At 40.9% G+C, this 72089-nt stretch overlaps 1 protein-coding gene across 2 annotated transcripts; it reads left to right on the top strand.

The window, feature by feature from the left end:
- Positions 1-5996: 5996 nt before the first annotated feature.
- On the top strand, positions 5997-43667 carry EOGT (EGF domain specific O-linked N-acetylglucosamine transferase). Of its 2 annotated transcripts, XM_023200246.3 has the most exons (18): positions 5997-6143; positions 6900-7184; positions 7708-7763; positions 9867-10090; positions 11200-11300; positions 11907-12015; positions 14811-14905; positions 15558-15662; positions 19154-19260; positions 22525-22628; positions 31623-31715; positions 32075-32146; positions 32274-32360; positions 33143-33211; positions 38228-38289; positions 41220-41339; positions 42577-42679; positions 43250-43667. In XM_023200246.3, the coding sequence occupies exons 4-18, from the start codon at positions 9881-9883 to the stop codon at positions 43394-43396; spliced, it is 1584 nt and encodes a 527-aa protein (XP_023056014.1). In that variant the 5' UTR covers positions 5997-6143; positions 6900-7184; positions 7708-7763; positions 9867-9880; the 3' UTR covers positions 43397-43667. The 2 variants fall into 2 exon arrangements, with proteins under 2 accessions (XP_023056014.1, XP_023056021.1); XM_023200253.3 differs by lacking the exon at positions 15558-15662.
- The last annotated feature ends 28422 nt before the right edge of the window (positions 43668-72089 follow it).

A 72089-nucleotide genomic window follows, 5' to 3' on the forward strand; every position in this document is an offset into this window, starting at 1 on the left:
GCTAATTTTTGTATTTTTAGTAGAGATGTGTTTCACCATGTTGGCCAGGCTGGTTTCGAACTCCTGACCTCAAGTGACCTGCCCACCTTGGCCTCCCAAAGTGCTGGGATTACAGGCATGAGCCACCGCACCCGGCCCGAAGTGTAGTTTTTCTGATGAAGATATGTTTTCAGAAAACAGTTCTAAGAATTTACTTATAACTAAGTGGTAACTACTGTAAGGTTAATTTGTGTCTGTTTTTAATCTTAAACAGTATCAAGACATTCTTCTAAAAGTCTTCTTATGTTTCTGTATTCAAGTAATAACAACAGTTAAAATAAGTTATCCTCTATTTCTGAGTTCATATTGCTTGGATTAAGCTCTGTAACCTTTAAAGTACTTTTAATCTGTTGCCTTTATACATATGCATTTTACCTTTTAGCAAATGAAGACCTTTTTGTAAGATAGACTGGAAATTAAATGTGTTTCTTTTTAGTACTTAAATACCTTTGCTCAAAACAAAACAAAAAACTCAAAATGCTTCAGTAATTCACAAATATGGTAAAGACAATTTACTCATCAACTGTTTGGAATTCCCGCACTGCCCTACTCTCAAGTAGGCTAAATTTAATATTTAGAATCGCAAATAATATTAAACAAGAAGGTAATGGTAGGTTTTTCCATTTGTTTAATATTAAACATTCTTATTGCTTCTACAGGTATGGGCACAGCATAGTAGATAGAGGTATTCCTTCCATTTTTATAAAATGCCATGCCGATTTGTCTCTTTTAAAATTACAGTCTTAATTTTTTAAAATATATGTTGTTCAAAAATCTGTGGTCAGGTTGGTAATAGGAAATATAGTCTTTTCTTCTTTTTTCTTCTTTTGGGAAACATAGTCTTATTTTGTTCCAAGCACTGTGTAAGGAATTCACTAATGTAGGATTATAATCCCATAATCATTGTTCTGAAATCCACAAAGCTCTAAAAACCACATATATTTTAATCCATTTGCTGTTAAGTCTACTTTGGTGGTAAAGCATGCACTGCAATGACATAGGGCTATGTATAGTCTTTAACTCATTTGGTGTGAATACTCATACATTTTGCTGCAGAAATATTGTGTGAGATTATGGGGTACTCACCCAGGACTCAATGGGGGTATTAAGTTAAACGATGGGCATATCTTTTCTATTTTTTAAAGTTCAGGCACACACAGGGACCCAAGGATTTTGGAAAAGGAAGTGTGTACCCAGACTTTATCATCAAGTCAACCTTTTAAAGTGGATGCCATTATCACCCCCATTTTTTAAAAATAAAGATTAATTGCTCAAGGTCATATGGCAATTAAGTGGCAAAGCTGGGATTCTAATTTGTGCAATTTGGCTCCAGAGTCCATGTTTTGAATTATTAACTATATGGTGCTACTTTTCCTACTGCTTTTCTGTAAAATCATAAGCATATAGATCAGTTATAGCAAAAATTTATTCATTAAAAATGTCAACACCTTTTAATTATGGTCTAACAGTTGGATATATCAGAGAACCAGTATACTATATTCTGCTGATATTGTTATCAATTTACTCATTGTAATTTGTTGGATTTGTCTCAAATTTTTTAAGCAATGCATTCTTCCATCTCTCTCTTTTTCTTCTTGCAATTTCGATAAAGTTTCTTATTTGTAGAAAAATCTAGGTCATTTGTCCTATAGTTTCCCTCCATCTGGATGTTGATTTCTTACCTTTTGTTAGTGTGTTCTGCCTCCTGTGTTTAAATCTAAAGGCAATTATTTTTCAACAAAAATACTTCATTAGGTGGAAGTATATGTCCCATGGTTTTTCAGTTGTGATAACGAAATCATTAGCCGGGCGCGGTGACTCACGCCTGTAATCCCAGCACTTTGGGAGGCCGAGGCGGGCGGATGACAAGGTCAGGAGATCGAGACCATGGTAAAAACCCCGTCTCTACTAAAAATACAAAAAATTATGCGGGCGCGGTGGCGGGCGCCTGTAGTCCCAGCTACTCAGGAGGCTGAGGCAGGAGAATGGCGTGAACCCGGGAGGCGGAGCTTGCTGTGAGCGGAGATCGCGCCACTGCACTCCAGCCTGGGAGACAGAGCGAGACTCCGTCTCAGAAAAAAAAAAAAAAAAAAATCATTGATGATCACTTCTTAAATCTATTAGTTTACAGAACTTGTGGAGTGGTATTGTCATTTCTTTTTCATTTAGTAGTTGGAATGTTTCCATAAAAAAATTTACTTCAGTTATTTTGTTGCTTGCATCATAATTCATATAGGAAAGACAGTATAAATATTCCTGATTCTTTCCCTTTGTTTACCAGTTTTCAGAATAAGAGTTGGTTTCCTTCTATCATTAAAAATGAACGGTGATACCTTTTTGGCTTGCATGTTTGGGTGGTTGTGTCTGATGTAATTATTTAAATTTATCTGTCCTTCATCCAATTAATTACCTTTATTTATGCTTTAAATTATCCTATCTTTGACCAGTAGGAAGGTTTTCAAGGTGGCTCCTGAGTCCTTTTGATATGACCCTAATCGCCTTTTGATTGCTTTGCTGCTTCCTGATGTAAGATATTGCAGGCTCATCTTGTACATTTCCGGCTCCAGACCCAAGATCATCTATTCTACAGAGTCAGTGTTTCTTTTAATGGGAAATGGGTTGTAGAGATCACAGTGTGAGCACAAGGGGGTCTTCTTTCTAGTGGGTAGCTTGTCTCTAGGCCTTTCCAATGGAGCATGTAGGAGAGATGTGTTTTTAAAGATTAACCATACTGTTAATCATACTGAGGCCTCTAAATGAAATTCAGAACTACAGGATGTTTATATAGCCTGATTAAGCTTTCATATCTCTATCTCATGTCAAAAATTTCAGCTTCAAAGGTACCATCATAATTACTTCAACTTGGTGTATCCCACAATACCAATATTGCCACCAACAATTTGGTTACAGAATGCAGTCTACAAGAGTTTTTTTGTACTTACTTTAGTCCTGAGATAACATCCCACTAAGTATATACAAATTAAGTTTTAAAGTCACTTGGGGTAGCTCCTCTGGGTGATATGCCACAATTGGAAAACATTTAGGTTCATTTAGTTTCATTTTACTTTCAAGGATTGCTTTTTAAAAAAAGAATTTTGCTTTATAATGTAACATATTTACATGGCTCCAAAGTCATGTCTTCAGTCCAGGCGTGGTGTCTCGTGCCTGTAATCCAAGCAGTTTGGGAGGCCGAGGTGGGCAGATCACTTGAGGTCAGGAGTTCGAGACCAGCCTGGCCAATACGGTGAAACTCCATCTCTACTAAAAATACAAGTATTCCTCAGGCATGGTGGCACATGCCTGTAATCACAGTTATTCAGGAGTCTGAGGCAGGAGAATTGCTTGAACCCTGGAGACGGAGGTTGCAGTGAGCCAAGATTGCACCATTGTATTCCAGCGTGGGCAAAAGAATGAGACTCTGTCTGTCTCTCTCTCTCTCTCTCTCACACACACACACAAATAAACAAAAACCAAAAAACAAAGTCACGTCTTCTTTGTTCCTTATATCCCTCCTCTTCCCTCCTTGCCCATATAGTCATTTTAAACATTAATCTACTTGTAAAATAATAATTAGTAAATATATATGTGTATACACATGTATACATACATTTTCCTCTTATAAAAATGGTATTTACATATTACATATTCTTTTCCCAGTCAATATCCTGTAGCGTATAGAGATATTTCTCAATTCCTTTTTATGCATGCATAGTTTTACACTGTATGGATAAACCATAGTTTATTCAACCAACCTTCTATCAGTAGACATTTAAATTTTATGTCAACTCAAAGAAAATTTAAATTCTAACATGGATATTTTGGAGAGAAATTCTATTTGAGAATGGCTGTTGCAGAAAGAGAGACTCAATTTCATGTTCAAGTTTGTCATATCTGGTTTCCTGTAAGTCTGAATGACCATTCAATATGTAGCTGTTTAAAATAGCACCATGTAGCTAGGCGTGGTGACTCACACTTGTAATCCCAGCACTTTAGGAGACTGAGACTGGAAGATCACTTGAGGCCAAGAGTTGGAAATAAGTGCTGGGAACATAGCAAGAACCTGTTTCTACAAATAATAATAATAATAAAATAGTACCATGTACACGTCATACTAATTTGAACCTTTTTGTATGTGATAAAAACAGGATGGTAGCAAGTAAGCTGAGGCAGCTTTTTTTTTTTTTTTCAGACAGGGTCTTACTGTGGCCCAGGCTAGAGTGCAGTGTCTCAATCATAGCTCACTGCAGCCTCAACCTCACTGGGCTCAAACGATCCTCCTGGGTAGCTGGAACTACTGGCATGAGCCACAGTGCCTGGCTTGAGGAAGCATTTTAAAAAATTACTGTCCTTATTAGTGTGGGATGGGTGAAGTATGCAAAGTATAAAATAATAGAGCAGTAATTCTGTTATAGGAAAGGGGTCCCGATCCAGACCCCAAGAGAGGATTCTTGGATCTCGAGCAAGAAAGAATTCAGGGCAAAGTGAAAGCAAGTTTATTAAGAAAGTAAAGGAATAAAAGAATGGCTACTCCATAGACAAAGCAGCCCTGAGGGCTGCTGGTTGCCCATTTTTATGGTTATTTCTTGATGATATGCTAAATGGGTGGATTGTTGATGCCTCCCCTTTTAAGACCATATAGGGTAACATACTGACATTGCCATGGCATTTGTAAACTGTCATGACGCTGATGGGAGTGTAGTAGTGAGGACTACCAGAAGTCTCTTTCATGGCCATCTTGGTTTCCGTGGGATTTAGCTGGCTTCTTTACTGCAATCTGTTTTATCAACAAGGTTTTTATGACCTGTATCTTGTGCTGACCTCCTATCTCATCCTATGACTTAGAATTCCTTAATGGTTGGGAATGCAGCCCAGTAGGTTTCAGCCTCATTTTACTCAGCTCCTATTTAAGATGGAGTTGCTCTGGTTCACATACCTCTGACAGTTCCCTTAGAGGCAAAATCTTTTTAATAAAAAGAATAAATACTGTAAAGTGCTTTAGAACAATGTTTGGCACATGTTAACCACCACATGTTTTTGCTGTTGTTATCTGAAAAAAATTCCAGGTAAGATTCCTAATTTAGCAAGTCACTAATGGAACTTGTAACAATTCTTAACATTACTTTTAAAAATTACGTAAAAAGCATGTAAGCCTTTGGAAACAAACTTGTTTCCTTATGATATTACTTAACTTCTGGTGACTTGATGCATTTGAGCATGTTTATTTTGAAGGCATCACCTTCATATTCAACGTTAGTCACTAATGATCAACTCTACTGTGCTGTAGATGGAATACTAGGCCTGGGGGAGCTTAGAGGAAACGACAATGGGGGAATGGGAGTTCAAATAATTATAAATAACCAGTAATAAAGTAAATTAATAAAACCATAAAAATTAAACTCCACAGAGTAGTACTTGAACTTGATGCGTTTACAGATAGGTAAAACTACACTGTTTTTAAAATGTGTGTTGGCTCCAAAATATCCTCACCATCACAAAGTGTATTCGGTGAACAATGTTCAGTCCTCAAATTTGGAAGTTAGGGGGGCAACTTCTGCCTCAAATAAGACAAAAGTAAAAATCCGCCACAGTGCAAGCAGAACGGTCAGGTTTTCTACCCACCAGGCCCTAATATCCTCTGAGCGCTTTAACGCTCTCGCTCAAGGAGGCGCCGGCTGCTGCGATGGACATGGACGTCCGGCTCCGGCACGTGCCGCGGGTCTTTCCGGCCCTGGTGAGGGAGCTGGCGGACTCGCGCGAACCTTCGCGGCAGAGCGCCACGAAAGGCAGATGGTTCCCTCACTCTGAGCACCTCCCTGCCGCGCTCTCCGGGTCGAGGCCGCTAGCCGGATTGAAGCCGCTCCGCGCGTCGGGCCCCGCGCCCTGGCCCTCCCGGGTATCGTCCGGTCCTGTCTCTGCGGGGCCCGAGCCCGCCCACGGCGCCGGCTGGCCAAGGTGTCCCAGCTGCTCCTTGGCGCCCCCTGGCCCAGCTCCGGCGCCCAAGGTTTCCGGTGAGCGGCAGTAGCCGGTTATGACGACTCCCTCCTCTGCAACAGCCGCAGTCTCCTCCGCCTCCTCCTCGGTAGTCACGGCTGCCGCGGCTCCAGGTGGGACTCGCCCGCAGTCTGCCGAGCCTTTTCCCGCTCTCCTTCCCACCGCGGCCGCGCTCTGCGCCGCTCTTGCCCCGGGTGGTTCCAGCTCCCGGCGCGGCTTCCCGGAGGGCTGTAGCCTGCGCACTCACTCAGCCAGCGCCTTCCCATTCCCTGCGGGCCGGGAGGCGGGCGTCGGAAGCCGATCCTGGCCCTCCCCGGCCCCGGGCGCACGGCCCCTTCCCTGCGTCCGGAGCGCAGGCGGGCCCCGGGCCCTAGCCGCGTTGACCAGGTTTCCAGCCGGGGCGGAGCCGCTCCCCGGGACCCCTCCCAGGCGCTCTGCGGACCCGGGGCGCCGCGGTGCAGGGTGGCCGGCGACCCGGGAGATCTCCGCCCCCAAAGCAGCCCCTGGCAGCACCCACGGTCCAGAATCCCAGCGCGTCGTCTCAGCCGCGGCGGGGCGCTCGCCGCTGACCCCTCGGCCCTGGGCCGGGACTGACGTTCAAGCGGACAGCTGGGCTCTCGGGCAGCCGAGCACTTCCTGAGCCCTGCCTGGCACCCGCCGAGAGACTTTTTGGCTCAAGTGGGGGCCAGCCATTGAGGAGTCATTCGGAGTCTCAGGTGTTGAACTTTCCATTTGCCCACTGCCTTCTTTAAACTTTTCCAAGCTTTGTCGCTCTGCAACATTGCCCCATTTCTCCCGCTGTGTCAGCCCCAGGTTTTGCCTCCTATCCATCATCTTTCAGATGTTTCCCTTTTTTCCTCCCTCATTAGGCCTGTGGAAATCGAATCAAGGATTTCTGGAGTGGAGTGAGTCCAGCTGCTTTGAGCTGAAGGAAAAGTAGCCTGGCCACCAAAGCGTCCCTGTGCTGGAGGAGTGCAGCTACCCATCCCCGCGGGCCTTGCAGGAGGACCGACACCAGGAAGGCTTTGTGCCAGGCCCCGCAGCCACACCCACCCGCCTTATGCAAGTGGGTACATGCCGTCGCCAGAAGCCAGCTTTCTGATCTGCGTCTTTAGATTTTTTCCATCGCCTGAGCGTTACTTCTCAACTGATCGGTGAGTTTAGTGATGGCCAGAGCTCACTGGAGGACAATGGACTTGGATAACAAGGGTCAGGGCTTGGTCATAACGATGACTTTATTACCGGGAAGGACAATTCAAAAAATAGGAAGGCCTGGGAACCCTCAGGCTCGCCACTCTAGGTGGGTAGCGCTGTGATTCAGCCAACAGGGATTACTGCTGTGAGAATGGGAAAGTTGTTTGCTCCTGAGAATGTTTGATCCACTAAGTATCCTGTTGGCCAGTTCCAGTGGATGCCTGTAGAAAGTGGGCCACCTCCTCCTGTTCCCCATTGGAATCTGGTCAGAGTTGCTGTGTTGGGGGTGGTGCCTGTGAACTCGGTTAGCAGTGTGGTATTCATTAAGGAAAAGAAAGCGCACCATACCGGCCAGGCCTTCTGGCTTAGGGTTATCCCGTTACATTATTTTCTTTCTTAATATTTCCTTTAATTCACAACATCACCTGAATGATCAAGTTTACTTTAGCATCCTTTTAAGGTAATATGTTTCATTTCTGACAGGTTTTAGAGACCTGAAACATCACAGAAGCTTCTGAGTGGTTCTGAGGATTCAAGAGGTAAATATTTTTATTTTAAGTAGAGTCGTTGTTACTATGAATATGTGTTTTTAAATTTTTATAACACTACTGTCAACTCATTCTTGGGTAAAAGCCCCAAGTGAAAATATTATTATAATTCAGATCAGATTTACAGCAGATAACACCATACTCTTGAGGGCTACCAAAGTGAAGATCCACAGTACTTAACTACTCCAGGGGGAAAAATGGGGGAAAAAGGGTTTCTTCTGGGTGTCCCCACTGTTCACTTAGAATTCCATGGCCTTGGAACTTGAGGTTTGATGGAACATAGCAGTCAATTTCCATTTTTCTTTCTTTTCTTTTTTTTTTTTTTTTTTTGAGACAGGGTCTCCCTTGCGTTGCCCAGGCTGGAGTGCAGTGGCGAGATCACTACTCACTGCAGCCTTGACTTCCCAGGCTAAAGTGATCCTCTCACTTCAGCTGGGACTACAGCTGATTTTTTGTATTCTTAGCAGAGACCGGGTTTCACCATGTTGCCCAGGCTGATCTCAAACCCAGGGAGTCAAGCAGCTTATCTGCCAGTCTCGGCCTCTCAAAGTGCTGCTATTTCAGGGATGAGCCACCGCATTGGGCCTGCAGTCTGTTTCTAAAGGCTCCATCTTCACAGCCATAATCAATGAAGACTAGTTTCAAAACATGGGTTTTCCAGTATGACCCAGGAAACAGCAGTCCTAGCTGATGAACATCCAATGTATATTAAGACTCTGTCATCCAGTGGAAAGACCACTTAAACAAAACAAAACAAAAAATAGAACAAAGATCCCACTAAAGTGACTTGAGAATGGCAGGATCATTGTCTGGGATATATAGGAGAAATCTGGTCTAAGAGATTTAACACTTACTGGGTGAGTTAGAAGTGCAGTGAGGTTTGTGACCAGTGTCAGTGTTCACAGTGTAGAGGCGTGAAGGGAGAGTTTAAGGGCACAGTCTTTGACGCAGACTGCTTAATATCACTCCTGGAGTTTCTAAGTCTTAGCTATTATCATAGCTAATTATTATACCTACTAGCATGTAAGCTTCATAAGGGCAAGGAGTTTAGTTCATGACTGCACCTTCGTTGCTGTATCCTGGGTTCAGAAGAGCTCCTGGAACATTGTGCTCACACCTTGATTGTGATTATAATTTTTTATTCAGCAGACACACGCTTGCTTGGAGCCATCCCACTCCCTTTGCTCTCTCACCGATGCTTTTCCCCCTACTCATCATTCAGCTCTCAGCTCCAATGTTATTTGGGCCCCTTTTCTGCCCCATATGGCTTTAAACATTTATTTAATAAACACTTCCATAGCATTTAGTGTGTGCCAGATAGTTTTCTAAACACTTTACCAATAATTAACTCATTTAACTCACGACAGCTCTACGACGAAGGTTTATTATTATTTCCATTTTAGAGATGGGGAATGCTTAGGTGCAGAAAGGTTAAGTAACTTGTTCAAGTCTTAACAGCTGGGAAGCTGCAGATTTGTGATTCAAATGCAGGTGGTTAAGCTTTAAAGGTTCAGGTTCTTAACCACCATGCTACATTGTCTATCACATTGCTTTATTTTATTTCGGGTATCACTAAACTGGATCCTATCAAGCCCTTCCATAATTTTTGTAAGTTAAAAAGTTTTATTGGAACACAGCCTCATCCATTCTTTTATAATAGACCATGGCTACTTTCTGGACAGAGGCATTGTGTAGTTGCCACAGAGATCTTATGTCTGGCAAAGCCAAAAATATTTACTGCTTCTCCTTTACAGGAAAAGTTTGCTGGCCCCTAGTTGGTTTAAGTCACGGATCCAGTCATCAGCTGAAGTTGTTTATTTATTTGATTGCTTGTTTATGACAGTCGTACTAGGCTTAAAGGCACCATGAGAGCCAGGCTCTTTCTTGTTTTGTTCACCTCTGTATACCCATTTGCTAATGTGGTGCCTGGCACCAAGCAAGTGCTAAAAGAAAATTTAATAAAGGAGCATTACTCAGTGGGATAGCAAAGTGCTTTGTAATTATACTTAGCTCTTGACCCTTTTGTTGTTGTTGTTGTTGTTTTGGCTTTTAAAGGAAATTTGTTAACAAAGATGTCTTCAATTTGATCTCTAGGTTTACAGGTTGCTATGTTAATGTTGTTTGTCTTTGGAGTCTTACTTCATGAAGTCCCACTGAGTGATCAGAATGAAGCTCCTCCTAACACACACAGCATTCCAGGCGAACCTCTGTATAACTATGCCAGCATCCGCTTGCCAGAGGAGCACATTCCCTTCTTTTTGCACAACAATAGGCATATTGCCACTGCCTGTAAGAAAGACTCTCTTTGTCCATATAAGGTAGGTATTATTTCTTCTTTCCTTATTTTTATGAGGATGCAATTTTGACTGGCTTACTGGTTCTGCTTTATAACCTGAAGCTGAAGGTAGAATTCTAATTTTTGGTTGTCACTGTATAAGTTAATCATTGTTTCAGTTTCATATAATACTTCTAAGTGACTAAACTGCTTAAAATTATGTCCCATTTGTAAGAGAGAAATTTAAAATCTAAATCACTTCTAAAACAAGTAGCCAATACTATTTGTAAACTCTGTAAAGAAGCAATTAGATTTTATGCAGGAAAGAACATCTTGTTTAAAGTAACTAAAGAATTTCACACCTCTTCTTTCTTAAATGGCACATAAGAGGATCGCTTAGCACTTAATTTCAGTAATGACACCTCAGCCTCTGACTCCACATAATTAAGCCTGTTACTGTGGCTTTCTTTCTGTTTTAGAGGAGTTGGAAAGGTCTCAAATAGGAGCCCATTAAGACATCTCACAGGGCCTCAGAGATCAAAGCTGGGCATTGTGAGACACTTCCTTTCCCATGGTGCTGGCACAGGAAGCATATGGAAAAGCAGACTTGGGAATCAGACCAGCATTGCTCCTGGGGCCGTGCAGAAGAGCATTCTGAGCTCCTTGTCCAGCAGCAGCTGGGTGGTTCCCAAGGGTGACAGAGTTGTCCATGTGTTGTGGGGTCTCTGCTGATCTTGATTGCTGAGTGAAGCTGCTGATTCATTCACTTTAGCTGTGATTCCTTTGGTAGCACAAATTCCAGTTTATATGTCTTTTAGGGACTGATTTTAGAATCTGCTTGCTCAGTGAGAAAGGCAGTTTCTTAAGCTACTTCAAGAAATTCAAATTCAAGTGGTCTTTGAGCGTCTAGGTAAAGCCCAGACTTTTGGTTAGGGGACAGATATGGTGGGGGTTATGAGGAAGGAGGATTGTTAAGAACCTTGAGACTGCTCTTTTTAGAACTAACTAAGTTTTAAATTTATTATGATAAGATGACATATTATAAAATGTAAATATGAATGCTCTATAATGATTTGTTTTCTTAATGGAAAAATGTAAGAGTCTTCTCTAAATGTCAGAAGAAGGGAAATCAATGTAAGTTTTATGTTCTAGAAACACCTAGAAAAGCTAAAGTACTGCTGGGGTTATGAGAAATCCTGTAAACCAGAGTTCAGGTTTGGTTACCCAGTTTGCAGCTATGTCGACATGGGATGGTAAGTTTCCATATGGAACACCCTCTTCAAGTCTTCTTCTTTCTATACAGTGTATGTTGATGCCCTAATTTCTAGCTAGGTTCTTTTGGTTTTAGATAGTAATTCATTTAGATATTAATTTGCTTACACAGTCATGAATTCAACTTGACTATTTCACTCTGGGATAGGAATATCTGTCATTTCCTCTGCCAGAGGGAGAAACAGCTGGGACCATAGATGATGTTTTCCCCCATTGTATACTAAGATAAATGGATGGTTTCCTCTTGATTCTTCCTGGGAGAATTAAGTGTAATTAGTACTTCTAATACATGCAGTGTTAATGTGGTAAAGAAAACATAGTAATTAAGAATGCATCATTGTCTTCAGTTTCAGGGGATAACTTCATACATGTCTGTTACATATTTTTATGATAAGGGAATAATTCTGTGAATAACTTAGTTTGGTAATTTCATGTAGTGAGGCATAGTTTTGGAAAAACTATGATAGTATACTGTAACAAAATTAAAGTAATAAGGAACCTCTAGCATTTTAACCTTTAGAATAAAAATTCAAGGTCCAAAAAAAGTAAAAAGAAAAAAACCACAGAATATTTTTATTTGCAAATAGGACAGACACTCTTGAGTCAGCTGAGGACATATTCTGGAAACAGGCTGACTTTGGATATGCCAGAGAGAGGCTGGAGGAGATGCATGTGCTCTGTCAGCCTAAGGAAATGGTGAGTATTTCGCTCCTTACTAAATAAGCTTGTTTATTTAATTTTAATTTTATTTATTTTTGAGACGGAGTCTCTCTCTGTTGCCCAGGCTATAGTGCAGTGGCACAATCCCGGCTCACTGCAACCTCTGCCTCCCGAGTTCAAGGGATTCTCCTGCTTCAGCCTCCCGAGTAGCTTGGATTACAGGCGTGTGCCACCGCTCCCAGCTAATTTTTGTATTTTTTTTTTTTTTTGAGACGGAGTCTCGCTCTGTCACCCAGGCTGGAGTGCAGTGGCCGGATCTCAGCTCACTGCAAGCTCCGCCTCCCGGGTTCCCGCCATTCTCCTGCCTCAGCCTCCCGAGTAGCTGGGACTACAGGCGCCCGCCACCTTGCCCAGCTAGTTTTTTGTATTTTTTAGTAGAGACGGGGTTTCACCGTGTTAGCCAGGATGGTCTCGATCTCCTGACCTCGTGATCCGCTCGTCTCGGCCTCCCAAAGTACTGGGATTACAGGCTTGAGCCACTGTGCCTGGCCTAATTTTTGTATTTTTAGTAAAGACAGGGTTTTGCCATGTTGCCAGGCCGATCTCTAACTCCTGACCTCAAGGGATCGCCCCACCTCAGCCTCCCAAAGTGCTGGGATTACAGGCGTGAGCCACTGTGTTCAACCAAGCTGTTTTATTTTTATTACTTATTGATTATTGATTTTTAATATTTATCATTTAGATTGTAATGTAAAAATAAGACGGCACTATGAAAGGAATTCCTCACTCTCACTTAGTTATTGGCTTAGAATTTTATGTAACTTTCCTAAATAGGTTGTTCTCTTTCCTTTGGAAACCCTGTCCTCCTTATCCCACGTTTATCAGATAGTCATATTTTAAGACAGTTGAAATATTTTTAGGTTTAGAATATTTCCCCCAAACATATGCTAAAGAAGAGAAGTTGATAAATTGCATCTTTACGAATTTATTCTCAGATAGTTTGGGACAGATGATATAACACCACCATACTGCTCTATGTTTGCCCAGAGCTTTACAGTTTGCAGAAAGCTTTTATGTATCTTATCTGGTTTGATGCTCATAAGCGTTATAGCAGATACTACTGATGCCACTTTATCAGTGTGGAAAACAGGGTCCTCAGAGGAGTTAAGCAACTTCTCCAAGATTGCACAGCTACCCTTTAGAATTAGTTATACATCTAGGATTAAAATGCAGGTTTTTTCCAGTTTACTTTCAACCATACCATATTGTACCTCAGTGGATCAGATAAACACGTTGTCAAGAGGTGGTTTGGGGTAGTAAATACAAGAGCAGGCTCTCAACTACAACTCAGATCCTGAGTCTTGGACAAGGTACTTAGGTTTCCTTGTTTCAATTTCCTCTGCCTTAAAGCCATGCCCATTATGTAGCATATGGTAAGGAAGAAATGAGGTTCTGCAGATAAAAATGATCAGTGCAGCAGGGCCTGGTTCCCAGCAAAGGGCTCAGCATTATTTTTTAAAGGTTGATGAAGTTGTAAGCACTTACGATTAAGGTACACTATTCTTTAACTCAATGATCCTGAACCCTGAGTCTCTGACATCTCAGGGGTCTCCAATCTCCAACCACACTGGGGACCTAAAAAAATTTTTAAATTTACTCACATTCAAAAACTGATTATATGCTTTATAGAGCTATTGGGGGGTGTCACGTAATAGAGCTTTGAGCATTCTAGCAAGGAGAATGAGGCCTGAGGATGTGAGGCATGCCATTAAACTGCACGGCTGCAGGGTATCTTTAACAGAGTTCTGTTCTGTCTTGCACACTTGGCTCAAGTCTAGCCATTCACGTGGAAAAGGCAAGAGAAGAATGACAACCCCTATCTTGCACGCCTCTTTCAAGATGGCTTGTAGAATGTTCTTTTGGCTAAGGTTTTCCTTGATTTGCTTTGTGCTAGCAGAGTATGATCCTTGTCTTAGTTGTTTGGGCTGTTATAACAAAATACCATAGACTGGGTGGCTTCTAAACAATATCATCACATTGGGGGTTAGAATTTCAACATATAAATTTGGCAGAGACACAAACATTCAGTCCATTGCAATCTTTTACCAACTACAGACTCCAAAACACCATGCAGGTCAAGATTAAGGCTTTGTGTTCATTGGGAGTTATGGGAAAAACAATTAAAATGACATTTAAATCGATAAATAAAACCCAGAGCAGATAAAAGTTTTTGAAGCTATCAGCACAACCCAGATTGGTTGAAATAGAATCAGACCCTAGTAGCTGACTCTTCAACTCCTTTCTTCAATTATTTAGAAAATATTGCCCTCATGTTGCTGTTGAGATAGAGTCTCCCACAAGCTTTACGGTTTGCAGAAAGTACCTGTTATTAAAACTGGCAAACTTCCCTCCCCGCTTTTAATGTCTCTTACGTGTGCATTTTTCCTTGTTTCTTTTGGCTTGCTTTTGGAAGCTGCTTTTTCACATAGCTGTGGGGGTAGTAGTACTGTTTCTGGGTGCTTTTTTTTCTTTTAAAGGGAACTGAACTGAGCTACCTATGCAGCTCTTGGCTTTAAAATTTGAGGTGACAGATTGTTTGGGAGTTCTCCGTAGTAACTTAAAAGTGGGAAACTGGCAAAAGTATGCTTGGCCAGGGTCGGCTGGGAAGGAGAAAATATCCTTCAGCAGATGCAGTCTTTGGAGAGCTTTCCTTGTCACGTCGTGTGGTTTGAACGTGAGGGCGTCCATGCTGTCAACATGTCTAGCAAGTCTGGGTGAGTCTTTGCTGTGTTAATACTCAGGGTTATTTTTTTCTTTTGCACAACCTTCAGAGTGACTCAAGTCTGATGTGTTCCCGTTATCTTCAGTACTGCAGAGCAACCAATCTCTACCTTGATTTAAGAAACATCAAGAGAAATCATGACAGGTACTTAAGTGGTTAATGTTAACATCTAATATAAATTCTGAAATATTTTCAGATTCAGGGATTTTTTTTTTTTTTTTTTTTTTTAGAGCTCTGTTGCCCAGGCTGGAGTGCAGCGGTATAATCATGGCTCACTGCAGCTGTGACCTCCCAAACCCAAGTGATCCTCCCACTTGAGCCTCTCAAGTAGCTGGGACTACAGAAGTGCACCACCAAGCTTGGCTAGTTTTTTAATTTTTGAAGAGATGGGGTCTCCCAGCATCGCCCAGGCTGGTCTAAAACTCCTGAGCTCAGGTGATCCTCCCACCTCAGCCTCCCAGAGTGCTGGGATTATAGGTGTGAGCCACCAAGCCTGGCTGAAGGGATATTTCTTGAATTTGTTTTTGATGATATGGCAGAGGGGTTGGGGAATGGATGGGGGATGGATGACTCAGACAGGCCACAAGTTGATTGCATCACAAAGTTGGGTTGTGGATACGTTAGGTCCTGATATGATTCTGTTACTTTCGTATACACTTGAAATTTTCTATTATAAATAGTTGAATTCTTTTAAAAAATTGAGTTTGGAAATTGGTAATCCTCTTTAGTTACAACCCACATGCTTGGGTCATGAAGAAATTTTCTGAACTCAATTTAATGTTTTGTTACACACCAGATTTAAGGAGGACTTTTTCCAGAGTGGTGAAATTGGAGGGCACTGTCAACTTGACATCCGTACATTGATGTCTGAAGGTCAGCGCAAAAGCCCTCTGCAGTCATGGTAAGACATTTTTAACATGTCTGTTTCAGAAATATTTGCCTTTATTTTTGGCACTTGCAGATATTGATGGGGACTCTCAAATGGAAAATGTTACTTCATTTGTACATAATTTGGCATGAGCTTCTGGGAAGTGGTAGAAACCGAGTGAATCCCTCAGTTGCATCTGAATTAAATATGTGTTTATAATAGTAGATATAGTACTTACTATTTGCTAATGAAAGAAAAAAATCAGCTCAAAAATCCATTTTTATTAACTCACGATTGCTGAGTTTTATTCACTTACAAAGTCACATAGGTTACTTACATAATGTTAATTTTTAAGGTCAAGCGTCCATGCCAAGGCCAGGAATGGTGGCTCATGCCTATAATCGCAGCACTTTGGGAGGCCAAGGTAGAAGTATTCTTTGAGCCCAGGAGTTCAAGGCCAGCCTGGGCAACATGATGAGACCTCATCTCTAAAAAATAAAAATGTCTTTTGGGGAACACATTTAAAAAACAATACACATATATTAAAATATGTAACAAGCATACAGAAAAAGGTAGAGTTTGGATTGTGAAAAAGTGAACCCACCTATGTAACTTTTACCCAGGTCTAAAAATAGAGCATCGTCCGCACCTCAGGCTCCCTCCCAGGCTCTACCCCCATCCCCCTTTCCAAAGGTAAATGCTACTCTGACTGTTAACATCATTGGCCAGCTTTTTGAATTTAAAAAATTTTTATTTTGAAATAATTTTAGACTCATAGAAGTTTAAAAATAGTATGTATTAGTCCGTTCTCAAGCTACTATAAGGATATACCCAAGACTGAGTAATTTTTAAAGGAAAGCGGTTTAATGGACTGACAGTTCCACATGGCTGGGGAGGCCTCACAATCATGGTAGAAGGCAAAGGAGGAACAAAGGCATGTCTTAAATGGCAGCAGGCAAGAGAGTGTGTACAGAGGGAAATGCCCTTTATAAAACCATCAGATCTTGAGAATAGCACAGGAAAAACCCACCCCCATGGTTCAGTTATCTCCCACCAGGTCCCTCCCATGATGGGAGCTACAATTCAAGATGAGATTTGGGTGGAGACACAGCCAAACCATATCATAATACAAGGAGAACTTGTACATTGTCTAATTCCCTGAGCTTCCTCTAATGATAATATCTCATATAACCGTGGCACAATGATCACAACAATGAAATTGACATTGGTACAGTAGAATTAACTTGTGCAGGTTTCACCAGCAATTACCTGCACTCATTAAAATTTTATCATGTGTGTAGGTGTGGGTGTGTAGGTAGGGAGAGGTAGAGGTAGTGGGAGGGGGAGGCGGGGGTGGGGACCACCACAATCAGGATGCAGAATCCTTCCATCATCCCAAAGAAACTCTCCTGCTACTCCTGTGTAGTCACATAGGTTACTTACATAATGTTAATTTTTAAGGTCATACGTCCATGCCAAGGCCAGGAATGGCAGCTCATGCCTATAATTGCAGTACTTTGGGAGGTCAAGGCAGGAGTATTACTTGAGGCCAGGAGTTCAAGACCAGCCTGGGCAACATGATGAGACCTCATCTCTAAAAAATAAAAAATAAAAAATAATTAGCTGGGTGAGGTGGCACGCCGCTATAATCCTAGCTACTTGGGAGGCTGAGCTGGGAGGATTGCTTGAGCTCAGGAGGTTGAGGCTGCAGTGAGCTATGATTGTACCACTGCACTCCAGCCTGGGTGATGGACCAAGACCCTGTCTCAAAAAAAAACAAAAACAAAAAAAACATGCTGCGCAAACCTTTTTTTTTTTTTTTTCCCCCTTAAAGAGGCCTCACTGCCTGGCTGCAGATCATTCAGGATAATAATCTGCCACACATTTATCTGGCATTTTGTAGTCTGCAGTGCAGTCTCTCAAGTCACTTAGCAGACTTTTACAAGAGGTAGTTTCTATAATCAACTGGGCTTTTTGATTCCTGGTACTTTTTGATATTTGATGCCACATGGTAGTTGCACAGGGCTTAATTGTATTAGTTACTTATTGCTGTGTGACAGGTTATTCCAAAGTGTACCCTAGGGTATATTTGTATTTATTACCTATTGTGTATAACAAATCACTCTAAAATTTAGCAGCTTAAAATACAGACATTTATTATCTCACAATACTTCTGAGGGTCAGGGTTTGGGAGCAGCTTGGCTGAGTTGGCCAGGGCTGTAGCCATCTCTAGACTCGACCTGGGCCTGGGGAATCTGCTGCTAAACTCACTCAGGTTGTTGTTGTAAGCCTTGTCTCCTTTTGGCCAGGGACTTCAGTGTTGATCCTATGGGCCTCTCCCTACCGCTGCTCACAGCATGGCTCCTGGCTTTCCCAGGAGCACATGGTCTGAGGGAGTACATGCTCTGAGATGGAAGCCACAGTACTTGTATAGCTTAATCCCAAAGTGTCCTACCATCAGTTCTGCTGTATTCTGCCTGTTAGGAGTGAGTCACTAAGTCCAGCCCACTCATAAAGGGAGGGAACTAACTTCTTCCTCTTGAAGGCAGAGGTATTAAAGAGTTTGTAGACCTATGTTTGAAACCACCACACTATGTTGGCATTGTGTTTTAAAAGGATCTATTTGATATTTGTTTTACATGAGGTATGATCTTAAGGAAGAGGTACAGACGATCCATGCTTGAGATTGTCTTCTTTTGTTTGGAAGAAAATTGTGCTGTGTGGCTTCCAAAGATGTTTTCCAAGAGATAAACTTCCTTTCTTCTGGGACACTTAGCTGTCTCTGCTGTCTTTCTGAGGCACTGGGTGGTTCTTGGAATGCTGTCTCTCAGAATCCAAGAAGTCTGTCAAGAGTTCCTCTGGCTCATTGTTCTTTTTGAGCCTCGTTGGGAAATCTTTTGAGTCTTCTCCTTTTACTGGTAGGTTATTTAGACAACCCAATATATAAATATCTTCTTTGTGTGGTAAGTTTCCAATCTAACTATCTTGCACATAAGACTGAATTTTAAAATCATTTTTGTTCCTCGTCATTTTTTTTTTTTTTTTTTTTTTGAGATGGAGTCTTGCTCTGTCCCCAGGCTGGAGTGCAGTGGCGCCATCTTGGCTCACTGCAAGCTCCGCTTCCCGGGTTCAAGCGATTCTCCTGCTTCAGCCTCCTGAGTAGCTGGGACTACAGGCGCTCACCACTATGCCCAACTAATTTTTGTATTTTTAGTAGAGATGGGTTTCACCATGTTGGCCAGGACGGTCTTGATCTCCTGACCTTGTGATCGGACTGCCTCTGCCTTCCAAAGTGCTGGGATTACAGGCGTGACCCATCGCACCTGGCGTGTTCTTTTTCTTAACATTAAAATTGATATCAACCTATATAAATGTCAGTAAGTTTTAGAAGTTACAGGTGTCCATAGGAGTGTCTCTACCAACTAGAGGTAAAATATGCCTAATGAACAGATCGTAAGTTACAATGTTGTAATAGGAAGTTTGGGAGAATCAGTTTAAAGTCATATCCCAATTCATAATTCCAGGTTTGCTGAGCTACAAAGCTATACTCAGCTCAACTTCACACCTATAGAAGATGCTAAGTGTGACATTGTCATTGAAAAACCAACATATTTCATGAAATTAGATGCAGGTGAGAAGTTAATTTGTCTGTTATTTGTGTATTTGTTAATGAGATATTATTCCTTTTTTTGGATGCAGTAATTCTCTATAAATTTTTTGGAAGCAGTATGATGAACAGTAGATTTGTTTTTTTTGCTTCCTTCTCTGAAGAAGTAGTTGAACTAGTTTGAACTTCCCATTATTTTATACCTTTGGCATTTTAGAAGAAACCTTCACATTTATATCAAAGGACTTAACCAAAATCAAAGGATGAGAGATGAAGGCATGTTTATGCTTTTGTAACTAAATTTGCCCCATCTCATTTCTCTAATCACTTGGTTTAGATTGTCTTTCATTAAAAGATATTTAAAATCAAAAGCCGGACTGGGTGCGGTGGCTCACGCCTGTAATCCCAGCACTTTGGGAGGCACAGGCAGGCAGATCATGAGGTCAGGATATCGAGACCATCCTGGCCAACATGGTGAAACCCCATCTCTACTAAAAAAATACAAAAAATTAGCTGGGTGTGGTGGTGGGCGCCTGTATTAAGAGGTTGAAGCAGGGGAAACACTTGAACCCAGGAGGTGGAGGTTGCAGTGAGCCAAGATCGCACCACTGCACTCCAGCCTGGCGACAGAGCAAGACTCTGTCTTAAAAATAAAAAAATAAATTTAAAAAAATATTAAAAGCCGTGTGTATAGTATGGGTGGGAAAGAAGTGTCCATGACCTGCGCTAGCAAACCTTCTATATCATTTCCATTACTAAAGTGAACTTAAAATTCTTCTGGAAGTTACCAGTGTAATTTATTCTTGGAATAAAATTAAAATTATTTTATCATTTAGACTTATAGCCTCTTTCTCAGCTTGCAAGTAGAGCTTTAAAGAGACGGGGTCTCACTTTGCAAACTAGTTACACTGGAGAGGAGAAACACAGATTGTACTATATTGTCTCTCTCATTATGAGAGACAGGGATTACTGTGCTAGATCATATCAAAATTCATGAGAGGTTGGGTTTACAGTGAAATATAGAGAGCCTCTGTCACACATATTTCAGAATTACTATAATTTATTGATCATAGTTTTAATGTGCTCTGCCTTCTGAAGTCATAATTCTAATATTACAAAGTATTAAATTCAGAAATCAGACAAGTTTAGGTTTTTGAACTAAGAGCAAGTAAAAATGCTATGTTCCAGGTTTTGACTCATTTTTAAAATATGAAGATTAAAAAGGGGCAAAGAAAGCACTGATCTGCCTGTAAAAGTGGCAAATATGTGTGAGCTATTAAATTTATGCAGATACTTATACAATAAAGTATATAAAATGAGAATAATGGGCTAGAGTAGACATGTCCCATTTCTTTCCTATATTCATAACTCTACTTTTTTTCTTCTAAATTATGCTGTCTTCCAATTTTACTGTTCTTTCTTTAGACAGGGTCTTGCTCTATTGCCCAGGCTGGAGTACAGTGCCATAATCACAGCTCACTGCAGCCTCAACCTCCTGGGCTCAAGTGATCCTCCCACCTTGGCCTCCCAAGTATTTGGGACCACAGGCATGCACCACCATGCCTGGCTAATTTTTAAAATAGTTTTTGTAGAGATGGGGGTCTCACTAGGTTGCTCAGGCTGGTCTTGAACTCCTGGGCTTAAGTGATCCTCCTGCCTTGGCCTCCCAAAGTTCTGGGATTACAGGCGTGAGTAACTGTGCCTGGTTCAGTTTCCCTTTTCATGTTAACTTATACCTTAGGAAAATGAGAATTCTACAGATCAAGACTCATTAGGGGTCACGTTTCTCAAGGATGGAGCTTATGTTTTCTTCTCTGTTTATAAATTCTTACAGCCCCAAGCACTGATTTGTGCCTGCTGCATTCCTCAGTAACTGTTAGGGACTCACTAAATGTTATGTGAAAGAGCTCGTGTGTGCTCTATGGCTAACCTGGGAAAAGAGGATGGATTCCGATAGAACTTTATTTTTCTTGTTAATTTGAAAATATATTCTTTGCCAGGTTTTTTCTGGATGAAAAAATTAGCCCTTCCAAACAATCATCTAAGATAACCAGGCTGAAAAAACAGAGTATTTTTATACTGTTACTTCTGGCACACAATGTTGTTATTCACTGTGGGAATGAAGTCAGAATATTTTATGATTTCTGCTTTTGAGACTCCCTGTTTTTCTTTTACTTAACATTTTCCCACCTTTAAAATGCATGCTCTAAGTGTCAGTTCTTGGAATTTCATCCCATTTAGATTTGTACATTTCCAGGATGAATATTGGGTCCTGCATACCTAAGTGGAGAGGGTGTACGTTCTATTTCTTTTTAATGAGTGGCATGTGAACTTACAAATAGTGGCACCCACAGCCCTCTCCACTCTATCTGACCTAGTGGGATCCAACTAGTCTTCATTCAGGTCTTCCTATGTGCCTGGCACTGGGATGGGTACTTTAAGATGTATTATCTTTGGGTTTCTCATAATAAAGCTGGCACTTAGGTAACTATTTGCCATTTCTATAGAGAAGCTAAAGCTTAGGGACTTGATGAACTCATCTAAGAGTGTTGCACATGCATGGCTGTGCTGGAATTCAGCTTCTTACTCCAGAATTCCTTCTCTTTCAATCAGAACACAAGACATTCACCTCTTTTATATGATAGTTGGTTAATGTTTTTCCAGGAATGATATATATATAATAATTAAATACGGAAAAAAGAGACAGGAATGAAAATTACCAAAATGTTAGTTGCCATCATTGCCAGTACGTCCATGATGAACAGATGTTGCTTAATTGCTTTTTTTTCTTTTTCTTTTTTTTTTTTTTGAGATGGAGTCTCACTCTGTCGCTCAGGCTGGAGTACAGTGGTATGATCTTGGTTCACTGCAACCTCCGCCTCCCAGGTTCAAGCAAATTCTCCTGCCTCAGCCTCCCAAGTGGCTGGGATTACAGGCAGGTGCCACCACTTCCTGGCCCTGTAATTCAACTCAGTTTTGAGTTAAATAGACCTACCTTGTTTTTTTCTGGGAACTTAATGATCACTTATTACTTGGGATATATGGGGAAATGCATTCCTGATTTTAAATAACCAATTTTAGAGTGACTTTTGAAACCCAATCAGGCCATAAATTGAGGACTACCTATGTATCTAGATCATTTCATATTTGGAAAACAAAACAGTTATTTTTTCCCCATTTTTTTTCAACTAAAATTCTCTTAAACTGTAAATAGATGGGATAGAATAAAACTTGCTTGATCATGTACTCTTTGGTGTTAATTAATGTAGTTTCATTTTTCAACACTAGGTGTTAACATGTATCACCACTTCTGTGATTTCATCAATCTTTATATTACTCAGCACGTTAATAACTCATTCAGTACTGACGTGTACATCGTGATGTGGGACACCGTAAGTAAGAATGTGCTCTCTGCTTCAGTACTGTCTTTCCCTTGTATCAGTGTGTGACTCTGATGTTGTGAAACAGAATTTTCAAAGACACATACTTTTCAATATACACACCCGCACATATGCGGATGGGTGCGAATGTATCTGTACATATATGTGTTGACATGTGCATATACATATAGGCAGATAGGTATGTATGTGTGTACCTTCGTTCTTTGAATTTTAGAATGAGGCAGTGGGGAAGGTTTCTTTCCCTTTCTGAATGGGTGGAGCTCCAAAGGCCAGAGATTAGTGACTTTGGCTCAGTGTTCCTCTGGGACACACATATGAAAGACTGCCATTCAGCTGGGCACGGTGGCTCACACCTGTAATCACAGCAGTTTGGGAGGCCGAGGCAGGTGGATCACTTGAGGCCAGGAATTCAAGACTAGCCTGGCCAACATGGTGAAATCTTGTTTCTACTAAAAATACAAAAATTAGCCAGATGTGGTGGCATACACATGTAGTCCCAGCTATTCAGGAGGCTGTGGTCGGAGAATCACTTGAACCTGGGAGGTGGAGGTTGCATTGAGCCAAGATCATGCCACTGCACTGCAACCTGGGTGACAGAGCAAGACTCTGTCTCAAAAAAAAAGGCTGTCATTCACTCAACCTCTATAACCTATGTTGGAAATGCTTGCCTCTGTTTACTGTTTGGCCTTTTGCATTTACTGTCTGCCTTTGCTTAATAGCAGCTTCCCTGTTACTATGTCCTTTGTGCTGAATTATGCTGTGAGTTTCAGCTCACTGTATAGGGCAGTTCTTAGGCATGCACATAAATACATGCATTGAGTGACACCTGCTATTTATTTGTTTTTAGTGCAGTCTTTTTTTTCTTCTCTCTCTTTGCCTGCCTTTTCCCTGCTTCTTCCCATATCTGGCCCCTCCACCTGCTAAGGAAACCCCAAGATGTGCCCCAGAATCTTCAGCTCTGAAATGAGATAGTGAAATAATGACACTTACCTAGGTGTCATTTTGAGAATGAACCATATGGTGCATGAACAGTCACAATGCCTGGTACACAGTACTTGTGCTCTGAATGTTAACTGTGACAATTACAATAAGGAGAATAAATGGTTTGTAGTGTACACGAGAGAGGTTGCCTAAACTGGGAAGTTGGAACACCCACCAAGGGGTCATATAAGGTTCCACTCAACATTCTGACTCACGACATTCATATGCTTGGCTCTTGGTGTGAGTCTATTCAGGATGACATTGCAGGGGAACCACAGCTTGCTGGCAGGGCATCCTTAGGTGTTTCTTGCAGAGGGAGTGCTAGCAGTTCACACAGCACAGCTCAGGTGCAAGGAGACAAGATTTGCCTGGGGCAGGTACAGGCGATGCTTTGGCTTAAGAGCCTCATATCCTGTTGAGGCCAACATCTCCTGACACAACTGCATTGGCAAAGTCCCCAGGATCCCTGAAAGAGACATGCCTGGTTCCAGGAGTCAGTGTACTCAGGAAATCTGGAACATGGCTTTCCCAGTCCAGATGCAATTTACCCATCAAGTATCTATCTGTTTAGATCAGAAGCAATGCTGCCTAGGCACACGGTTGACATAAGGCATTGCCATTTCCAGAGAGCCAAGTTAGCTAGTTAACAGGAGGTCAAATTCTCATGCAGAAGGAGAGATAGTTTTGCTGACCCTTTTTTCACTGATAAGAGGCTTGTAGTAGAGCTGTGTAAAAAGGTTTTCAGGATCACTGCTCCCTAGACTTTGAGTTAGATTTTGAAGTCTGATGAGACTATAATTCTTGGCATGTTAATGCTTTCTTTTATTTTCCATCTATATGCATTTACATTTCCCTTTTGTATTTCAGTTTTGCTGCCACCACAGTTTCATTTCTTGGAAATGTTTTGTGAGCAAAGGGAACAACAGTCCCTCTCTTTTCTTCTTTTTGTATCAGTGAAGTCAGGCCACACTCAGCAGCCGTTACAAGCCCTAAATTATTAGCTCATGGTTGTTTTGCCCTTTTTAAGCAAAATTATTTTTAAATTTTGTAATTAACATAAATTATGTTACTTCATTTCCTGCTCATGACCCCCTGTGTACTTGAGTTTTCATTAGCTTATTTTACAGACAAGAGGCCGAGGCCTGAGCAGCAGGTGAGTGTTGTAAGATAATGCAGTCAGCGAGGGCAGAACCAAGGTTTCCATCCAGGCAGCCTGACTCCAGACCTGTGCTTGGACACCACCGTGCTGTGTTGTCTTCTTAAAGTCCTCTGAAGAGGACTGTACCTAAGTTGCCAAACTAAGTTGACAGAAATTTATCAGATGCCTTCCAGAAGCTTCCTTGTACCTGTTGCATGCTTTTCCACATCTTCCTCAAATGGACTGTTATAGTGAGCCAGCTTCTACAACCCTCCCCTTCTCTGTGGCTGCTGGAGTAGGATGCACGGCCACCATGAAGACCCCAGGTTATTCAGTCAGCTGAGCATGAGACATGAGGGCAGTTGGACCTCCGCTGTGGCACAGATAGGCAGGATGGGGGTAGCCCAGCAGGGTGGCTGCTCGGTGTTACCCCCCACTCCTTTACCACTCCCTTTGCATCCATTTTAAACCTGCATTCTTGGTCAAAGGAGTCTTTGCCATTTACTAAGCCAGGTTCCAGGACAGGCAGCTCTGCCAGATTGCTCCAGAAATCAGGCCCACAGAAGAGGGTAGGTTGGATGGGGATGGCACTAAGTAAGGGTTTGTGTGGCTGCTGTTTCCCTTTTGTTGGTAAGGCCTTAAATTAAGCATCACTGTGACCTGCAGGCTGACTATGACATGAATCCCTCTCAGTGGATGGTGTTGCCAAAGTCCTGATGGTCTTGGACGAGCAGTTTGCCCAGGGAAGAGCAGGGAGGTAGCTGTTACTGCAGTTCACATCTTGGTGATATTTTCCAAACTGTTCCCACAAGGAAGCCTATGGGGCCTTCCCTCTCCTCCTTGAAAAGCTCTGCAGTTTACTCCCTTCAGCATGTGGCATCCTCAGTGGGATGAGCAAGGCCACCAACGTGCAAACATGCATAAAGGGACCCATCTTCAGTTGCCTCTCTAGGCACAGCAGGGTTGCTCTTATCAAACAGAATGAATAAAAGGAGAAATTACTGTAGGCTTTCCACATTTGCTTGTGATGAGAAGTAGTATAGCTTTATGAGTACTTTTGTTTGTTTGTTTTTGAGACAGAGTCTTGTCTTGTCACCCAGGCTCAAGTGCAGTGTCGCAATCTTGGCTCACTGCAACCTTCGCCTCCCAGGTTCAAGTGATTCTCCTGCCTCAGCCTCCCTAGTAGCTGGGATTACAGTGTGTGCCACCACGCCTGGCTAATTTTTATATTTTTAGTAGAGATAGGGTTTCACTATGTTGACCAGGCTGGTTTTGAACTCCTGACCGTAGGTGATCCGCCTGCCTTGGCCTCCCAAAGGGCTGGGATTACACATGTGAGCCACCGTGTCCAGCCGTGATTACTTTTTTAATTATGAAAGTAATACCTGTTTATAATGAGTTCAAACAACACAAAAGTATGCAAAGTTTTTTAAGAAGTCTCCTTCTTCCTCTCCAATTCCCTGTTCCCCCAAGGGTAACGGCAGTTGTGTGTGAGTCCCTTGCAGGACTCTCTTTATTTTAATAAGTGCAAATATGTCACCCAGGCTAAAGTCCAGGAATATGATCCTAGCTCACTGCAGCCTTGCTCTCCTGGGCTCAGGTGATCTTCCTGCCTCAGACTCCCAAGTAGCTAGGACTATACGTGCATGCCACCATCCCTGGCTATTCTTTTCCATAAATATGTTATATATGTGTTATGACAATATATATATTGTCATAACATATATACATGGGTGTGTGTATATATAATATATATTACTGTCTTCTGATTTGACATCTGGCTAATTTTTTGAATTTATTTTCTGTAGAGACAAGATCTCATTATGGTACCCAGATTGGTCCTTGATATAGTTTGGCTGTGTCCCCACGAAATCTCAGCTTGAATTGTATCTCCCAGAATTCCCACATGTTGTGGGAGGGACCCGGGGGAGGTAATTGAATCATGAGGGCTGGTCTTTCCTGTGCTATTCCTGTGATAGTGAATAAGTCTCACGAGATCTGATGGGTTTATCAGGGTTTTCCGCTTTTGCTTCTCATTTTCCCTTGCTGCCACCATATAAGAAGTGCCTTTTACTTCCCACCATGATTCTGAGGCCTCCCCAGCCATGTGGAACTGTAAGTCTAGTTAAACCTCTTTTTCTTCTCAGTCTTGGGTATATCTTTATCAGCAGACTGAAAACAGACAAATGCAGTAAACTGGTACCAGTAGAGTGGGGTATTGCTGAAAAGATACCCGAAAATGTGGAGGTGACTTTGGAACTGGGTAATAGGCAGCAACTGGAACAGTTTGAAGGGCCCAGAAGAAGACGGGAAAATGTGGGAAAGTTTGCAACATCCTAGAGACTTGTTGAATAGCTTTGTCCAAAATGCTGATAGTGAAATGGACAATAAAATCCAGGCTGAGGTGGTCTCAGATGGAGATGAGGAACCTGTTGGGAACTGGAGCAAAGGTGACTCTTGTTATGTTTTAGCAAAGAGAGTGGTGGCATTTTGCCCCTGCCCTAGAGATTTGTGGAACTTTGAACTTGAGAGAGATGATTTAGGGTATTTGGCAGAAGAAATTTCTAAGCAGACAAGCATTCAAAAAGTGACTTGGGTGCTGTTAAAGACACTCAGTTTTAAAAGGGAAACGGAGCATAAAAATTCAGAAAATTTGCAGCCTGACTGTGCAATAGGAAATAAAAACCTGTTTTCTGGGGAGAATTTCAAGTCAGCTGCAGAAATTTGCATAAATAGCAAGGAGCCTAATGTTAATTCCCAAGACCATGGGGAAAATGTCTTCAAGCCATGTCAGAAACCTTCATGGCAGCTGCTCCCATCACAGGCCTGGAGGCCTAGGAGGAAAAAGTGATTTCGTGGGCTGGGCCCAAGGTCCCTAGGCTGTGTGCAGCCTAGAGACTTGGTGCCCTGTGTCCTAGCCACTCCAGCCATGACTGAAAGGGGCCAATGTACAGCTTGGGCTGTGGCTTCAGAGGGTGGAAGCCCCAAGCCTTGGCAGCTTTCATGTGGTGTTGAGCCTGTGGTGCACAGAAGTCAGGAATTGAGGTTTGGGAACCTCCACCTAGATTTCAGAAGATGTATGGAAACACCTAGATGCCCAGGCAGAAGTTTGCTGCAGGGGTGGGGCCCTCATGGAGAACCTCTGCTAAGGCAGTGTGGAAGGGAAATGTGGGGTTGGAGCCTCCACACAGAGTCCTTAGTGGGGTGCTGCCTAGTGGAGCTGTGAGAAGAGTACCACCATTCTCCAGACCCCAGAATGGTAGATCCACTGACAGCTTGAACTGTGCACCTGGAAAAGCTGCAGATACTCAACGCCAGCCCGTGAAAGCAGCTGGAATGGAGGCTGTAGCCTGCAAAACCACGGGGGCAGAGCTGCCCAAGACTGTGGGAACCCACCTCATGCTTCAGCGTAACCTGGATGTGAGAGCTGGAGTCAAAGGAGATCATTTTGGAGTTTTAAAGTTTGACTGCCGTGCTGGATTTCGGACTTGCATGGGCCCTGTAACCCCTTTGTTTTGGCCAATTTCTCCCATTTGGAATGACTGTATTTACCCAATACCTGTACCCCCATCATATCTAGGAAGTAACTAACCTTCTTTTGGTTTTACAGACTCATAGGTAGAAGGGACTTGCCTTGTCTCAGATGAGACTTTGGACTCTGGACTTTTGGGTTAATGCTGAAATGAGTTAAGACTTTGGGGGCTGTTGGGAAGGCATGGTTTGTTTTGAAATGTAAGGACATGAGATTTAGAGGGGCCTGGGGCAGAATGACATGGTTTGGCTATGTCCCCACCAAATCTCAACTTGAATTGTATCCCCCAGAATTCCCACATGTTATGGGAGGGACCCAGGGGGAGGTAATTGAATCATGAGGGCTAGTCTTTCCCATGCTATTCTCGTGATAGTGAATAAGTCTCATGAGATCTGATGGGTTTATCAGGGTTTTCCGCTTTTGCTTCTTCCTCATTTTCTCTTGCCGCTGCCATGTAAGAAGTGTCTTTCACCTCCTGCCATGGTTCTGAGGCCTCCCCAGCCATGTGGAACTGTAAGTCCAATTAAACATTTTTTCCTTCCCAGTCTCAGGTATGTCTTTATCAGCAGCGTGAAAACTGGCTAATACAGTCTTGAACTCCTGGCCTCAAGTGATCCTCCCACCTCAGCCTCCCAAAGCACTGAGATTACAGCCATGAGTCACCATGCCTGGCCAATGTGTTTATATTCTTATGGAAAATATACTCTCTGTCTCATATTGCCACCTTAGTATTATCTCTGGAATGTCTCTTTAAGTCAGTACCTTTAGGGCTATCCTTACTTTAGGTGTTATGTGGTATTCTGTTAATGGATGTTTTGGAAGTTGAATGCATGCATCAGTGCATGTATTCATTTCCCACCCCACCCCCCCCCATCACATTTGGTTTTGTTTCCAGTTCTTTGGTATTTACTGAAATGTTACTGTAAACACATACATCCTTTCAATATACCTATATCTTCACATGCTCATCCTAGCATTTCTGTAGGACAGATTCCTGTAAGTGGAATTTCTAAGTCATAGATTATGTGCATGTTTAAATTTGAGACACACTAAAGGAAATTTTGTGTCATCTTGAAGACTATCCAAATATTCTTCAACATGAGTGTAGGAAGAAGCCCCTCCTTTCCTCATGGTAGATAATTTGGACTTGGGAAACGTGGGAAAGAAGCTTCTGGAAGTGGTTCTAATTAAATAATGTATGATTTCCCTGAGGAAGGATCAATCAGGATTATAGTATTTTATTATTAAAATGTCCTTTCAAACATATCTTATTTTATCTGAAGTATTTTATCTCAGGAAACCATCCAGAATCACTTCTTTTAATTGCCCTTTATTTATTATTGAGCCAGAACAGGGACATTTCATTTTAGATGGTGTTGAGAAGGGCCTTTATTAGAATGGCATTAGAGGAACATGGAAAGAAGCCTTTTTTTTTTTTTTATTTTCACATCTAACAGATCTCAATAACTTTGAAATAACTGCAGTATGTGTAACATAAAATTTTGAAAATCTGAGAAAATGCTATAAAGATAAAAAGACATGAACATAATATATAACTATAGAGCTTGAATGTAATGCTACAATGCATATTTCTGATTTCTGTTGGCTGAATTTTTCAATCCAAGTGAAAGCATTTAAAAATTAGTTGATCTTCTTCTTCTTAGCTAATGGAGCTCGTAATTAACTACTTTTCAAAAGAGAAATGAGGCTGGGTGTGGTTTCTTTAATTCCAGCACTTTAGGAGGCTGAGGTGGGCAGATCACTGGAGCTCAGGAGTTTGAGACCAGCCTGGCCAATATGGTGAAACCCTGTCTCTATCAAAAAATACAAAAATTAGCTGGGTGTGGTGGCGTGCGCCTGTAATCCCAGCTACTCGGGAGGCTGGGGCAGGAGAATTGCTTGAACTTGGGAGGCAGAGGTTGCAGTGAGCCCAGATCACAGCATTGCACTCTAGCCTGGGCGACAGGGTGAGACTCCATCTCAAAACAACAACAAAGCAAAACAAAAAACCAAAAAAACATGTAATTATACTAGAAAGAACTAATTCCCACTGAGAGGCAACTGTCAGATGGAACTGGTAGCAAAGGCTAGGTTGAATCCCAGCTCTATAACTCAGTTGCTTTGCAGTGTAGACAAATGACTTAAAATTGTGTCTCAGTTTCCTCATCTGCAAAATAGGGAAAATGATATTATCTACTCATTAGGCTTGTGGTGGCTTAATGTACATTAATAATGTCAAGTGCCCAAAACAGTGCCTGGAACACAGGAAGTGTGTAGGATGCTATTATTATTATATAAAGTTGTTATTGACACCATTAATATTAATCGGAAATTACCACTTTTTATTCACTAGTCAATGGGTGTGGGGACATTTCATAGAATTCCATATATTATCTATTTTTATTTTATTTTATTAGAGACAAGGTCTTGCTGTGTTGCCCAAGCTGGAGTATATGGCATGATCATAGCTCACTGCAGCCTTAAACTTCAAGGCTCAAGTGATCCTCCCACCTTTGCCTCCCAAAGTGCTGGAATCACAGGCATAAGCCACTGTGACCAGCCTTTATTTTTAACGTTAAAACTTTCTTTTTTTCTTTTTTTGAGACTGAGTTTCGCTCTTGTTGCTCAGGCTGGAGTGCAATGGCATGATCTCGGCTCACTGCAACCCCTGCCTCCCGGGTTCAAGTGATTCTTCTGTCTCAGCCTCCCGAGTAGCTGGGATTACAGGCACATGCCACCACGCCCGGCTAATTTTTGTATTTTTAGTCAAGACAGGGTTTCATCATATTGGTCAGGCTGGTCTTGAACTCCTGACCTCAGGTGATCTGCCCGCCTTGGTCTCCCAAAGTGCTGAGATTACAGCTGTGAGCCACTGCACCCAGCCAGTGTTAAAACTTTGAACCCATTTTCTTGCTCTGAAATTTTTTTCTAAAGTATTTTTCATTCATCCTGATGGTTTTTGCACAATGAGCATAACAGAGTGTGTACAGACGGTGGTATATGTGTGTGTTGTGTGCATCTATAATTTGGATAAGATGTTCACAGGAAAAAACCCTGAACTACAGCTTCAAAGATGTGAGAATAAAAGAAGTTAAGGTAGAAAAATGAAACACGGTTAATGGCTAAGAGTATAATTGTGATAATTATTTCTGATGATATTTCATCAAATTAGGCATTTGCTCTGGCCCAAGATGAAGATCCATTTTGCTTATACGGATTTTGTGTAGGATTGTTAGTTTTTAACACAAGCAAATTCAGGTATTTTGTTGCATCTTTGAAAAGTCATGCTGTATCCTTTCATTGCCCTAAAACCTTGTTTTGTTTCTACTTTCAGAGTTCTTACGGATATGGTGACCTATTCTCCGACACATGGAATGCATTTACTGATTATGACATTATACATTTGAAAACTTATGATTCCAAAAGGGTACTGGAAATTTTCCTGAAATGTCTGTGAATATCTCTTGAGTGCAGATGACTCACTCATAAAATAAACATTTATTAGGAGTTCCTATTAGCCATTACCACTGATTTCTGAATTCTGAATTTCTTTTATTATAATTAGAATCCTCAGTGTTGTTAATCATGCAGCCTTTGAAAACTTTTTTCTATAATCTTTCCAAAAATATGAATTCTGTTCTCTTTGAATGAAATAGTGTGCTATTCAAACAATCTTAATGCAAAATGGAGATTAATTAAAATCAATTTTTCAAAATTATACATGCTATTTTGGTGTGAAGGGTGCAAATTACATCCTCTTATCTTTTAATGTATCTTTGTTCTTAGGTATGTTTTAAAGAAGCTGTTTTTTCATTACTCCCCCGCATGAGATATGGGCTGTTCTATAATACTCCTCTGGTAAGCATGTTATCTACCATGAGCATTCATATTTACAGACATTATAACATTTATACATAACTTGACAGTATCTTAAATTACAATACAGAAGTATTCATTGTAATATCAACCAGTGTTTTTATTTTAGATATCTGGCTGTCAAAATACTGGACTATTCAGGGCATTTTCCCAGCATGTGCTACACAGACTAAACATCACACAAGAAGGACCCAAGGTAATGGATTCTGAGATGGGCTTGAGTTTTCTTCCCTAATAAAAGTTGATACCACCTTTTCAGAAACAGAAATAATCAGGAGACCATGTTTTCGTGTTAACATTTTCTGGGGAGGCCAAGGCAGGTGGATCACTTGAGTCCAGGATTTCAAGACCAGCCTGGCCAACATGGCGAAACCCCATCTCTGCAAAAAATACAAAAATTAGCTGGACGTGGTGGCACGTGCCTGTAGTCCCAGCTTCTCAGGAGGCTGGGGCACGAGAATTGCTTGAACCCGGGAGGCAGAGGCTGCAGGGAGCCAAAACTATGCCACTGCACTCCTGCCTGGGTGACAGAGCAAGACTCTGTCCCAAAACAAAACCCAAAAACATTTTCTGACTGGAAGTCATCTGAAACCAGGTGTCAAAAACCTGTAAAAGAGAAACTAAGGGATATTGCAAGAATGTGCTTCCTCCTGCCCTCCTTTCCCCCTTCATTGGCTATATCTCCCTCACCTCTGCAAATATTCATTTAACTTACACAACCCCTGCCAAAAAATTCACCCACCCAACCAAACAGATAATGTAATGAATTGGTTTTTGCCTTTGGTGGTTGAAGTGGATACATTTTTATTCCCTGAGAGTAGTGAAGGAATCAGGCTAAAACAGAATAGTTCTATTAATGTATCCTGGTTGAGTTTCATCTCTTTGTGAAAATCACATATTTTAGGTTCAGATGTTCATTCATCTACCCAGGCATATGCAGTGTTACTTTACTATTTCATTATTTCATTTTCATTACAGGATGGAAAAATTCGAGTCACCATTCTTGCACGGAGCACAGAATACCGGAAAATCCTAAACCAAAATGAGGTTAGTTTTTGGTATATATTTTTAATGCCTTCATATTGAATTTATAAAGAAAATTGTGCTTTTTTTTCTTTTTGCGTTACAATTAAAAGCTTTGGTTTAAAACTATTAGTTTTGAGAAAAGTTTGATGGCCTATACCCAGTTTATTTATTGGATTTGAATTTCTAGTGAGATTCACCAAACCAACCATGGACAAACTAGCTTTGCCTTATAGTAAATGTTCATCTGCATCAACTCAGCCTGGAGAAAGCTGTCTGAATCTTGCTTTGACTGCAGTAGAGGGCATCCGGACAAAAAAGTAGCAAAAATGCAAGACTTTCTTTTGCATAGTTGATGCAAAAGATGGTTGAGGCCATTAATCCTGTGGTATCAGCAGCAGATTCAGTTGGAAGAATCTCTATTGTTACATGACCATGTCTTAGAAACTGCATTTTCGGCATCCTGACTCATTTCAGTAGCACTAACTCATAAATTATATTTAACCTCAATGAGATCATCATGCAAGTCCACTACCTACAACATCATGGCCTGAAGATAGCCTCTCAGTAGTAAGAATTTATTCTACAATAGTTAATTGAGCACCTGCTATGTGTCAGGCCATGTTCTAGGTCCTGGAGATAGAGTAGAGCAAAGATGGGGAAGGTGCCAGACCTCATGGAGCTTACACTCTAGAGGTGAGAGACAGATAAGAAGTAAGTAAAAAAGTCAATAAGTACAGTGATGTCAGGCAGTGATAAGTGCTTCGAAGGATATGAACCAGGGTGATGTCATAGAGACTGGGAATGTGGATGGAGGGGGTTGGTACTCATATGAGGGCATCAAAGGGACACTGCTTAGACTGAGACTTAATCAGAGAAGGATCTAACGAGGGAAAGAGCCTCCCAGGCAGAGGCAAATGTATTCTAGTGGACTGAACTTTCGGTATTCTAGAAACAGAGAGAATACCAATATGACTGTAGCATCTTGACAGAGGTGGGGTGATATCCAAGAAGTCAGGCATGGGGCAGGGAGGTCACAGATCATATCAGTCTCCTAGACCTTGGTGGGAGAGGGATTTTATTCCAGTGTAGGGGAAAGCCACTGTGAAGTTTTAAAGCAAGGCATTGTTGGTAGAATAATGTCTCTTCCTCCTGCTCCCAAAAGATGTCCATGTCCAAATCCCTGGAACTTGCGAACAGGTTAGGTTATATGGCATAGGGAAAGTAAGGTTGCAGATGGAATTAAGGTGCCCAACCAACTGGTCTACAAGTAAGGAGATTATCCTGGATTATCCTTGTGAGCCCAGTATAATCACAAATGGGCCTTAAACTCCATCTGCCAGAGAACTTTTGCCTGTGCCTGGACAGCTCTTTTCTTCACTGGCTTCTTCTCACTGATCAGATCTCAGTTCATCATTTCCTTAAAAGTGGGAGAGGGAGGCAGGAAAGAGTCAGAGAAGGAGATATAAGGGAAGTGGGGCCGGAGAGATGCCATGTTGCTGGCTTCGAAGATGAAGGGCGCAGGCCTTGAGTCATGGAGTGTGGAGGGCTTCTAGAAGCTGGAAAAGGCAAGGCAGTGGGTTCTCCCCTGGAGCTTGCAGGAGGAACACAGCCCTGCTGACACCCTGATGTTAGCCCAGTGAGACCCATGTCAGGCTCCAATCCTGCAGAACTGTAAGGGGATAAATTGTGTTGTGTTAAGCTGCTAGATTTGTGGCAGTTTGTTACAGCAGCAAATAGAAAACAAATACAGAGGGAGAGACATGAATTGACATTTCTTTTTAAGTCATTCTGCCTGCAAGAGTGAGAGCAAGGAGATTGATCAGAAGCTGTTATTGTGGCCCAGGGGAGAGCGTTTAGCCAAAGTGATGACAGTAGAGATGACATGGTAGATGGATTCAAGATATATTTTGGAGATAGGACCTATGATACTTACTTTTGGAATGTAGAAGTACATTCACACTAGAGAAGGCCAGGAAAGGTATCAAGGATCAAGTGTGACTTGAGGCTTTTAACTTGAGCAGGTAATTGGAAACTGGACAATAGTTAGTAAGAGGGAAGTTGGGGGAGGGGGTCATGTTTTGATGGGTAAAATATTTTACACAGACTAATTTGGCTGCCTAACAAGCTGATCAGAATTATGTAATTAACGTCTCTTCCTGAGACCCATATGGATTACAGAGGACATGAACATATGGCATAATGAGGTGTTAATTGTAAGCTCTGTGGATGGAAGAAATGAGCAGTGTGTGTGTGGAGGGTGTGTGTGTTCGTATGTGTGTGTTTAAAGACCTAGAAATAACGTTATCAAATAGTGCAACGTTGGGTATACAAATGGGAAGCCTCAGTAGCCAACAGATCAACAGTATATATTGGTATAGACCATACATATTGAGTGCAATTGGGGGTCAAGCATATTATTGTGTGCTCCTTTTGTACTTTGTGCCCCCCAACCCTCCCAGCAAACCCATGAGGTAGGTATTGTATTATTATCCTCTATCCTAGACAAGGACACTGAGACTCAGAGGTTAAAAAACATGCCTAAGGTCACCCAGCTGGTGATTAAGAGTAATGGGGACATGAGTCAAGGTAGTCGGGGACTGAAACTGCTTTCCTAGCCAGAGTGTGCTACTACTGAAACAGCAAATAGATTTCAGAGGAGGCAGAATCTACTTCTGGCCCCAGTCCATCAGGAAGGGGCAGGCTGAGGAATAGCATCAGGCTGCTGCAGAGAAGTCCAGTAGAAAGGTATAGTGCTATTCACAATAGCAGAGACTTGGAACCAACCCAAATGTCCATCAGTGACGACTGGATTAAGAAAATGTGGTGCATATACACCACGGAATACTATGCAGCCATAAAAAAGGATGAGTTCATGTCCTTTGTAGGGACATGGATGCAGCTAGAAACCCTCATTCTCAGCAAACTATCTCAAGAACAGAAAACCAAACACCGCATGTTCGCACTCAGAGATGGGAATTGAGCAATGAGAACACTTGGACACAAGGTGGGGAACATCACACACCGGGGCCTGTTGTGGGGAGGTGGAAGAGTGGAGGGATAGCATTAGGAGATACACCTAATGTAAATGACTAGTTAATGGGTGCAGCACATCAACATGGCACATGTATGCATATGTAAAAAACCTGCATGTTGTGCACATGTACCCTAAACCTTAAAAGTATAATAAAAAAAAAAAAAAGAAAGGTGTCGTGCTGGTAGATGCTTTAATGCAGGCGTGAGGTTTTCAGATTCAGTCATGCACATTGCCCAGATGATGGCGCCCAAAGGTGAAATTTGATCTTTCAGCCCCCAACTCCAAACCAAAGAGCACCCAACTGGCTGCTTCTATCCTGAGGATTGGATCTCACTAGAAAGGCAGCTCCTGGGCAGGGAAGAAAGCACCTTTGGCTATACTTTGATTAATAAATAGATAATACAACCCAAATGGCCTCATTAAATCATGGCTTGTGGAATCCTGCCCAACTGCAGGGTTTGAATAGCTATCGGAAGGGATAGGGCCACCTTGATCGTGCAACTAGAAGTCATGAAAAAGGGCATGCTTGCCCTGAGACCCTCAGCACACGTGATTCCTTTTATGTGGGCAATCTCATTAAAAGACCAAGGCTTATACCATCTGCCATCTCTCCTGTAAAACAGAATGCTACTCTTCTTACCCCTTCAACTCTTCATAAGAGTTCAGGGGCTGTCTGGAGAGAGAAATTTCCAGTCATGACTCTGTGTGTGTGTGTGTGTGTGTGTGTGTGTGTGTGTGTGTGTGTGTGTGACATGGTGGGGATTCAATCTTGGTCACTGCTTGTTGCTTTCTGGAAGCAGGACAATAGAGTACACTGGTTAAGAACACAGGTTCTGGGGTCAGAAGACCTAGATTTATTTTTGGCTGTGCATTTGGGAGCTGTGAGATCCTGAGAAAGTTATTTCACTTCTCTGAGCCTATCTTGTGTAATTTGTCAAGTGGGCATAGTACTAATACTTACTTGGTATGATTTATTTTTTTTTCAGACAGACTTTTGCTCTTGTTGCCCAGGCTGGAGTGCAATGGCCCGATCTCGGCTCACTGCAACCTCCATCTCTTGGGTTCAAGTGATTCTCCTCTCTTAGCCTCCTGAATAGCTGGGATTACAGGCATGCGCCACCACGCCCAGCTAATTTTGTATTTTTAGTAGAGATGGGGTTTCACCATGTTGGTCAGGTTGGCCTTGAACTCCTGACCTCAGGTGATCTGCCTGCCTTGGCCTCAAGTGCTGGGATTATAGGCGTGAGCCACTGCGCCTGGCCACTGGTATGATGCTTATGAGAATTAAGTGAAGTAAGCCTAACAACACACTTAGAAATGCCAGCACCACTTACATGCCCCGTCAATGATATGTGCAACTGTTGATGTTGCTGTTGCAGTGTAGAGCATGCCACAAGGCAACATGATTCAGGTGCAGACATTTCTGAATGGTGGTGATCCCCTATGGCCTAATTGTGGGGGACAGAGAACCATGACTATATTTTTCATAACAGATTAACAATGCTTTGTTACTTTCTGTTTGCTAGAAGAATAATAGTTTTTTTATGTAGAAGTACTGAAAATGTTTTTCTGCCAAGACCTTAGTATTTTCAGAGGATGAGGTTCAAAGCACTTGTGGCTTGTCTGAAATGAGATAATGGATGGGACAAAAACTCTTAAGGTAAAGGCTGGAATAACAGTTAATGATTAGTGTATTTCTGTGCCTAGCATTTTGCTTCCATGAATTTTCTTTCCCTTTCAGCCTCACAACAACACAGTGCATTGGTATTGAAGGAGGTAGAGTCATGTGTTCACAGGTGGAGCCTGGATTTGAACTTAATGACGGTTCAAAACTGTCTACCCAAATGATATTTATTTATTTTCTTTTTATTTGTTGTTGTTGTTACCAAATGATATTTAATACCTGAAATAGTATATTCAAAAAAAGAAATGTTAGGACTCATAAAGGAAAAACAGAAGAGAAAGAAGGAAAAGAAATGCTAAATGTTTCTCTCTTTTCCCAGCTTGTAAATGCACTGAAAACAGTACCTACATTTGAAGTCCAGATTGTTGATTACAAGTATAGGTAAGTAATAGCCAATCTCAGCAGACATTGTCAACTTTTGCTTGGATGAGGTCAAGGGGGCTAGAAAGCATTTTTCCAGTGGGAGTCATTGGCATTTGTAGGCCCAGAAGGGACAAGTAGATCCTATAAATGAATGAAATGGGTAGGTGAGGGCCCTGGGAACAAGGGCAGTTACTCTTTTTCTTTCTGGGGCCTGATGTTGAGACTCCATCTCCTTATTCAAAAGAAGTGATGAATTCAGATTTTCATTTAAAATTTCAGAAATTTTCTGTTTGTTTGTTTGTTTGTTTGTTTTTGAGACAGAGTCTTGCTCCGTTGCCCAGGCTGGAGTGCAGTGGTGCCATCTCGGCTCACTGTAACCTCCACCTCCTGGGTTCAAGTGTTTCTCCTGCCTCTGCCTCCCGAGTAGCTGGGACTACAGGCATGTGCCACCATGTCCGGCTAAATTTTTGTATTTTCAGTATAGATGAGGTTTCACCATGTTAGCCAGGCTGGTCTTGAAGTCCTGACCTCAAGTGATCCGCCCACCTCTGCCTCCCAAAGTGCTGCGATTACAGGCATGAGCCACCACACTCGGCCTAAAATTTCATAATTTTAAAAAATTAGCAGATTGGATACAGTGGCTCATGCCTGTAATCCTAGCATTTTGGAGGCCGAGAAGGGTGGATTGCCTGAGCTCAGGAGTTGGAAACCAGCTTGGGCAACATGGTGAAACCCATCTCTACTAAAAAATACAAAAAATGAGCCGGATGTGGCAGCACGTGCCTGTAGTCTCAGCTATTCAGGATGCTGAGGCAGGAGAATGGCTTGAACCCGGGAGGTGGACGTTGCAGTGAACTGACATCGCAACATTGCACTCCAGCCTGTGTGACAGTACGAGACTCCGTTTCCAAAAAATAAAAAAAAATTTAAAAAAGGGCAACTAGTTCAAAATTTACAGATGTTATAAACCTAATTTGCCCTGCCTGCTGCCAGATTTCAACATCTGACTTAAAATTATTTATATGGGGATAATTTGAGGGTCAGAATAACATGAAATTTTAAAAAATATTATCAAATATTTACATTTCTTTTAAAACTCTTAATACAACTAAAAGACTTAGAAAGACAGAATATGTCTATTATTCACAGTTTAGGTAATTCCTGTTGCTAGAATTACATCTTACTGGTAAAAGTAGTACATGTTTCTGGTTGAAAAAGGCAGTATAGAAAAGATCAAAAGGAAAAGTGAAAACTTTTGTCTCCATGTCCACCTGCAATCACAGCTGTGTTTCCCAAATGTAACACTATGAAGACTTTCCAGTTAAAAGAAGTACACATGTCCCAGCATGTGGGTATCTAATATAGATACACTTAATTTCAGAGAATGTAAGCATGGGAGCTTTGCACTTCATTCATCATACATTAATTCATTTGTGCAGTAAATCTCTACTGGGGACTCATGAGCTGGTCGCCAGTCTCAGCAGTAGGAATCCTATTATGGCAGATGGCATAGCCCTGGTCTTGAGGATCTCAGACACTGAATAGAGATAAATAGCAATCATAAAAACAGCTATTATTTATCTCATTTCATGCTTTCAACAGTCTTCTGAGTTGGCCCATCCAGTCCCATTTTACAGATTATACTCTGCTGTGCTGAAGAAATGTTGTGTCAGTGTTGCTTGAAGAAATGAGTGAGCCAAGATGGGGCCCCCACATCAGTCCCAAAACCATTCACTGAGATGAGGCTGGGAAGAAATGGAAGGAACTGGGGAGGGCACCTCTGAGGCTGTATCACTGACTGGCTTTTAAGGATATGTTGTAGTTTCTCAGATAAGCAAGAATGACAGTGAATTCGTATCTTGCCAGTCTGCGGGAAATATTAGTAACATGTTAGCGTGGGGATTGGTGAGTGCTGACCACAGGCGTTTCCACAACTGGCAGCTCCAGGGATATGTTCATCTGGGTGAATGGCCGTCCTTCCCTCGGCATCAGTTCACATTCCTGGAGAAACTGAGGCACATGTTCTCGTTGCGATGCATATACACATGGAGCTGTCTTCCTTTTCCTGTGTGGAGTTTTGTTGTTAGCTGGTGTAAAAGGGAATTCACCTTCCCTTCTTAGATCCAAAATAATCTTGATCATTTCTTTTTCTTTACTTTGGGTAAAGTGGGGCTGGGAGATCTCATTTCTTTCTGTTTATTCAGAGTGTCAGCCTTATTCCAGCATTTCTCCCTAGCCTCACCTCAGTGAACTGTTTGGGGACTTATTTTTGGTTCAAGGGTTACACACTTATTAGTGTCTTGGATTTAGAGAACACTTGTACAGTCCTAAGATGCGTAAAATTGTGTATTTGTCTGTTCCAAAGGCAAGATAATGCCCTGGTGGTATCTGAGATCATTTTGGATGTACCCAGCTGGCATTAAAAAACTTAAATCACACAAGGAGAAATTTTTCTTTTTAAAAAGTCCTTATATTATCCTAAGGAAATAGTTTTTAATTTAGTGCTAGTGTGTCATAACATCTCTTTAACACTTGCCAATTTCCCTTTTTCATGAAGAAAGAGCAGGCCTTAGGCTCTGAGCTTTGTCTTGCAATAGTATCTATCTCGATTTGAACACTACTTAGTTTGATTATGTCAATTTTTACAATTTTGTTAATGTCATATGTCACTGATTTTCCATTTAAGACAGATATTAAAGTTTCCTTTAAAACTAAATATACTGAAACCTAAAAGGATAGGTGAGCTTACTTAGAAAATATGTTAAATTAAGAAATTTATTAATTACTAGAGAGCACTTGAAATTGGCAAAAATGCTTCTTAAAAATGGAATGTGGTTTAAAATGGGCAATACACTTTTATAAATATCCTTACTGTGAATCATGAACTAACTCAACCTGATACTTCTCTCTTCTCCCCATCTCTCTCGTGTTACGCTGTATGTTCACAGAGAACTTGGGTTTTTAGATCAACTGAGGATCACACACAACACGGACATATTTATTGGAATGCATGGAGCTGGTCTGACCCATTTACTTTTCCTTCCAGACTGGGCTGCTGTATTTGAACTGTAAGTGTTGGAGGCAGTTTTACATTGAAGCAACTGATAATGCTTTTTATGCATGCTAAGGCTTTCATTCTGAGCATCAAAAGGCTTAATATTTAATCATTCAAAAACAGAAGTCACATCATATAGACATCTGGAAAGAAAAAAGGCCTGAAGCTAAAAATACAAAGTCCGTAGCCTGCCATTGCGCTTAGTAAGCCAACTACCCTTTCATCTTCCCATCCCCAGCATGATACGGAAGATGTAAATCTGTGGTTTCCTTATTCTGAGTTTGTTCCTGCATACCTCCCAAACTCTGAGCTTCTTCTTGCAAACAGTGTAGTTATTGTGTTAAAAGAAAGCATTTATGTCTCATGCACAACATAGCTCCAAAACACAAGCCAACCACTTCACTTAGTGCTTGCTGATCCCATACACAGGGAAACTGAGGCCCTTAGGTATTAATGACTTGCCCAGGGCATGCTTTTAACTCAGTGGTTGGTTTATGGAGACATGGCCTTCCCTCTGATAATAATTCTGCTATTGACACCATGTTCCATTTTAGTTCTTGAGACACTAACAGCAGTTACTGTTACCTGTTTCCCCCCATTATGCTAAATATCTGGATTCTATGGTTTCATTTGAAAAATGATTTGACTCTGTATTTAAATAGGAGGCTATTTAGGAAAAAAGTTGTCATGAACTTCCAGTGCCCTGCAAAACATTTCAAAAATATATATGATATATGTAGAGAAATAGCCAGATAATGGATTCTGTCTCTGTCATTTCTCCTGTCATTTCTCCTGGAGAGAGAGAAGGAAGGATGGAAGAAAGGAGAGAGAAGGGAGAGAAATGTAACTGAGAAAACTCAAGCCTTAGAGTCTAATAGACCTGGGTTCTGCTTTTGCATCCTTCACTAGTTATATGACCTTGGAAATGTTACCTATCCCCCTTGCCACTTAAATACATTTGAAGACAGGTATTATAAGGTGATGTCAAGTTCATAGGCAGCAGGCCCTACTGAACAAAGTCAGTTCTTTCCATTCCATGATCCTATTTTGTTTTTTAAAAGTTAAGTTCATTTAGTTCAGAGAATATTTTTACTTTCTCTTCCTCAGTCTTGTTTACTATCTTCGTCAGTCTTGTTTACAACCTTTTGCAAGGACATATTTGGGAGCTGCATTTTATTTTCATAGAGAGTTGTTGATTTGGCAAAAACCTTGGACAAAAGCCTCATGTTGTGACACCCTTGTGTCCTTAGGTACAACTGTGAAGATGAACGCTGTTACTTAGATTTGGCCAGGCTGAGAGGCATTCACTACGTCACTTGGCAAAGGCAGAACAAAGTCTTTCCTCAGGATAAGGTAAAGTTCAATCACAAAACTTACCTTGCTTCATTTTTAATTGGTTTAAAGTATCCAATTATTGATATGAAAAACGGTTATTGAACTTGAGTGCTGCAGAGATAAACTGTTCTCTGGAATACTGAATTGTTTTATTTTATATTTGCAAATAGGAGAAAAGGGGGAATTAAGCAACCTATATCTTTAATGTTATAAAGGCAGCTTCGTGAAATTTGGGCTTAGAAAAATCTATTAGATTATATATAGAGAGGGGATCAAGAAGCAGCAGCCCTGTGGGCAAATCCAGCCCATGACATGTTTTTGTAAAGAAAGCACAGTCATGCCTGTCTGTTTATGCGCTGTCTCTAGTTGTTTGTGCGCTTCAGTGACAGAGTGGAGTAACTGTGACTGAGACCTTAGAGTCAGCAGAGCTGAAAATATTTATCTTCTGGCCCTTAACAGGAAAAGTTTGCTGGTCTCTGATGTAGAACATAAATTAGTTGCCTTAGCCAAAGTAACATAATTTTCTTGCTGTAGAGAAAACCATGCCCTTAGTGAGTTATGGATTCGTGTTTTGGTTTGTTTTCGCAGGGCCACCATCCAACCCTGGGGGAGCACCCGAAGTTCACCAACTACTCTTTCGATGTAGAAGAATTTATGTATCTTGTCCTTCAGGCTGCAGACCACGTATTGCAACACCCAAAGTGGCCATTTAAGAAGAAACGTGATGAGCTATAAATACGTTGAGTCTGTTTGCAAAAAGAGAGTGTTTAAACACTCCAACAACCAGACTTAGAATTAAATCAGTAAAGCAACCTGTTATTTCCTATCCCCGAATTACCTTTTCTATGCCAAAACATACCTTCAGGATATTGTTATGTGTCTTATAGACGTTAAGTGTTTCATGTGGTTTTTGTGTCATTGCTGTTTATCAATAGCAATAATTTTGCACTGAAAACTTTTTATAGTTCAAAAATTGAGCATGGACTCCCTGGTACACTTTAACTTTCTTTCTTTCTTTTTTTTTTTTTTTTTTCTGAAACAGAAAAAAAAACCTAACAGATATATATAACCTAATAGATTTTTCTAAGCCCAAATTTCACGAAGCTGACTTTATGACATTAAAGATATAGGTTGCTTAACTCCAGGCTGGAGCGCAGTGGTATGATCTCAGTTTGTGCAACCTCCACCTCCCAGGTTCAAGCGATTCTTTTGCCTCAGCCACCTGAGTAGCTGGGATTACAGCCTGCACCACAACACCTGGCTAAATTTTTTTTTTTTTTTGAGACACAGTTTCACTCTGTCACCAGGCTGGACTGCAGTGGCATGATCTCAGCTCACTGCAACCTCTGCCTTCTGGGTTCAAGTGATTTGTGCCTCAGCCTCCCAAGTAGGTGGAATTAGAGGTGTGTACCACCACGCCTGGTTAATTTTTGTATTTTTGATAGAGACAGGGTTTTACCATGTTGGCCAGGCTGGTCTTGAACTCTGGGTTCAAGAAATCCTCCCACCTTGGCCTCCCAAAGTGCTGGGATTACGGGTGTGAGCCACCACGCATGGCCCTGAACTTTCTCTTTTTACGGATACCAAAGTTTTCAACTTTTTCAGCTTTAGAATTTGTAAATATTTTTGTAGAATATCGTATGACTGTAATTCCAGAGTGTTTCAACTTGTTTATGATATATTTGGGTAAATTTACAACTGTTCTTTTATTTGCCATAATCTGGTTATAACACTGTTTGTAGTAGGAAAGGAAAACATGCAACACACACACACACACACACACACGCAGAGTTGTGATTCTCAGTACCAAGCTATAGGACCATGTAATATAGATCAGAGTTTAGTCACCTCCAGGTTATATGCATCACGAACCTGAATAAATCATGCCACTATATTAATTTATATTTACATGTTTCATATTCAAATCATGTTTTCTAAAATGTAGCAACTATGTGTGGTAAAAGAAAATTAGAACATTCTGTAGGACTGTTTTGCATACCTTCTATCTGGTTTCCACTGATTCCTCCTTAGCCGTGGAGTGTTTTGTGATTAATTTGTATATGAAATAGTGGTTTCCATTTTATGTGAGAATTTGTAACTGCATATACCAGTGTGTGTGCATCTACCTCTATCAGCATCAAAGTATTCTAGTCTTTAATTTCAAAAACTTCAAATTAGCCTCATGAGAATTTTTCCCTATAAAAAAGTTAAGACCAAGAAAAAACAAACTAAAGATGTGTGACATTCAATCAAAGTGAAAAGCCACAAGAAAGTGTCATTGATTAAAAAGAATATCTGGAATGTAGCCCTACTCTTTGAATGAGACTCATTTCTTACTGCTTATGAACTTTCAATTTAGTAGTCAGAAACCATGGATTTATTTTACTGCACAGTGTGAAGTTTACATTTTATTAACACTTGAGTAGTCTAATTTAGAGACTAGTTCTATTTTTTAAAATAGTGGGGTAGCAAATTACAGAATAGCTAAATATTTTTTTAAAAACATTTTACAGTTGTAAAAAATATGCATCAGAAAAATGACACACAAAACAAAATATCTGGACCTTTACAAAAGATGTTGGCTGACCCCCACTTTAAAGGATTTGAATAGTCTTCTAGAATTGAGGAATATTTATTAAAGTACCTGTAAAGAAAATAGTGAATCACTGTAGCAATAGCTTTGATTCAGATCTTAAAATCATATAAAAAGAATTACAACATGTTACGGATTTTTAAATGACAGGTATTGCAAGTTTTTTTTTTGTGCAAAATACTGAGTAACCAGTGGGAAAATATTTCAGATGAAAGGAATGACAAAAGCATGTTGTACTTCACGTCAGCAAGGCATTGACTTCTGAAAAAATGATCTGAAAAAAAGGTTTCACCGTTTGTCTTCTTACCTCATTTTAAGAAGCGTGTGGAAATGGGATGCTGTAGAGTAGTGAGAATTTCAGAAATTGAGAACAATTTCGAAATAAAACTGCTGTATTTGAATATTTTGCATTTAAAGAGAATTTTATGCAATTTATATAAACAGGAAAATACTTTTGACACTTTATGGAATTCACTTTCATGAGACTTTTTGTGGGAACAGAAGGTCTTCACGTCGTAAAATGTAAAGATTGCTCTTTTCATTAAGTCTTTAACAGGGATGCATTTCATTGTATGTTTTGGGTATGGCTTTGGAATAAATCATTTTATATCTTATTTGAATATCAGAACCATTGTTAAGGTTTTCTGTGTCTGAATGTTTCTCTGCTTCGATTTTGGCAATCTGGTAGCTCTTAGATTATAAAAATTAAGTACCTCTCTGGTGAAGAATTCAGTTTGATCAAAAATTATACCTTTTATTTAGCAGTTTATTACATGATGCCTCTGTAAATGGTACATTGTATAATCATTACCAGAATGACATGAGAATTATGGTTCCTGTTTTTTATGTGAAGAATGCTTCCCTAAAGATCACAAGCTGCCTGATTCTACATCCACTGTCTTCCATTCGTTTAGGGAAGTCTTCCATTCCACTTTAGTCCCATAACTTCCCTAAAGATCACAAGCCTTCTGATTCCACATTCACAGTCTTCCATTCATTTATTACTTGTTCATTCAATAAATATTGATTGGGCCGCAACTTTGTATCAGTTACTATTCTAAGTTCTGGAAATATAGCAAAGAAAAGACTAGATAAAAGTCATTGCCCTCATGGAGCTTACATTCTGGTGGAGACAGACATTAAACAACATAAATAAGATGTACAGTGTGCCAGATTCTGATACATGCTATGGAGAAACCAAAGGGGGATGTGGAGTCTGGGGTTCAGTGGAGTCCTGCACACTTAAGTAGGGGGTCAGGGAAGTCTTCATTGACTGGAGACTAGAAGGAGGTGAGGGATGGAGTTATGCAGATAACTGGAAAAGGAGCATTCCAGGAAGCTAGAAGAGCACGTGCAAAGGCAGGAGCATGCCTGGTATGTTTGAGGAACAGCAAGGAAGCCAGTGTCACTGGTGTGATCAAGGGCAGAGAAGTAGGAGGCGAAGTCAAGAGATAATACAACAAGGGTGTAGATGGCAAGGTTCTGATGAGATGGAAGCCATTGAAGGGATCTGAGTAAAGGGGTAAAAACCTGCCTTATCTCATAACAGCTGTTACGCTGAGAATAGGGTGTGGAGGGATGTCTTAGGAAAACAGACTCTGGGATGGAGATTTGAATGCAGATAGTTTTTTGTGGGGGGAAGGTTCTCACAACACCTGTGAGGATGTAAGGGGTCCAGGCTTGGACAGAGGGAGAAATAGAGGGGCAATGCCAGGTGAGGCCTCAGCGGGGTGCTGTAGAGCTGGTGTGGTCCTTCAGTGAGGTCCCCAAATGAGGCAAGAAATGCACATAAGTTCAAATAGGGGCCATCCCAGGGAGGGGTGGGGCCTTAGCAAGGCCACTCTCTGCAGCTGAGGGCAAGGCCCGTGAGGAGCTCAGCTGTGAACTGTCAGCGGCCATATTTCAAGCAATCTGGGGACTGAGTGCTTCAGTCTGGAGGGGAGCTCAGCGGCACATTCACTAGCAGGTGAGGTGGTGCCAAGGTGGGGCATTTAGCTTGTCCTACTCTCCCTCCTGCTTCCTGTCAACTGGAAGTTGCATCTAAAGTCTCCTTAAGATTCAGATTTAATGTCTATTTTTAAAGAATAATACTTATAGTTGATACTGTGTACTTCACATGGTACAAGTCTAGGGGAGGGGTCAGCACACTGTACAGGGCTGATAGTGAATATTTTAGGCTTTGTGGGCCACATATGGTCTCTGTTGCTTGTTATTATTTGTTGCCTTCCTCCTGCAGTCTTTTAAAAATGTAAAAACCATTCTTCTAAGATGTTTAAATAGAGGTTAAGGAACTTGGCCAAAGCCACACAGTCAGTAGCAGAAGGATTGGACATAGGACTTTCTTGGTGAAGGAATTTCGAGTTAGATAGGGATGTTTACATGTAATGTAGAAAGGAAGGAGGTCGGGGAGGAAAGAAAGGGAGGAAGGAAGGAAGGGAGGAAGAGAAGAAGGAAGGGAAAGATAAGGGAGAAATTAGTTGGGGGATATAGAACATGGAGAAAACAGTCCTGTAGTTGGGCCTTTTCTTGCCGTTATATAACGAATTTTTTGTTTTGGTTTTTAGTTTGTTTTCAGACAGGTTTCCCTCTGTCACCCAGGCTGGAGTGCAGCAGCACAATCATAGGTCACTCTTGAGCTCAAGTGATCTTCCTGCCTCAGCTTCCTAAGTAGCTGGGACTACAGGCATGCACCACCAGGCCTGGATAATTTTTCATATTTTGTTGAGATGGGGTCTCATTATGTTGCCCAGGCTGATCTCAAACTCTGAGCTTAAGAGATCCTCTGGTCTCAGCCTCCCAAAATGCTTGGATTACAGGTGTGAGCCACCACTCTTGGCCCAAAATAGTTATTTTTTGAAACCTAGTCAGTAGAGAGAAAATATGGAAAATACTTGCTTTTTCTAAACTAAGAACATACACACAAATCAACTCAGGTATGATTGCCCTGGAGAAAGCAATTGTTTAAAATAACCTGCTCCCAAGCAAGGGCTGTTGCCAGAATATTTTAATACCTTTGTTCTCTTTCAGCTTACTGGGCCATGTCAAAAGATGTTATAACCATTCTTGTCAAAACAGAAGTGGGTTTCAACAGTTTGCTCACATATTGTTTCTTGCTGGCTGTGTGTCCTCGCCTTGGCTGGTAGTGCACAGGACCACAAGGTGGCAGTCAAGCCCTTCCAAAAGGCCTCTTGGGTGGTCTGAAGCCCGATGTCTGAATTTCATTGTAGATTCCAGGCACCTGAGTGTTAGGAGTAAGGCCTTGCTTCTGAGTGTGATGGATTTTGTTATTCCTGATTTGAGGGAATGTAGGAAAATGATCACAGACGGTTTTCAGGTTTAAGTGTGGAATTGCTTAGCTGCCGCCAATAGCTGGATCCTGTATAATATCTCCTGATCATCTTGTGGGAAGAGTGCTTGGTTCTCAGAAGATGATTTCTAGTGACAGAAGCTGCTTAGGGGAATGCATTCTTTTTGACTTGGTAGATAATTTGATGAGGACTCTAGTTCTATTTAGGATCTATAGCTGGCACATGAACTCTTCAATTCTTCTTCAGACCAAATTTATGTTGGTCTTCTAGGTTATATTTTTGTACTTGTAGATTGGTGGTAATATACATTAGGCAGTGTTCCTATAAGGATAAAATAAGAGAATAATGTCACACTTACCTAGTGCCTGGCACAAAACATGTTTAGTAAATGCTATTATTGCGCTATTACATATAGAGTTATTATTTAAGGGTCTAATACCTGGGAAGCATTTAAATTCTGATCTCCAGACCTCTCCTCAGACCAAGTAAATCAGAATCCCTTGTGGCACAGTCTGGCTGACTATATTTTGTGAAATGTTCCCAGGTAGTTCTGATGTACAGGGGTTGGGAACTGCTGTTCTGGAGACACCGATGAAGCTGGTGGCAGTAGACAGTTCATGAGGTCTAAGCCAGAATTTGCCAAAGTGTCTTCCGCTGAGTGTCCATAAGATGTTCCATAAAAAATAGGTTACAGCCGGGCATGGTGGCTCACGCCTGTAATCCCAGCACTTTGGGAGGCTGAGGCGGGCTGATCACGAGGTCAAGAGCTCGAGACCATCCTGGCCAACATGGTGAAACCCCGTCTCTACTAAAAATACAAAAATTAGCTGGGCATGGTGGCATGCACCTGTAGTCCCAACCACTTGGGAGGCTGAGGCAGGAAAATTGCTTGAACTCGGGAGGCAAAGGTTTCAGTGAGCCAAGATCCCGCCACTGCACTGCATGCAAGTTTATTTGACCATGGAATCTTTTCTTCAAGAGGTATGAGGATTGGTGTTGCAAGAATCCCACTCCAGGCAGGCTACCCTAAGCATTTGCCATGGCTAAAGCCCCCTTCTGGGGAAAGGGGGGCCAGGCAGTGCCTTCACCATGCAGTTGTTCTGGTCAGTTGTATCTTATTTGTTGAGTTAAATCAACTGTGCTACCCGGTCCCTGTTAATTGGATCAGGAATCAACAACTGAGCCAAAGTCTATTTAATCAAGAGGCTGCAAGAGGTAAATAAATGACCCATCCAGAGCCATTCTGCTGGGGACATTTGAAGGTGAGATGCAAAGAGAATGCCAAAGTTCCTGGGACAAAGACACCAGATCTGAGCTATTAGGGCTCCTCCTATATGGGGTACAATTATGAGTCACTTTCCAGTTATCCATGAAACCACTAGTACATTTAGGTTATGGATTGGATCAGCTCATCCTTACAATCTGGAAGAACTTCACTGCTACAGCAACACCAACACTGCAGGTATTATTCTCCCCATACTACGCCATGGAGATGCAAGCAAACTGAGGTTGAGGGACTTGGACCTTTGTTGTCTTACTCCAAGTTGAATGCCAGCCAGTTACATCACTGTGTTGTTTCCCCTAAAGCTGAGGTCATTCAAGCAGCAGAACAAGAGTAGGTAAAAAGTAATTGTAGTTTTCAGAGAAATCTGGAAAGTAAATGGCAAGGACACAATTCAGCTGAAGTGTCTCCTGTCTTGGGTGGAAATCCAAGTTGAGCACCGTGTTAAGTAAAGGTGCCAGCAAATCAGGCCAGTTTGATATAAGGCCATTGGATGAGGAATCAGCAGGTGGGGGATGAAGTTAAAGGTGACTGTTGCAAGTCCCAGAAGAAAACCCAAAGTTAAAGTGGTATAGACATGTATAATAAAGCAGGTGACAGGTGAAACGAGAGTAGTACTAGGGACACATTGAACAGATCTAAGGCAAGGCAGGGAAATGCCAGGATTAACATTTGAAAGCCAGCTAAAAGAAGGCAGGATGAGGAGGAAAATGGAAAAACTAAGGAAACAAGTCAACATCGTCCATAGCAACCTTTCACTTAAGGCATGTGGAAAATGGGGAGAAAAGAAAGCAAGTACTTATTCACAGCAAGGGCAGTTCTACATCGATGGAAAAATGTGAATCCTCTAGAAAAATATCTTTGTCTACGTGTCATTTTTCAAATATTCAAGTGATATTCAGCAGTGTGCTGGGAGAGAGTTTACACATGAGGCTTTTAGAAGTGTTTATGGTTCACCTTGCAGAAATGAGACTGAGAGGTTTTCCTCCTCCAGTTGCTACAACTGCTTTTCTGTAAAATTAAAAGATGTAATGATGGAGCAACTCATAGTATATCATCACCAGATTCTGAGATGGAATTTTGGTTTTCCCTGTCAGGTATCTCTATGCCAATAAATCACCTTCAGAAATAGCTTTATTAGTCTATGATATTTACTTTTTACTGGATTATATGTTACTGGAGAGTCTTGCTTTTGCAATTCAGATAGCAGTCTATTGGAAAGAAGAGTTTTATGGTAGAAGCTACATGGTGCAAGCAATAAATCTAGAGGACAAGGGAATAAAAGTCAAACCCAGAGAAAGGTGCCCATTCTTTGATGGTTTTGCTTTTAAAGTAGTGAAAAGGGCCCATAGCTGGGAAATATGCTCTCCTTCTCTTTTGTCTTTCTTCTCCTTCTTCTTCCTTTCTTCCTGCTCCTTCTTTTTAATTCTAATAGCATTTAAAAGTCTGTGGTGTAAAAATCTGCTTTCCTGTTGAAACTTAATAGCACCCATCAGCCAGGAATCCTGTAGAAATGACTTGACTATTTGCTTCTTACGTAACAGCATCTTGTCCAAGTGAAGACCCATGTGGTAAGACATCATAGCAGATTTTGGACTTAGTCCGTTAGGATCTGTGCCTGACCCTTGGAAGAGAACCCAAATTAGCCTGAAGATAACACCCGCTTCGCCCATTGAGACATCTTGACATCTACCGACAGTCTTCTGTAAGGTAGTGATGTTTGGCAAGTGCATGCAGATGACATCTTGACAGAAATTAGAGGGGTTTTGCAGACTCATGAGGAGCAGCAGTGTGGGAGACAGGTGAAAGTATAGGCTCTGGACTCAAATGGGCCCCATGCTGCTACTTGGGCCCCGTGCTGCTGTGTACCTAAGGCAAACCACTTAAGCTCACTGAGCCTCAGTTTTCTCATCTGTAATTAGAGGGTATTAAGGGGCCCAACCTCATCAGGTGGTTGTGAGGAGCTATTTGGTCATTCCAGGTATGAGGAGAACACAATGGTAAGGAATAGGGGAGACTGATATTAGTCAGATAATCACACAAGTGAGGGTATGTGAGGAAAAAGGGAGAGAAGTGCCCTGAAGGGAAGGAACATGTTGCTAAAAGGAAAACCTTAGCCACATTAAATTTAACAGAGTTTAATTGAGCAAAGGACGTTCAGAAATCAGGCAGTCTCCGGAGCCAGAGCAGGCTCAGAGAGACCCCAGTGCAGCCACATGGTGGAAGATTTATGGACAGAAAAAGGAAGATGATAGAAAGCCGAAGTGAGGTAAAGAAACAGCCGGATTAGTTACAGCCTGGTGTTTTTCTTGTTTTAACATGGTTTGAACAGTTGGTCCCCTTCGATTGCCCCTGTGATTGGCACAAGAGTAGGCTACAATCTGTTTACACCTCCATCTAGGATACAGTTTCCCGTGTACGTAGAAACTTTTAGGCCGAACTTCAAACATGTGAGAAGGCAGCTTTAGACTAAACATTTTTTGAGACAGGGTCTCCCTGTGTCACCCAGACTGGAGTACAGTGGCACGATCACTGCTCAGTGAAGCCTCTACCTCCTGGACTCACGTGATCTCCCATCTCAGTCACCCAAGTAGCTGGGACTACAGGCATGTGCCACCATGCCCAGCTAATTTATTTTCTGTTTTTACTGGAGATGTGGTTTCACCATGTTGCCCAGGCTGGTCTTGAACTCCTGGACTCAACCCATCTGCTTGCCTCGGCCTCCCAAAGTGCTGGGATTACAAGTACGAGCCATCATGCCCAGTCTAGGCTAAACTCAATAATGTTCCTGACCAAGAGAAACACTTTATACTGAGGGGTAGAGCAGTCAGGGGAGCTTCTTCCCAGGGAAATGTAAGAAAGCACACTTAATGCCTGGAACCTGGCAAGTCCTCAATAAACAGCAAGATGGCAGGGAGAGAAGGAAGAGGAGGAAGAAGATGCAGACATATAGGAAGCCAAGGCCATGTGCCCATGTACCCCAGAGAAACCTTTGTATAGGTGCCAAACTTTAATCTGAGATGCCATGATGCCAATGGCCACTGAGGTCTACAACCCCAGAATGCTTGGCCCTGTGATGAGTTGACAGTCTGAGATGTAGACCCTCAGTGAGAAGGGTGAGACCAGATGGCAAATGATGCCCCCTGGGAAAACTGGCGGATGCTCCAGGGCTGCAGGATTGGAACTTTTGCCTTGCGGTAGTTTTATCAACATCATCTAAGAACTTCACTAACTAAAAAGGCCCTGTCTGCCAACCTTCCTCCCCGGGCCTTAGCATTCTCAGCTTTTCAGTGAGGAGTTTGGACATGTTATCTGAGCTCTAGCTATCTAGTCTAGACTTCTGCTCATCAAGTCTATGATGAAATGACAAATTAAATGTGGATGTATACAAATATATGCACACAGGTAAACTCATGTTATATAAAATAGCCACTTGGTGGTTCTGATGGAAAAATGGTTGTTCTGTGCCTTATCCTAAAGTCTTTATACAAAATGCATGTGTTCTTAATCCTGTGTTAGTGGGGGGATTATTCATCTGCTTGTATTGAGAGATGGGCTGAGACAGAAAGAAATACTCACATAATCCAGTGTTTTCAATTATAGTAGGAAAATGCCTACCATGACAGGGGAAACGAAAGCTGTCCTTTTTTTTTTTTTTTTGAAATAACAAAATTAAGAAAATTAATTGCTGCTTGGTGGAGGGGGAGGGGAACTCCTGAAGCAGGTGTTATTATTATAATGCTCATTACTCAGGTGAATGTGGTAGAGAAGACCCCTACCTAGAAACCAGAGAAGGTCCTACCTGGAAACCAGAGTCTTTATAATAATAATAATTATTATTATTGTACTTTAAGTTCTAGGGTACATGTGCACAATGTGTAGGTTTGTTACATAGGTATACATGTGCCATGTTGGTTTGCTGCACCCATTAACTCATCATTTACATTAGGTATTTCTCCTAATGCTATCCCTCCCCCTGGTCCCCACCCCATGACAGGCCCCGGTATGTGATGTTCCCCACCTTGTGTGCAAGTGTTCTCATTGTTCAATTCCCATCTGTGAGTGAGAACATGCGGTGTTTGGTTTCTGTTCTTGTGATACTTTGCTCAGAATGATGGTCTCCAGCTGCATCCATGTCCCTGCAAAGGACATGAACTCATTCTTTTTTTATGACTGCATAGTATTCCATAGTGTATATGTGCCACATTTTCTTAATCCAATCTACCATTGATGGACATCTGGATTGGTTCCAAGTCTTTGCTATTGTGAATAGTACCACAATAAACATACGTGTGCGTGTGTCTTTATAGCAGCATGATTTATAATCCTTTGGGTATATACCCAGTAATGGGATGGCTGGCTCAAATGGTATTTCTAGTTCTAGATCCTTGAGGAATCACCACACAATGGTTGAACTGGTTTACAGTCCCACCAACAGTGTAAAAGCATTCCTATTTCTCCACATCCTCTCCAGCATTTGTTGTTTCCTGACTTTTTAATGATCCCCATTCTGACTGGTAGGAGATCTCATTGTGATTTTGATTTACATTTCTCTGATGACGAGTGATGATGAGCATTTTTTCATGTGTCTGTTGGCTGCATAAATGTCTTCTTTTGAGAAGTGTCTGTTCATATTCTTTGCCCACTTTTTGATGGGGTTGTTTGTTTTTTTCTTGTAAATTTGTTTAAGTTCTTTGTCGATTCTGGATATTATAGCCCTTTGTCAGATGGGTAGATTGCAAACATTTTCTCCCATTCTGTAGGTTGCCTGTTCACTCTGATGGTAGTTTCTTTTGCTGTGCAGAAGCTCTTTAGTTTAATTAGATCCCATTTGTCTCTCTTGGCTTTTGTTGCCATTGCTTTTGGTGTTTCAGTCATGAAGTCCTTGCCCATGCCTATGTCCTGAATGGTATTGCCTAGGAGAAACCAGAGTCTTAATGAAGGTCCAAGACTGCCTTTTAAATGCAGGAAAAAAAGTTATTGACACAAATTGTAAGTGCCTAATGCATTAATGCCTAGCTCTGTGGATTGTGACTTCTGTCACAATCTGTAGCTCTAGCTCTTAATGTTACTAGCGGCTCCTGACAGGTTTGCTCAGTGGGTCTTACAGCCTTCAGGAGACATTCCCTTGGCTACAATGGTTCAAATTTGGCCGACCCTGGAGATGCAGAGAAGGATGATCATGCTTTAGGAGCAGAGTATAACTTGGGCATGTGTATGTGATCTATTCTATGGGAAATGGCCCCATGGCTTTGATATGGGTACCTTCTTTTTGTCTTTCTTATCTCTGAGCCAGGGGAGCTAGGCTTCTGAGTTGAATGCAGTAGTAGCAAATAGCTTCCAAGCCAGACAAAATTCAAGCCCCAAGCCTTTCCCAAGTAAAAAGGCGGAATGCTTGGATGGTGTTTTGTTGCAATTCTGTCAAAATGTGAATGTGGAATTGTATTTTTTGTTTTGTTTTGTTTTTCTTTTTTAAGATGGGGTCTCATTCTGTTGCCCAGGCTGGAGTGCAGTGGCATGATCTTGGCTCACTGCAACCTCTGCCTCCTGGGCTGAAGCCATTCTTCCACCTCACCAGCTGGGAATACAACAGGCACAGGCCACCACGTCCAGCTAATTTTTTGTATTTTTGTTAGAGACAGGATTTCACCATGTCCCAGGCCAGTCTTGAACTCCTGAGCTCAAGTGATCCACCTACTTTGGCCTCCCAAAGTGCTGGGATTATAGGCATGAGCCACCAGCGCCCAGTTGGAATCATATATTTTTAATTATGAGGTGTTATCACATGCACCACAGTCATGTGTGACCTTAATGATACCTCTGACCTTGCCTCCATTCTTCGCTCCATCCCTAAACCACCATCCTCCTCTTCAGCAGTCCCTGAGCCTACCCTCATCCTCCTAGCTTTACACACTATGGAAAGAACATTGATGTTATTCATCACCCCTGAAAAATGCTGCGTGGAGCCCAAGAGTTACTTGCGATGGTGATGTCAATGGGAACAATTCATTATTCTATCAAGCACTTGGCATGTCAGTCAATGAAAAAATATGTGCTTTAGAACTGACAGCTCAAAATAGTCTTTTCAGCTATTGGCATACCAAGATTTTGATGGTATAATGAATTATTCTTTAGACCTATCATTTCATCCTATCAATTTGGTCCTATAGTCTTTTTTGGGGGGAGGAAGAAGGGGGTGAACTAAATTATAGAACTTATCTCAACTAGCAAGCAAAATAACTTTGCAACCTGGGAAGGAAAGACTAGAGGTGTGAGAAGTAGAATTAGAAAGAATGTTCCTCAGGGAAGAAATTGAGGTAAATATATATTACAATTCACATAAGTATGGGAAAAGTCCCTGATTTTTATGTGACTCTTGGGCATAAAACATAGTTTATTCTCATTGACCACCTGTAGAATTTTCATCCTCATTTTCCATAACAATGCACTGGAATAATCAGAGACAATTTATTATTCTGTTTACATTGTTATGCAAGCTTGCTGAGCAATATAGTTCCTGATTATTTAGGACGTGCAGGTGTTTAGGGTAGTCTTGGATTGGACTTTGAGTTTGGTTGGAAGATCAATTTTTCCCAGTTGATCTCCATATGTAGATAACTTTTCCCACACTTGATGTATGGTTTTCTTACTCTCATGTGGCTAATTAATTCTGTTCATTCTCAAATCTGACCTCTTCAAAGATCTGCACCCATCTCTTCTCCCCTGAGTGTTTTGAGACCAGGGTGAGAAATTGGACAGCTTGCTGGCTTTATGGGGAGTGTTTAGCATGTTGGCATGCATTTTGGGTGACTTCTGAACATGGCACAAAGCATGTTTAGGTTTCAGCTGGTTGCTTTCATCCTAAAATGTCAGCTTTATTTCTAGGAACAGCAGCTGCCCCCCTTTTTTTTTTCCTGAATATCTCTGCTGAAATGCTTGATGTAAATGGTTATTTTCATTCCTGTTAAATAATACCTTGTTGCTACAGCAATGGTCATTTTAAATACCATCACAAAATAACAGCGACACCAATTTGTTCTCAGGATTGGGTCCTAATTGTTCACCCATTGTTTGAAAATAGAGAACTGCCTCATTAATCCACTGCAGAATATTAAGCATTTCATTAAAATATTGCCCAGAAAGGAGAGTTACTTCAAATCCCCTTCATGTGTCCTTCATAGCCAGCAATATTATCTATTCTGCATTTTTAACTATCAACCTGAAGAAAAATCTGGGCATCCATGACCTTTTAATTTGTGCTTCAAAGAAAACATTTCTTAATGTTATGTAATAAATCAATCATTACTTGCTTAATAATCTCAATGCATGTCTTTGAAGTCAGCAATCCACAAGAGAGGCTGGGATTTTTAAAAATTGACAACTCTCTGGTCATTTGATGTAAACTGTGTTTCATTGATTTGCTGTGAAACCGTACTTGGTATTAGCTGCAGGTAAAGGCACAAGATCATGAAGAACAATGAAAAATGAAGAAAGACACACAACACACATATGCACATTTTCATATAATTTCTGTAATGCATAGGAAATATGATGTTTTACTACTTAAGTATTTGAAATGTGTCAGATAATACTAACTCCACTTTAAGTCCAACTTGTTTTTGTACTTGCTATATGTATAAAATGTTTTGTATAATCTTGAAATGACAATTTGCAACTGTATTTTCTAGGATTCTATAGATGCATTATTTAAGATGAAATTTGTCCAACTTCTTTCAATCATATTTTGTCTATTTACCTTGATTTCTTTTATTTGAAGACTTTTTCAATTTAGACATTTTTCATTGTACGAAGACCATCCTAGTTGCTTATTATTAATGCTCTGTTTATTAGACCAAAAAAAGAAGCCCTGGATTTTTATTTTATTTTTTAGAAGGGCTTCAGATAACACAGTTGCAGATTCACTGCTACTTTAATGACTAACTGCTGAATTATAGGTTTCCTGATTTGAAGTGTATTTAGAAAAAGCAACAAAATGCAATTAATCTGATAGTAATAGGAACGGAAGTTAATATTGGCCTGAAGCTAAATTGCTCATTGTAAACATCTAGCCTGAATAATTTACAATCACAAATGCTTACTTCTCATTCCTAAAAATGTCCTCTCAGTTGCTGCCTGTACAACTCAGCTTGTCCCCATTCTTCGGAGAATTCTACCCAGACATTACCAAGGTATTGTCTTGGTCACTGTAACAGTGACAATGACTTTCTTTGCACTTTCCTGGATCCTTCTCTACAATGGAGAGCCCTGAATGGCATCTCAGGGAATGCCCTTGGCGAAGGGCATCTCAGCTCACAGGTTGCCTGCTATATGACCTTGGGCAAGACATTGAACCCCCCACCCCCTGGGCCACAGTTTAGGAAGACCTACCTTAAAATAGTCATGGTTAAGGATCAGCAAATAAAACCTGGCCTGTTACAGGAACTCCAAAAACTCTGGCACTCCAAAAAAGGGAGAGAAAAATGTGCTGCAATATTTCACTGGTTTGGTTGGAGCGGGGGCACATCTCACTTATAACTCCCAGGCTCAACTTGGGAAATTATCACCAATTGCAGGGTGACTCTTCACTCCTCTCTGCTGCTTTCCCCATTACCTTTTCCATCATTTCTACTCAATAATTAATACGGAGAGGCTTTTCTTTATTGAAACAATGCTCCCAAAAGGTTTTTTACATCTTCTCTAGGTTGTTTCACTTGCCTTTTATCTGAACTTCTGAAACACATTTAGACAGAATAGGTTTTATCTGTTATTTTTGTTCCTTTTTATTTCTTGTGTAGCTACTACTTGTAGTAGTATTCCATTATAGAAATATATGAAGATACTGCTAGAAAAAAATCACCTAAATGATACCATTATTTCTCAATCCAGACCTAAGCTGTGCGCACACTCTCCTCCACAACTCTCCCTTAAATACATACATTTTACACAAATTTTACACACACATATATATATGTAGAGATAATTTTTTTTCATGTGAGGCCATATATGTGTGGGTGTGTTTGTATATATATAATATATATATTCATTAAATGCATATTTGTGGATAACCTGTTTACTAACAGGATTTAATGAATACCTCTCTACTACCATACGATTATTTGCATCAGCATTTTAGAGTTCTGTGGATAATTTCATTAAGCCAATCCCATACTGTTGGACAGTTAGACTCTTTCTATTTACTATTTAAAAAACAACTGCCTTCAATATCCTTGCATAAAAACCTTTGTGCATCTGTCCAGTTACTTCCTTAGGATAAATTCCTAGATATAGCACTACTGGGTTCCAGGGCATGCACACTCTTAGAGATTTGATCACGTATTGATAAATTTAATTCCATCCAGAAATGTGGCACTTTTTTTTTTTTTTTTTGAGAGATGGAGTCTCACTCTGTCACCTAAGTTGGAGTGCAGTGGCGTGATCTCAGCTCACTGCAACCTCTACCTCCTGTGTCCAAGTGATTCTCCTGCCTCAGCCTCCCGAGTAGCTGGGACAACAGGCATGCACCACCATGCCTGGCTAATTTTTGTATTTTTAGTAGAGACAGGGTTTCACCATGTTGGCCAGGTTGGTCTCAAACTCCTGACCTCAGGTGTTCTTCCCTCCTCGGTCTCCCAAAGTGTTAGGATTACAGGCATGAGCCACTACGCCCGGCCAATGTGGCACTTTTAATCTAGCCCTCAGCATATATGTGAGCATCCAATTACCCGCTTTATTCACGGGATATTCTAAGCTGATGGACGCAGAGTAGCAGAATAGCTTTTACACAAAACATTGTGCGAAATATGGAAAAGATTACACATATGGGATCAATCTTTGTTTCCTGTGTTGAAACAATTCTAAGTACTCTGGTTAGCAAGGCAAGTTTCAACAATGATATACAAGACAAGGATCATGACTGAACAAAAAGCATATCTGGCTCTAGAGGGCTGGACCACACACCAGGAATTATTGTTTTTGAATGAATAGATCCAATAAAAGAGCAGTGGCGTACAGTATTTAGACAGCTCAGTGGCTGTCACTTCGCAAACTAGGTTAAGTAAAAAAGGTTACACAGGTTAATTAAAAGATAACAACATGCAGTTGGACACAGTGCTTGGGTAATTGTTTCTTCCACTTAGATAAGTATGCAATGCATATTACGGAGGTTTAGAAAAAAATAAACTTGTGTGACAGAAATGGGACCTTTGTATTTAAAGCTGGAGTGCTCTTCTTATATTAGATATTTATAACCTAGACACATAATGAAACATTTTCAAAATTATCTACAAACATTGAATAGCAATACTGATCAGTGGACTTGGATAGTTTCTAATTGTATAAAAAAGATGACATTAAAAAACCTTTTAAGGGGCCAGGCACAGTGGATTGCACTTGTAATCCCAACACTTTGGGAAGCCAAAGTGGGCAGATTGCTTGAGCCCAGGAGTTCGAGACCAGCCTGGGCAACCTTGCAAAACCCCATCTCTACAAAAAATACAAAAAAATTAGCCGGGCATGTTGGCATGTCTATAGTCCCAGCCACTCAGGAGGCTGAACAGTGGGGATCCACGGGCCCAAGAAGTCAAGGCTGCACTGAGCCATGATTGCGCCACTGCACTCCAGCCTGGGTGACAGAATGAGACCCTGTCTCAAAACAAAACAAAACAAAAAATCCCAAAGCCTTTTTATATGGTTAGCTTCCAAGATACACAAAAGTAAGGTGAATAGTACAATGGGCGCCCACATACCCATCACTCACTCACAAGTCATCGATATAATGGTCAATTATTTTATCTATACTCCACTCCTTCCTGCACTGGAATATTTTGAAGCAAATTCTCAATGTCATATCATTTTATTCATAAATGTTTTAGTGTATAAAAAGGTGATTTTGACAGATTGGTCCCAGTTTAGTTTTCTGATCCAGCCTTATCAGAATATCTTGGTAAAACATGATTATAGAACCTCAGAAAAATCATTTGACGTCTCTAAGTCTCAGTTTCCTGTTCTGTAAATGAGATACTTAGACATCATAGTGGTGATACAAGGATTATAGGAGACAGTTCAAGATAACATAACATCAAAGTGATGAAAAAATTTAAATAATCTAAATAATCATCATTGCCATTATCGTCATTGGAATTCAGATTTTATAGGTAAATGACACGGGAGCGTTGAAAAGTGGAGTAATAAGATGTAGGGGCTTAACCATAAAAATGAACAATATAATGGCATTTGCAGAAATCTGGTTGGAGTTGGAGACCATTATTCTAAGTGAAGTAACTCAGAAATGGAAAACCAAACATTGTATGTTCTTGCTTATAAGGAGGAGCTAAGCTATGAGGATGCAAAGGCATAAGAATGATACAATGGACGTTGGAGACTCAGGGGGAAGGGCAGGAGGGGGTGAGGTATAAAAGACTACACTTTAGGTACAGTGTACACTGCTTGGATGATGGATGCACCAACATTTCAGAAATCACCACTAAAGAACTTTTCCATGCAACCAAACATCACTTGTTCTTCAAGGACTATTGAAATTTAAAAAAAAAATGCAAAATATCAAAAATTTCAAGCCTTAAAAATAAAAGATGTGGGGGCTTAAGAAGCTGCTGGGAGAGATGAAGATGGAAAATGTGGCAGATGTATTCGAAAAAGGTGGGTGGAGTAAGATATACATGATGAAGGAGTGTCTGTGCAGACAGCCAACATTCAGACATAGGGGAGAGTAAGGACATGAGTGTCTGATGATGATGGTCACTTGTCAGTGCTCTGCTTCTAAACAATAGGATAAGAACTTGGGGAAGTGAAACATCAGTGGAAGATTGATGAGGAGGAGACAGAACTTGAGTTTCACAAATGTTAAGTTCCATTAAAGGTCAAATTCTATCATAGTAATAAATACTATTATAATGGAGAAGTTGAGCTATATATGGAAACAATTTTTAGGTCTTGCCTGATGGGTCCCTCATTTCCAGAAATGATTGATATCCCAAATTTATATGTGACCCATACTTTTAAGTCATCTCTTGGAATTTAGTTTTGGGGGGATTTAATTGGTACTCTATTATGCTAATCTTATCAAATGAAACTGATTAAATTATTTTGAAATCTTGGATCCTAAATGGCTATTTACACTGGCCACTGGCCACCTCCTCCTTCTTCTTTTTTCTTTTTTTTTTTGGCTGATATCAGTAACTTTTTAATTCTTCATCAAAAAAATCGCATACAGAATAATTTCACAATGCAGAATCTTTCCAGATGCTTGTATATTTTATGTTCACCAGCAAATTATTTTTATTTGAATATATCAGAAATGGCTCCAGACACTAACTTAGACAACCCTTGCCTTTTTTCAAAACGTATCTATACTATGACCAGTTTCAAAAGGACCGAATAGCCACAGAGGATACTTTCATGAATGGCATAAAGGACTTAATGGCTGCTAACAGGTTCACTGGGGCCATGCCTCTCAGATACCATTTGCAATTAACAAGGACTTCAGATGCCTTAACTAGAAGGAATGGATAACATGGACATTTTATTGGCAATGCTAGGGAGAGAAATGTGTAGGGCAGGAGGACATTTGGTGTCTTTAAGTCAAATCACCCAAGAACAACGTTTATAAATCACATTAAGGAGTTTAGATTTTATACTCAACAGTATACCTTCCAACAAAAATGGGAAGCAGCATAATCATATTTGGATTTTAGAAAGGTCCCTCTGGACTAGGGGAAATAGTAAGGAGAAGAGTGTAGAAGTCCATGAAACAGAAGAGTGACAACGAGGACGGAATAACGTGGTAGATAATAGCAGTTAGAATTGATAAGCCTTTGTTATCATTTGGCTGCAGAGGGTGAGGGAGAAGAAGGAGATAAGGATGCTACTCAGGGTACAGATTTGGAAAACATGGTGGACGGTTGCATAGCTTGCTGAGATAGCAAAGGCAAAAGAGAGACAGATTTGGAAGGAAAAATGGCAAGTTCCATTTGGGATGTGCTGAATTTGAGGTGCCTGTGAGCTATCTAATTGAACATTTCTGGTGAACTCAGTCTTGGAGCTTCGGAGAATGGATGTCATGGGCATAGAAATGGCAGCTGAAGCCACAGGAATGGATAGGATCAAAGAGAGCAGTACATCAACATAGAATACAGGTGAACACACAGGTGCTGAGCACTGCTTACATCAGCCTCTCTGGTTTGGAGTTTCCCCTGGTATAAGTTTTTTTTTGAGAAGAATCACTCCCAAGGTCAGGGAAGAAATCAGCGTCATCAGGGAAGAATATCATTCGGTATTTGAGTTGGAAGAGATTCTTAAGGTCAAGTGGCAGATTAAAGATAGCCATAAATTTCTGGACATTCTTTCCATCTACAGGTGGAGTGTATTTCTTGCCTTCCCACCTCTTAATTCTTGGAGGGCTCCACAGATGCTTTCACCAATTCAATATGGCAGAAGTGACCCTGGGCCAGTGTCAGAGGACTGGCAGCTTCCCATTCCTGTTGTTTGGAGTATTTGCTGTTGGTGCCCGAGCCACCACTGAGAAATCTGAACTACTACCCGGCTGGAGAGACTATGTGGCCCTTGGACCCATGTAGAGAGAGAGACCCAGCTGAGCCTAGCCTTCCAGCTATCTCTCCAGGGCACCAGAGGTGTGAGTAAACCTGTCTTGACCCTCCAAACCAGCTACCAGCTGAACACTACAGAGCAATTCCTGTGGTCCCAGTCAACAGTTGCCATATGGAGCACAAGAATTGCTCATCGGAGCTCTGCCTGAATTCATGCCCCACTAAGTTGTGAAATACAACAAAATGTTTGTTGTTTTAAGTCACTGAGTGTTGGGTTGTTTACTCAGCAATAGCGAAGAGAAACAGTTGTTTGTACCATATTCCCTTGTAATCCAATTTTGTAAAACATTATAGCATCAGTAGAGTCCCCTGTTAAGCCAAAAGGACCTATATGATGTATTCAAACCCGTGTTTCCATCTGTAAATCAAGGATAATAATACCTGTCATCCCTGCTTCTCAGAATTATGTTAGGGCTCAAGTGAGATAATATATGTGAATGCACTTCATAAATTATAAAGCACTCTACAAATATATATGAATTTAAATAGAATTGTAAAGCACTCTACGTTTTTAAGTTTAATTTAAATATTTAAGTTTAATTTAAATAGAATAAATAGCATTTCATTGTAAAACGAAAGTTTTAAACTGACGAAGTTTTAAAACAGTGTTAAATACACAATGTTAATTAGCGTACTTATAATTTTAAGTTTCATTAAGATTAATCAGAATTATTTCAACTCTCCATAAGTTGATTCAGAAGCTTTTCATTCGTTTTTTCTGCTTATTTAGTATTTTGATTCTTTGCAAAAGGATGGGAGTTCATTTTCACCTTGTGTTGGTCCAAAGAGCTTTATTTACTTAAGGAAATTGAACAGATTCATTTTGGTCAAGATCAAGGAGATTTGTATCCAAATACACAGCAGGTACGAACTTCCTTGGATGACTTGGTTCTAGCTACAGATGACTAGCTTTTAAACATTTGTCACATTACCTCATTAGTAAATTGAATTACAAAATTAGCATCAGTTGCTCAGCAATCTGGTGATCTGGTACCAGTTTGCTTCAGGGTAATTGAATTAATTTGTGTAGTTTAAATGCAATTTAAACTACAAAATTATTTTGTGTAATTTAAATGCAATTTTTCCATCACGATGCCTTGGAAAAGTGAGTGGATGGAGAGTTCAAATTGAATTGCAATCCTTCAGAGGAACATAGCGAGGGATGCTTTCTAGTGTTGATCTTTAGTTGTTTGACACATGCCTGTAATAGCCAATTTGAAATAACGGCAACATAAAGTCAGGTGTGAGGTGGGGGTCAGCCACGGTAGTTCCTGAATCTATAAGATTGTTCTACTTTGGCACTATTGACAATTTTGGGCCAGATAATTCCCTCTTGTGGAGGCTGTGCTGTGCATTGCAAGATATTTAGCAGCATCTTTGACCTCTACCCACTAGATGCCAATAGTAATCCCTGACAATCAAAAACGTCTACAGACATTGACAAATGTCTCCTAGGGCCCCAAATTGCCCTCTCTATTGAGAACCATTGCTGTGGACAGTCGAGTGTGTTTCTCATTCTAAAGAGCAAACAAATTTTGCCCCAAACTCCTCCTCACTTCCCATCCCTACCTCCCTAATCCACAACTTTACACATTATATACATTTCTGTTTGATCAGCCCATCTCCGGTGGTATTTTTTATGGGCAATGATCTCTGTTTATCCCCTTGATATTTGACAATAGACTGCTCTTCCTTAGCCCCAACTTGGAAACTGACATCCACATTTGAAGGTGATTTTTTAAAGAAGCCATCCTTTAAAAGGTCATAAAACACTTGGCATTAGGTTCTTAGAGTGTGTGATGAATATTTTAATAGTTAAAAATGTAGCCAGGCAGCACAAAGAAATGATTTAATGTTGTAAATAAATCTCTTTGTGGGATTTAATGTGCAAAAATGGACAGCAATGGCTTTAAAAAATCATTCCCCAAATGATGAGATCTATACAATGGCACACTCTGTATGTTGGATCCATATCTGGGGAGTGTTCACTGTATCTTTCTTAGATATTGGAAGAAGACACTAAGATCAGTTTCTCTCTTAGGACCTCCATCTCTTTTTCTCAAAACTAGAAGCCCATAAGGTTGACTTTCTGGGAAATAATACTGCTACCAGATCTCTGGAGAGTGTAGCATTCATCATGGTCCACTAGATGATAATAATAAATAACAACATGGAAGTAGTGCTTGTGTTGTATCAGGCACTTATCTAAGAGCCTTACATGTGTTATACTCAAACTTGCAGACTACATCAGGAGTCGACCAACTTGATATGGCCCGATGGCCAAATGTGGCTACTCCTTGTTTTTGTACAGCCTGTGAGCTAAGAATATCGTTTACATTTTTAAGTGGTTGAAAAAAAGATTAAAACAAGGATATTTCTTGACAAGTGAATATGATATGAGATTCAAATATCAGAGTCTATTCAGCAAGTTTGATTGGGACATGTCCACACCCATTGGCTTACATATTGCCTGTGGCTGCTTCATGCTACGAGACGGAGCTGAGCAGTTGCTACTGAGCCCATGGCCTGCAAAGCCTAAAGTATTTCGTGTCTGACCTTTTACAGAAAAAGTTTGTTGACCCTTGAGCTAGGTATTATTACTGTCCACATTACAGAAGTGAAAAATAAAAGCACAGAAAAATAAAATAGTTTGTTCCAAGTCATGTATCGGATGTGTGGCAGGGTCAGGACTTAAACCCAAATAGCCTGGCATCAGAGATCCTTCAGTCCACTGTGGTATCACAATATGGTGACAATAAAACTTGCCAGTACAGAACTCTTGTTAAAAAACAAAAACAACTCCCTGTAATTCAGCTCCCTTTATTATACTTTCCAGCCAGTTCATCTTTATTTTTGTACTTACAGTCCCTGAGCAGCGATAGCTGAATGAAGCGCAGAGCCTTTTGCACTCGTCAGGCTGTATATATATTCCCTTCCAAATTTCTAAGGATGAGTGTTTATAATTTTCCTTTTATCTAGGGGGATCCTGCCATAAAAGGAAGCACGCTTGAGGTGCAGTGAACAGAGGGCTGGGAACTAAGGCAAATCGCTGGCTTCCTATTACAAAGGAACCAGTGAGGAAGGAGGAAATGTCAAGGACAGAAGGACAATTTCTAGGTCTGCTGTAATGGACATTTTAATGTCTGTGTAGAACAGTTAGGAACTTAAAAAAAAAAAAAAATCTCATCCAACAACTTGGCCCAGAATTGGCCTTGCTTCATTCAATTTATCCATTTTAGAAGATGAAAGCCTGCGTTGTCTGCCAGGATTTAGCGTCCAGTCCCAGGGAATCATTGTGTTTCTAATCTGATGTTTGGACCATGACGCCAACCCCTCTGCCTGCTGGTCAAGATCAGTTCCTCTTTTTGTTATGTTGTTAAAAGGCCCTCGACACAGACTGGTTTCAAACAGCATTTGGCTCCGTAGGGGACCAACTCACAGTCCTTCGGTTTTATTTTACTTTTTTTCTGGCATTTAGAGAGGAGTTCGTTCCTACTAGCAGAGGACTGTAATAATACTCATTTTTAAAAACAGCTCCCCCAAAATTGAGTACGGAATGTTCTAGATCCTGACTAGGGTGGTGGTTGCATGAGTATATACATTTGTCTCAATTATAAGGGCATGAGAGGGGAAAAAAGCATGAAAACTAGATAGAAAAAAAGAAGAAGAATGAGAATAGTTAATTAGAGCACCTGTCTGAGGCTGGGTAAACCTAGAATTACTCTCTAGTAATCACTTCTAATTCTTAAGATTTCTTCAATCCAAGATCAAGGTATTCCCTTGTGGGAGGCTTACATTCATTCCCTCTAATTTGTGTTCTCCATTCCTTTGAAAGCAGTCATTCTAAGGCCACATAAGGATAACTGATATTTATCCCTATAAATAGTGTCAGAAAGGTAATCTTTCTCTGCTTGTCTCTTTATTATGTCACACTGGACTTAGAATTAAATAAAGGTAGAAAATCTATCTACTTGAGGTGGGGGGCAGTGAATGAATTTGGCGTTTATTTCCTCAAACTTGTAAGGAAAGTGAAAGTGTAAAGATAAGAAATATGACTTTAAAATAAAAAAGTCTTTGGTTGCAATCATTCATCATGCCTCTGATACAGATTTCCAGTCTTAGACATAAATATTTCAGGATCAAGACGCTTTCATCTTTCTCTGCCTTGCAAGAAGGGAAGATTGGAAACAATCTTCCTTAAAGTAAGCAGCTTTAATCATTGTTTCTAAATCAACTGAACTGTGTAGGGAAAAAAGGAAGATATAAGAATCCTATAATCCCTGGTTTAGTTGTAATGAAAATGTCCAGGCTGAGAAGGGAACAGATGGATTTTGATTAATTTCTACTAAGACCAGCAAGTATCAACCTCAATATTCTTTATAAACTTGTCAGGGTAAATGTTATGTAGTCATAAGAGAATGAAGAAAATGTTTTAAAATAAGATTTGTAACTGGGTTATGAATAGTTAAAGAGGATATACTTAAAAACATGATCCTTAGCGACATGTCAAAAATGCAGATTCATTGAATCACGGCAAGTTTTTTCAGAGACTCTTTCAGATTTGTTCCTTTAAAAAGAGGTTGACATTTTTAAGAAGAGGACTTGTACCCATTGCCCTGGGTATCCAGTACAGTGGGCCAGAACATACCCACTGCATAGGCTTAACAGTAAGAAGAATGCAAACAAGACTCAAAGAGCTGAGAAGCTGCACCCTGGATTCGACATTTATGATTCCAGGATGATAATTGAAAACAAAGATGAACTTTACCAAGACATAATTTGGAAAGAACTTAGACAATTCAGTTGCCACAGTTCATTAGTTTTATGGTTGATGTTTAGGGTGCTGAGGGGCAAACTCTCAGCTTCCCTTGTCCTTTGCAGAACCTCCTCATTCCTCCAGTCAATCAGAGAACCAACTGGGAAGAAGCGCAGAAAAATCCAGGGGCTTAGAGATTTAAATTCGGCATTAATTTGCAATTAGAAATGAAGTTTTTAAAAAGGCAAAGAAAGAATCCGAAGTAGCATCAGTCCCACATTTGGGTAGAGTATGAGGTGTTTACCTCCAACAGAAAATCAATAACTGCTGGTTTTAGATCTAAAAGTACTTCTGCTGTCTAGCTTTGTCTTCTTCCCGTGTAATTTTACATTTTCTATTACTTTCTGCCTGGTCTATGAGACAGCCACAGACTGAGGGCTGGGTGAACAAATAGAATCTTAAATATAACCTTCAGTATCATCGATACTTAACAAATTGCCAATTAAAGGCAGTATTCGTCATTCAAAAACTTCTCAGATCTCGTTTGAAAACAAAACAAATTCCAACTGGGAGCAAAAATGTGATTTTTTTTTTTTTTTTTGTAAGGCTCTTTCTGAGCAGAGAACATATGGAAAATGTTCTCTCCTTCTCAGGTATAGAGTGATATATTTACATAGAGGAAATGGAGAATGATTAATGAACTATGTGATTGTTGTGCCTCCCGTCACTGGAATGTGGTGAGTAGTAAATGAATTAGGCATTAATTCAACAGTAGATACACCATTTTTTTCTGTTATCTTGTCATCATAGCTGTGCCTTGGAAATAGGATCTACTTAGGGACAAGGATGCTGAGCTCACTGTAATGGAAACAGGCTGTTTGGGAAATTTGATCCAAGGATCATGATTTTAACTTGATAGTAGCCCACCTTTCCGGGAGCTCCTGTTCATTTTCTGTCAGTTAGGCCTATGGGTAGAAGAGGATGCATCCATTAGAGTGGCCTCCATAGAAAATAACTGGGACCAACTTCTCCATTAGGCATAGTAGGCGCAGTGCCTAGGGTCCATGGAGTATTTTAATTTCTTTTGAAATTGGAAAAAAAAATGATTATAATCCAGTCTGGATGACATGCCTTTATATCAACACAATCATAAAATATAATTTTCAATGGCTTTAAAAAGTTCTCTTTTAAATTTTTTGTTTTCAATAGCTTTTTTATAGAGGAAGGAGGTCATGTAAGTAGGAGTGCCAAGGGCCCACAACAATCATGATGTAGGCCTGGAAGCTGGGGCAAACTCCAAGATTTTAGTGGAAAAGAATGATGCAAAGGGGCTCTTTGCAAAGGTATGACTTGAGTGAAGAAAACCAGGAAGAGGCGGCGAAGCCCTCAGGGGTTAGAAATCATGGGAAGCTATCACCACCTGTGGGCCTGAAGCCACAAAAGAAAACACCTCATTGGCCAAACCCAGTTAGAAACCAGGGGTAAGGGAATCTAGAGGTTCAGTCCTTCAGCTCCAGAGGACACAGAGCCAAGCAGAAGTACAGGCAAGAGCAGAAGATAGATTAGAGTTGGGAGATGGAGTTGTCAACAAAGAATAACCAATTCAAGGACCCATATTCCAATTACGTCCTGTCTCTTTTTTTTTTTTTTTCTTGAGACGGAGTTTTTGCTCTGTCACCCAGGCTGGAGTGCAATGGTGTGATCTCAGCTCACTACAACCTCTGCCTCCTGGGTTCGAGCGATTCTACTGCCTCAGCCTCCTGAGTAGCTTCGATTACAGGTGCCTGCCACCTGTAATTTTTGTATTTTTTTTTTTTGTAGTTTTCGTAGAGATGAGGTTTCACCATGTTGGCCAGGCTGGTCTGGAACTCTTGACCTCAGGTGATCCACCCGCCTCGGCCTCCCAAAGGATTACAGATGTGAGCCGCTGTGCCTGGCCCTGTCTCTGGAATTTTTGAGGGGGTAAAATTGCCTTTGTGAAGAATTAATAGGATTCATGCATGAATTATAAAAGTAGAAACTTATTTTCACTTTCAAAAAGAAAAAGATTTGAGAGGATGGTACCCTTCCGGGAGCAAAGGGCCCAGGCTTTCTTGCTCAAATGCTTTCTTTTTAAAGAATCTGTCCTTTAGGGGTTGTGTTTCCTAGCCCTTTCCAATCAAGGCTCAACCTTCCTTTCTAGCCCAGTGAGGAGACGGTTGGAGAACTGGTCAAGAAAAGCCTTCTGAATCAGACTGCCTGACCCAGCTCCATTATTGAATAGCTGTATTACCTCAGTTTCTGTATCTGTAAAAATCTAATAATAACAGTACATGCTTCATAGGATGGTGGGGAGGATTAAATGAAATAATAGTAGCAAATATTTATATAGTGCTTATGATGAGCTAAGCACTATTCTAAGCATGTTATGTATGTTAACTCATTTTAGCCACACAGAAAAACAAAGATTAAAACCTGAAGAGAGACCAGTGTATGATGGTATTATTTGGGTAACAGGATGTGGCTGTGCTTGAAACTAACCTGTCCTGGGTTTTCATATATGTGAATCAATAAATATTCTCTTATTTTTGGGAGAGTCTCTAAGCCAGTAACATTGAATTTCTGTTAGTTGCAACCAAGACAATTCTAATAAATGAGATATCATATAGATATAGATATGTATATTGATATGGTTTGGCTCTATGTCCTCACCCGAATCTCATGTTCTGTTGTAATTCCCAACGTTGGGGGAGGGACCTGATGGAAGGTGTCTAAATCATGAGGGCAGATTTACCCCTTGCTGTTCTCATGATAGTGAGTGAGTTCTCACTAGATCTGGTTGTTTAAAAGTGTATAGCACCTCCCCTTTGCACGCTCTCCCTTTCCTCCTCTGCCATGGTAAGAGGTACTGGCTTCCCCTTCATCTTCCACTATGATTTTAAGTTTCCTGAGGTCTTCCAGCCATGCTTCCTGTACAGCTTACAAAACTGTGAGTTAATTAAACCCCTTGTCTTTATGAATTAGCCAGTCTCAGGTAGTTCTTTATAGCAGTGTGAGAATGGACTAATATATATATATATGTATATTGTATATATTTATATGTACACAAATATATGTTCATTAGCTAAATAAATTAAGGAAGAAAAGTGATAGAATTCATAGGTAATGTTGTTAAACTTTTATAGACATTGCTATAGGAAGTCTCTCATTAGGAAAGCTAATAAGGCCGGGCACAATGGCTCACACCTGTAATCCCAGCACTTTGGGAGGCTGAGGCGGGTGGATCATGAGGTCAAGAGATCGAGACCATCCTGGCCAACATGGTGAAAACCCATCTCTACTAAAAATGCAAAAATTAGCTGGGTGTGGTGGCACGCACCTATAGTCCCAACTACTCGGGAGGCTAAGGCAGGAGAATTGCTCTAGCCCAGGAGGTAGAGGTTGCAGTGAGCCAAGATTGTGCCAGTATACTTCAGCCTGGTGACAGAGCGAGACTCCATTGCTCTCTCTCTCTCTCATTCGCTCTCTCTCTCTCTCTCACACACACACACACACATACACACGAACAAAAAAAACCCAAAACTGATATAAGTGACTTCAAATTTGTTCAGTATCTCTGGTGCCAAGTGATTGTATGTATATTTTTCAACTACCCTATGAGGGAAGTTTGAATACTATTCCCACTTTATAGAGGAAGACAGGAAGCACCAGAGAGGTGGAATAACTTTCTCAAAGCCAATTAGCTGCTGAGTCAATTGAGCCAGGGTTCAAATCCCGATGCCTAACTCCAAAACCTGTGCTATTTTATCATAGTAGTCTTCCTCGCTGTGACATACTTAGAATGTATGAGGGGATGGCCCATGGGTTTGAGCCAGTGTAGTTTTCACC

The sequence above is a fragment of the Piliocolobus tephrosceles genome, chromosome 2, assembly GCF_002776525.5.
Source record: "Piliocolobus tephrosceles isolate RC106 chromosome 2, ASM277652v3, whole genome shotgun sequence".
In the NCBI taxonomy this organism is placed as follows: domain Eukaryota; kingdom Metazoa; phylum Chordata; class Mammalia; order Primates; family Cercopithecidae; genus Piliocolobus; species Piliocolobus tephrosceles.

Excerpts from the sequence above, each read along its gene's own strand:
- EOGT (XM_023200246.3), top strand. The coding sequence starts at position 9,881 with ATGTTAATGTTGTTTGTCTTTGGAGTCTTACTTCATGAAGTCCCACTG. Across the intron at positions 12,016-14,810 it reads TCTGTCAGCCTAAGGAAATG|AGTGACTCAAGTCTGATGTG; the intron begins GTGAGTATTTCG and ends CACAACCTTCAG. Across the intron at positions 32,147-32,273 it reads TGTTCTATAATACTCCTCTG|ATATCTGGCTGTCAAAATAC; the intron begins GTAAGCATGTTA and ends TTTTTATTTTAG.